The 72089-nt window shown below is 44.3% G+C and overlaps 5 protein-coding genes and 1 pseudogene across 7 annotated transcripts; 3 read left to right on the forward strand and 3 right to left on the reverse strand.

Annotated features, from left to right (window-relative positions):
• Positions 1-5842: 5842 nt before the first annotated feature.
• LOC123399221 (zinc finger protein ZAT12-like) lies at positions 5843-6649 on the reverse strand. Its single transcript, XM_045093648.1, has one exon. It carries the CDS (start codon positions 6630-6632, stop codon positions 6153-6155), a length of 480 nt encoding a protein of 159 aa, XP_044949583.1. The 5' UTR covers positions 6633-6649; the 3' UTR covers positions 5843-6152.
• Positions 6650-21020: 14371 nt separating this feature from the next.
• Positions 21021-24113, reverse strand: LOC123453023. Of its 2 annotated transcripts, none has more exons than XR_006632690.1 (3): positions 23734-24113; positions 21634-22362; positions 21021-21553 (listed from the first exon to the last, which is right to left on the reverse strand). XR_006632690.1 is itself a non-coding variant. In XM_045129780.1 (3 exons), exons 1-3 carry the CDS (start codon positions 24026-24028, stop codon positions 22702-22704), a joined length of 861 nt encoding a protein of 286 aa, XP_044985715.1. In that variant the 5' UTR covers positions 24029-24109; the 3' UTR covers positions 22533-22701. The 2 variants fall into 2 exon arrangements, 1 of the variants encoding a protein (XP_044985715.1); XM_045129780.1 differs by lacking the exons at positions 21021-21553; positions 21634-22362 and adding exons at positions 22533-23160; positions 23245-23351 and having other exon boundaries at positions 23734-24109.
• An 829-nt stretch (positions 24114-24942) lies between these two features.
• Positions 24943-26763, forward strand: LOC123453024 (anaphase-promoting complex subunit 11). 2 transcript variants are annotated; one of them, XM_045129781.1, is made up of 2 exons: positions 24943-25162; positions 26262-26763. In XM_045129781.1, exon 2 carries the CDS (start codon positions 26284-26286, stop codon positions 26536-26538), a length of 255 nt encoding a protein of 84 aa, XP_044985716.1. In that variant the 5' UTR covers positions 24943-25162; positions 26262-26283; the 3' UTR covers positions 26539-26763. The 2 variants fall into 2 exon arrangements, with proteins under 2 accessions (XP_044985716.1, XP_044985717.1); XM_045129782.1 differs by having other exon boundaries at positions 24945-25162; positions 26275-26763.
• Positions 26764-34523: 7760 nt separating this feature from the next.
• Positions 34524-39521, forward strand: LOC123453025 (dihydrolipoyllysine-residue acetyltransferase component 4 of pyruvate dehydrogenase complex, chloroplastic-like). The gene is made up of 6 exons (XM_045129783.1): positions 34524-35556; positions 35654-35845; positions 35952-36039; positions 36141-36211; positions 36329-36412; positions 39201-39521. The coding sequence occupies exons 1-6, from the start codon at positions 34555-34557 to the stop codon at positions 39303-39305; spliced, it is 1542 nt and encodes a 513-aa protein (XP_044985718.1). The 5' UTR covers positions 34524-34554; the 3' UTR covers positions 39306-39521.
• Positions 39522-40948: 1427 nt separating this feature from the next.
• LOC123397318 lies at positions 40949-43452 on the forward strand (annotated as a pseudogene).
• An 8858-nt stretch (positions 43453-52310) lies between these two features.
• On the reverse strand, positions 52311-53028 carry LOC123399224 (zinc finger protein ZAT12-like). Its single transcript, XM_045093651.1, has one exon. The coding sequence runs from the start codon at positions 52959-52961 to the stop codon at positions 52452-52454; it is 510 nt and encodes a 169-aa protein (XP_044949586.1). The 5' UTR covers positions 52962-53028; the 3' UTR covers positions 52311-52451.
• Positions 53029-72089: the final 19061 nt, after the last annotated feature.

Genomic DNA, 72089 nt, shown 5'->3' on the forward strand with positions numbered 1-72089 from the left:
ACATCTATAAAATAAAATATGGCTACATATATACTCGACTATGTGAATTATGACATACATATGTATCTGAATACCATGAAATATCTTGAGTATGTACACAAATTTCATATGTATGTACCTAAAAATATAGTATTCGTGAGTAGTTGAATTTTCCTTGTACCCAAGATATTATATGTTATGCCTATATCTTGGATTTTTTGTGTATGTGGGATTTAATATTACATGCTTACGACTAATTATTTACTTTCACAAACTTAAAACGACATAGTCAATTAACTTTTTATGTGTGTTTATAATATTTCGATACATGAAACCTGAGAATACACAGTTATATTTATAGGTACATACATTTTTAATAGGGGGATACATGTATGTACTTTACATACCTCGGACACAATAAATGCTATATTCCTAAGAAAGAAGATATATACTTAAGATATTTCATGACATAATAAGGTATATACTCAATCCAATGAGCATATACCTAACAAGCGTTATGTTCCATTTGATACATTCCTAAAGAAATGAAGAGGTATATGCACAATTTAATAGTATGCCGAGAAATGTGAATGTATTAGTTTGTCGTACATGAAGAGTTTTATGCGACATAAAATTGAGCAATTTCCATATAGAAGTCACGTGCACCATGCATTTGATCTCCATAAATGCATGTCTAAAATGAGAGTCACGATTATTCCTTATTATAGTAGACCAATCAAATTTATACCTAATTAAATAAGACAATTAATACATAATTAATTAGTATTCCATGAGTTAATGGCTGCGTTGGCTTCTTTCCATATAGTACTATAAACATGCTAACCCGCTTTTGTGTATACCTGTTACTAGCACATATCCTAAAGCAATCTAATGGCAGGTAGATAAGGTGTCTGGGCACCTAGGTGCCCCAAACGGTTTTACGGTTTCTTGATCAATTGATCATAAGATATGAAAAATGCATAGGATAGTAATATGTTTCGTTTGAATCATAAAGATAATTTTCTCTTTAGATGTAGTAAAACATTTTTCCTTGTTGCAGCAATATGTAGCATTTGTTCCATTTTAGTTTGTTGTTGTTGGATAGTGATAAACATTGTCCAGAACTCATGGACTTCCTTCGCAGCGGCATAAGTTTTGCTACGGTTGACATAAGGAATGACAAGCTGAAGATGAGGCACAACTTCGGTATTGAGATACCAGCTGATTGCCTCATTGATCTCCAACATGAATTCAGGCTTCGACATGACATGACTTCGATGGGTTATATGGCAATCGCCTTGATCGACGAGGAGTATGGTGATATGAAGACCAAATTCTCAAAGTCTCAGCACAGACTTTGAGAGAGGACCCCACTTGACCCTATCAACATTCAGTATGCAGCAAAAGATGCATACGTTTCATACGAGTTGTACCGCAAGATTCGAGTCGTCAACTATGGCCATCGTCACTTCAGACCAGGTGGACATTCTGATTCAGACGATTCAGACGAGTATTGTTTGGACTAGTATTATTATATATATGCTAGCTATTATTATGTACTGTTTGGACTAATATTATTATGTACTGCTTAGACTAATTTATATATATCTAATTTCTGTTTATGCCATTATAGTTTTCAAATTTGAATGGTTTAGTCATTTCTAACTTCATTTGCTACTTTTGAATGTTTAGCCCTTTCTAACTTCATTTGCCAGTCCGACTACTTGTCCACGATGGCCCCGAAGCCACGTTGCCGGAAGATGCATCGAACTGCTCCTTGTAGCTCAACTCGCTCACGTCAGCGTCCGCAAACTCCATGACACTCGACGTGGTATGTCCGTGAGTCTGTCTTGGACTTCTCCGGTCAACATGAGTGTGATATTTCTTTAGATGTGTAACTAAATATATAAGTGGATGTTCTATGAACCATCAAGCGAACAAACACATCGAGATGAACATATATGCGAATTCTCATGCTTCTGAAACCAGTCTATGCATCTTACTTGCAGGAATGAGATGTGTCCTTTTCATTTTACACGTTTTGCACTGGTCAGATTTATCATCAGCAAATTGGAGTAGAAATATGCTTGAGTCAACGACACACACTTACATAAAAGCATAGGTTCCGAGTAATCAGAAGTGATCCCCGCCGAAGAGAGCAACCAAATGTGCATGCATCAACGACATCTTGATGAGCGGCCACTATGAACGCGGAGCGCTCCTGCGCGCGATGGACAAGCAGTCGGACTCGTTGGCGATGGAGGAGAACTTGCCGCTGTGTTTTTTCGCATGGTCGGCGGCAGCAGCGCTGTTCAGCATGGCCGCCATGAATGATACCGATAACGAATAAATCTAAGTCCTTACGTATATGTACCTGTCCGAGCGTAGCACAAGATAGGACTGGAATCGGGATTAGCACATGGGATTGGAACCTGAAAGGCAAAGTAGGATTAGTGTTTTGAGATCATAAATGGCGCGTGCCATCCATTCAAATGGGTTTCACCTAATATCTCATAGAATTTTTTTTCCATAATTTTACTGCTTGCCTAGGTTGTGATTACCACATTTTTCCTACCACAGCGAGTCTAGCATAATTCTGCAAATTAACTGAACTATAACGATGCTCATCAACATTTATCTGTTGGTCCATCCTCGAGGTCCCGGGACATTTCCCCCGTAGACTGTGAGTGGACGCTGTATCCTCAGTGTCAGTACCCTCCTGAATGAGAGCTAGTTGGTGTCCATGACATGCCCCTTCATCCTTCAACAGCTTCTTGTTCCGTGAATCAATGACATGTGCGTTGCCGTCCTTGCTTTTGCTGTACGCCGGCACGCCGCGGGCTTCCGCCACCACACTCGTCTGCTCACCGCCGTGGGCGCCATTCCCTATCTGCCCACGAGCCGTCCGCCATATCCGCTTCTCCCCCGTGGGACATGTTCATACACTGCCCATCGACACTGTCGTCTGGCTCTGACCAAAGCAAATCGAACTGAGCTGCCACACTCGATGCCGCTTCCGGGAAGTTAATTTGGCAACCTTGATCAAGAGAGTCGTCAGTCCTCACTAAGAAACCAAAACAACCTGTGTTGGCATGTCCGCCGGATCGACGTTGCGATGCCTCGCCGCTCACGCGCCATCTCGTACCATCGTACAGATGGTATTTGCTCCAGATATACCATCGGTACATGTCTTTTGCTTAGATCCCCGTCACCCGCCTAACCTGACACCTGCTGCCCATCAACGGCCGTCAGCTATGGTATTTCCCATGTAGGCATGCCACTCTGTATAGTCGGTCTTCAACCGGAAATTGCTTTTGGAGGCCGAGCTTCATGAAAACCTTCAAAAGCAAATTTCAAATTTCATGAAAATTTCTATTTTAACATTTCAAAAAATTCCAAAAAAAAAACATAGATAGCTGATAGGTGAAGGTACAATACATAAGTTTGTAAATTTGTAAAACGAAATACTTTGAAATAAGGGTTATGCAAAAAAGATAAATTTGAGATTTTTTAACACATGTTATTATTCATCATTTTAAATCATGAATTTGTTTTTTTTACAGATCGCGTCTCAAAGTATTTTGACCTCAAATTTTACACACACACGGATCACACTCTTGTTTAGTTGTATAATTTTACAGATTTTTTAAAACCAAAATTTTCGAATTTTGATTTTTTAAAAAAATTCAGCCTTCATGGTGGCCGAGCTCCGAAACACCATTCTCGTCTTCAACACCCTTGTATATTGCATCGAATATCCCTTGGTACAGATCCCAACATGCATGCGGACGGCGAGGATATCAAGATCATTTGGACCCCAGAGCCAACATGTCACCATTTTTTATGTTGACGAAGCCTTCTTTTAACTTAACCCTTAGGGCATTCTTGTACTGTTTATTTTGCGTGTGGGTGGAGGAGGACGGGGGGTGGAGGGAAGGATAAACCCCAACCTCTGCATCATTGTGATACACAAAGCAACATTTGGAAAGTACCTAGCTCTCAACACTTGTGCCAACAACGATTACGATGCCAAGATGAGATGCCATTCCTGACTCACCAGCAATGCGAAAGTGAAAGAGTACAAATCTGGAATACCTAAACCACCTTCGCCTCTCCCAAGCCTCATATTTCCGCGAGAGTGGATTTGTAGTCCTAGCTCACCCAATGCATCGTATGTCCTTGTTTTGCGACCACCAATATCAATAGACAAGCATTTTAAAGCATCTACAACAAGGACGCTTACATAGAGTCTATTTTGCTGGCCGGTCAAATTGGTGGGCAATCCCCTGCTTTAATTAATAAGTATCTCATTTCCAACCTTGCCCAAGAACATCACTTTCTAGCCCCATAATGTTCTCCAAATCTTCTATTTGATGTACAATGTCCCCATTCTTTTTTGTCTGATGTCTGTTGGCAATTCCAGGTATTTACCTCCTCGTGACTCCAAGTTCAGGCCAAGATGTTCTTAACATTTAGTTTCATATAGCTCTCTTGGTATTGGTAGTTTGGTACTGAACATGATGACCAATTTTCCACAATTAATAACCTGATCCGAACATGATTTATACACTTACAAGATCTCATTCATTGCTTCATCACTTGTATGTCTGCCATAGTCAAAATGGACAAACTAGATCGATACCTATGGAGATCGGATGACCGGAAATGCTTAGACTGATTGTAATGGGGAGTATCATACACTAGTATCATGCATATGATACTGGTGTATGATACTACATCCGTAATGCGTAGTATCATGTGTTAGTATCATAGAAGAGTTCATTTATTGACATGCATGACACATAGTATCACAACATTTAATATGATACCGTATCATAATATGATACTCAACCATCTCTTTTTTTATTTAATTCCATGCCACCTCATCAAACATGTCTAGTTGGCATGCATGATACTACTTAGGCTGCCGGTAATGGGAGCATCATAGGTAGTATCATCTATGCCAACTAGGCAATCTCAATGAGGTGGCATAGAATTAAATGAAGAAAGAGAGCGTTGAGTATCATATCATTGATACCGTATCATATTAAATGATGTGCTACTATATGTGTCTTGCATGACAATAATGAACTACTCTATGATACTAACATATGATACTATGCATTACTGATGTGGTATCATAGACTAGTATCATATGCATGATACTAGTATATGATACTACCCATTACAACCAGCCTTATGATACTCCCATTACGACCAGCCTTAGGGTGTGAGTGCCATGAGGAGATGGTAGTTGGGCCCACCTGGTGGTGACATGCCCGGTGGATAAGCCCATGGGAGATCTCACGTTTGACTATGGATTAATATTCTTAGTGGAAAGTAACTACGCCGTTGATAAGTGATTACCATTAGCGCATATACAACTAGGTGACTGGATTGGTGTTGTGGACCGTGGAGGTTGCCACTTGGAAAGATAATACTACTAAATTGGATGTTTTTTTTAGTTTATCTCATATGATCTTGTTCAGTGTTCAACTTGTTTACTGTCATACTGGATCACTGGTTGCGTCACATTGAGAAGAAAAATTAACTGGATAATCTATAGCATAATTAACTCCATGACCTTTTATGCTATACTATGCTATGACTTTGAACCTAAGAGCATTTTTGTGCAATTATAAAAGAGAGTAACAAGTATGTTTACCAAGTTTATTGTTTTTGGGTACTAAAGTCTGCTTAACATATTTGATATTTGGGCATTGTACTCTCTCAACGATAATTCTCTGGGCTGTTTTGCAATTTGCAAAGCGAAGTCGGTAGAAAACACGGGACACATAATATCCCATCCTCAAGAAAAAAATTGTCTGTCGTAGGGTGAAGATATGCTCTATAAGTTTCATGATCGCTTGTCGACTACAAGGTAATCATCGGATCTGTTGTCGAAGTGCATTTGTCATTCGATCATCAGTATTTGGTATCGAAACCAAACCCAAGCAATCAAGTAATTACAACATATAGCATAAGACAAAATGTGTTTTATCCTTCCAGTTCACAAACCCAAATCAACTTTTTTTTTTGGGTGGAAATCCAAATCAACCAATTGACAGTCACCAATATTGTACAAGAAAGAAACCCCACACCCCTAGGTTAGGAAAAAGAGTAGGAGAGGAGCTATTGCAGAAGGAACAGCAGCCCACTGGACCTTGGCTTGGTCAGGCCCATAGAGAGAGGTCTAAGCCCTGCTCAGCGGGAGTAGCGTTCAGGTCCAAGCCCAGCAGCAGCCCCCTCTGCTCGCCGGGCTCCAGCTCGATGATCGCCGGGCGGCGAACGCTGTCATCCTCCTCGGCGCCGGCGGCGCGATGGCGCCTCATGTGCCCGCCAAGAGCCTGCCCAAGCGCGAAATCCACGCCGCACACCGTGCACCCGTGCCTCCTCGCAGGCACCGGCGCCGGCGCCTGCGCGCTGATCGGTTCGCCCCGCGGCCGCTTGTGGCTGGCGCGGTGACCGCCGAGCGCCTGGAACGACGGGAACTGGCGGTTGCACGTCTTGCACTCGAACGCGCGCGGCCGCGCCACCGTCACCGGCTCGCCGACCCCCATCGCGGCGCCCCGCGCGGCGAGCAACATCATCACCTCATGGGCTATGGCGGCGCCGTCCACCTCCGGCTCCTCGCCAAACCTCAGCCTCTTCATGGTCGTGACCGGTGGAGCTCTTCGCGTTGTGTACCACTACTACACGACGACGTACGTATTTATAGGCCGGCCGCATCCACTCACGTTGTAGCACGAGCCTGTTGGTTAGTTAGCTTGGAGAATGATACGACTACTAATTAATCACACAATTTTATACACTAATTATGGACCTTTCAAAAAATTATGCTACTTGTAGCAATTGTCTATGCATCTTTTGCGAAAGTCTCTCAATCATTATCTGTTCGTTTGGACTTTGGGTGCTTTGTGATGACAGAAAAACGCGTGGTGCGACTTCGTAGGAGTTGACAAGCTACTCCTCGTTGGTTGAGAATCGATACAGAGCAGTTCTGAGGAGTTTTTTTTTTTTTGAACAAAGTGCGGGCCATTTATTGACTCAAAATAAAGCATCAAGAAAATACAAATATAATAAGTACATACCCGGCATCTGCATAGCTAGAATGCATACAGCCAATATCAACGCACGCATACAAAAACACTCCAGCAAATAGCAAATTCATTTAAGACCAAAATTATGTGTAGGCGACGAGGAAAAAAAGGTTAAAGCGATCGGATCCGCAATCGGCAAACTATAATAATAATCATATCTGCACAAACCATCTCATGACATCACATGAATGATGATGTTCTTCAACAGTAACACCTCCAGGAAAGGAGCGGCGTTCAAGCGTTATCGTCACCAGATATAATCATCCAAGACCAGAATATAGGTTTCCACCTTGAAAGATCAGTCTGAACATATCCGAACAATGCCTTCAATAAGGTAACGATGTAAAAAAAAACATCGTCATTGCTAGATTGGACTAACATGGGTTAGACCTAGGCTTTCGCTCCGGAGCGCAAGACTAGGTGCTTGAATAGCACCATCTTCAAAGTCAGTCATGTAGTATCCCCGCCACTTTTGAACAATCACAACAGCTATATGTGATGCAATGATGGGCGCTGCACAACCTTCCTAGCAGTTGTGAGGAGTTGACTTGGATAATTTTAGATCAAGTACTCCTATTTTTTAGGGATGATATTGCATAGATATTTTGCAGCTGGGGGTCCTGAAATCTGACTGATGCACCCATGCGTCCAGTGAGAGCGACAAGTGTTTATTATAATAACTCCTTTTTTATATATAGAAGTATAAGTTGAGTAGGGCGTTTTAGAGCTCGGCCTTTATGGAGCCCTTTATTTTTGAAAAATTTAAAATTCTTTTTTTTTTGTTTTTAAAAAATCTGAAAAAATATGTAACACACGGATGAAATGTATATGTGTGCAAAATTTCAGAATGAAATACGTTAAGATGTGATCTGTGCAAAAAGGACAAATTCATATACTTTTGAGATGAATAGTATCATGTGTTAGAAAGGCGTAAATTTATCTTTTTTGCACAGACCTCGTTTAAGCGTATTTTGTCCTAAAAATTTACAGACATGTGTGTTATACCTCCATGTATATCCGTATTTAAAAAAATGTAAAAATATGAATTTTGAGTTTTTCAAAAATCGGCCTCAATGGAGGCCGAGCTCCAAAAGGCATTTTCGGTATAAGTTTGCCTTATTTGTACTGTACTAGTTACTACCTCGCCTCAGATGAAGTTCTTATATTGGTTGCACTACATCATACTCATAGCAATAAATAACTAGGTGGCGTTCATTAGATTAACAATCCCATCGATCCTTCACTAGATTGGACTTCAGATTGATAAAGCCATCCTTCATGGCTGACTGACACTTGTTATGTACACCTAGTTAGTTCGTGTTGCCGCAGCCTTTTATCTACACTATATTTTTAGACAAAAGGCGGTATACCATGCCTAGTTATGTATGCAGCTGGTTAGCCATTTTCATAGTTTTGCTCTAGCTAGTCAATAGTGTTCCAGTTAAGCAATTGAAATGAGCACGACATGGTGTTATTCGTCCCGTCCTTTGAATATTTTTCTGTTGTCTAAACTTTATTCTTGTCCTGTGGATGTTTTTCTTCTTTAATACTCCCTTCGTAAAGAAATATAAAAACGTTTAAATCATTAGTTTACTATTTCAAATGCTCTTATATTTTTTTATAGAGGGAGTACCATGATCATAGCAAAAGAAATTAGACTTTATAAGTTGCAAGCAATAAAAATGAGCAGTTGGTGATTCTTATTTGTCTTATCTGCCGTCCTTTGTATTGCCGTCCTCCGAACTTATTCTTCCCTGGATGCAGCTTATCTATCCCTTTGACTCTTTATTTAAGATTTCTTCTGACTTTACACTGAAAGAAAACAAGCTTGGCCGGAACTCCAAAGCTCAACGAGGCATCTACAACTACCCCACCACATCGCTCAATCCAAGAATAAGTATACGAATTATTTGTACTTGAATGGAGAATGAGCATAGCTAATGACCAATCCGGGCTAACGTAATCCGTGACCTGCGCAACTCGAAGTCATACTCAATGCAGCTGACTTAGCCAGGGTTCCATCCCATTTCGTTCTCTCATTATATACTGTGCAAAGCATCTTCAGCACCACGAAAAATGCAGCCACTGCCGTCCACATACAGTGCATGTCAACTAACCCCCTCATCATCAATTCTCTCCACCATTTTTAGCCAAACAAGAAAGCCGGCGTTGACTTTGTGGATTTTTTTTCAAAAATAGTATCTATTTTGTACCAAATTCAAAAAGCGTATGTCAAAATTGAAAAAAATATATCAAAAATAGCACCCGTCGGCCTCTGGTGGGCCGAAGAGGGGCCCGTTGGCCGAAGAGTGTTAGGCGCACAAAACACAATTAATATTGTCTTAAATAAAAAATTTATCAACGTAAAAAATCTTCGTCTCGTCAAATCGGTTGATTTTGATATAAAAATCGTCTTAATCCGAGGTCGTATGCAACCTGTAGAGCTAAAACAAGGTCAGGGGCAAAAGCTGCACAATTACTTCGGCCAGACAGAATGAATGCCAGAAAATTTGTCACGGGACATCCGGTGCAGGTCCTAAGTTACTTCGGACAGATCGAATGATTGTTTTATAAAAAAAGGTAATTAGGTGTTTATTCCCTGCAATAAGTGATTAGTTGTTTATTAGAAGGAAAATGGAAATATAGAACTAAAGTTAGGATTTTTGATCCAAAAAGTTGTTCGTCTGCATCAGGAAAGACTGCTTGCGTACCGCGCTTCCGGCCGGTACACGTTGGCGTTTTTGTGTGCATCACCCCCGACAGGCCTGAGAGGTGACCATTGCCTCTACTTTGCATGGTGGATGGCGCCATCGTCAAAAATTTTGGTCTCAATTCCTGCCATCGCAACAGAGACATTTCTTTAATGCTCGCATGTGTCTTCCCGGTGCAGACAAACAATGCCCACATCGATTTATGAGGAGGCTGGACTTCCTGTACAACAAAAGGACTAAAAATTCTATCCAAAAATCTTTAGCAATTTTTCGGATCCATTCGGAGGCTCCGAGTGGTTTGGTTCGGTCTCACTGAGTGAACGTGACCAAACTTATGTAATATTCTGTATTTTATACGGTCTCATCGAGTGCACTGGGTGCCCCGTGACAAATTTTCTGACATTCATTCGGTCTGTCCGAAGTAACTCTGCAGCTTATGTCTTTGACCTTGTTTTGGCTCTGCATGTTGCATACGACCTCGGATTAAGACGATTTTTATATCAAAATCAATCGTTTCGACGAGACGAAGATTTTTCATGTTGATAACCTTTTCATTTGGGACCATATTAATTACGTTTTGTGCCCCTGACACTCTTCGTCCAACGGAAGGCCGACGGGCCGCTCTTCGGTTGTCTGGAGGCCGACGGGCCCCTCTTCGGCCCACTGCAGGCCGACGGGGTGCTATTTTTATTTTATTTTCAATTTCAACATACACTTTTCGAATTTGATACAAAATAGGTAGTACTTTTGAAAAAAAAAGCGTCTTTGTTGCTGTGTGAAGTTGAGGAAAATAAGAACCGTCATGCAGAAGTAATAAAACAGTGAAAAAATAGAAGGTGCCAACAGAAAAGTACTGGAAAATACCAAATATGTAGATGGGACCAGTACCAAGCATAGTACTAGTAAGATTACCTATATTATTTTCTCTTATTTAGACCCTGGTTGGAACCACAATAGATTATGATAGTCTGGATTATGAAGAGAGATTATATAATCTGGCTTATAAAAATAATCTAGGTGGACATGTTGCCAGATTATATAAACTGTAATCCAGATTTTGCATTGCATAATGACCTGCCTATCCTTTTTTTTTTTAAAGAGAACGGTGGCGGTGGTAGGAATGTAATTATGTTCACCTTTACAAGGGTAATGGATCATTAGCAATCTATAATCTAGTTTTAGCTGGATAGAGTAGATTATGAGTTTTTAATAATTTGTTCATCTAGTTTTTTATAATCTACACCATAATTTGTTTGAAGACATAATAGATTATAAAAACTAAATTATATAATCTGAGTGGTTTTAAACAGGGCCTTATTTGTTTGTTAAATGGTAGATCGATAATTTCACGGTTGTAGATGGATGGGCGGGACAATGTGCGTCTCAACCAGAATTGATATGTTCGTGTGCGTTCTTTGGATCAATCGGCTAACATATCAAGCTAGCCTCCGGCGTAATTCATCTAGCAACTCCACAACTTGACCTATGCAATGACACAAATATCAAGAGTTAGTGGAAACAATCAAGATGCACATAACCAAACAAGGACGGTTCTATGTTTTCTAAGGTCCAGGGCAAAGTCCACGATGTGCCCTTAAGGTTGATATGTCTTTAACGTATTTATAATTTTTGATTGTTTCATGTTACTCTTATCGTTTTTAAATATAAGATGTATTATTTTCTTCAAGTCAAATTTCAATCAGTTGCCCAACCGTAATTTATCAACCCACCGCATGCTTGCTTTCATGAAAGATGTCATTAGAGAAAACTATAACCCGAGGTCTACTTATTTATAAGTTTAAAAACAATAATTTATTCACTGCCTTTTTTACTTTTTATTTACTGTTCACTTTGCAACTTTCAACCACACTACTTACTTGCTTATAAATAACGAGACAAGGGGATTAACAACCCTTTTGGCTACGTTAGGTGCAAGTGTTTGCTTGTCTTGTGTGTAGTCGCTAAAGACGGGAGTGGGGCTGGTTGTTACTCCTATTGGTTCGATAAACCTTGTTTTCTACTGAGGAAAATACTTACATGTATTGTATTGCATCACCCGTTCCTCTTCACAGAAAATCCAACGCAGATCACAAGTATCAAGGACTATGTATAATAATAAATGTGTATGCGTATATAGATATATTTATACATATTTTTGATGGGGAATGTTGCATGAGAAATAAAAATTGGCCTATACGCTCACCGAGATCAGCCTATGGAGATCAACATTTACGAGAGGGGGAGTCCATCTACATACCCTTATAGATCGCTAAGCGGAAGGTTGAGAAACGTGGTTGATGTAGTCGAACGTTTTCGCGATCCAGTCACGATCCGTCTCGCGATCCAATCACGAACATCTCAAGTGTCGGATGGACGGCACCTCCGCGTTCAACACACGTACAACTCGATGACGCCTTCACCTCCTCGATCCAGCGAGCGATGGTGAAGTAGAGGTTGAGTTCTCCGGCAGCAAGACGCCGTGATGGCGGCGGTGGTGGTGCGATCTCAGCAGGGCTTCGCCAAACGCTCCTGCGACGCGGCGGAGGAGAAAACGATCTAGCGAGAGAGAGGGAGGGTGCTGCCAAGGCATGGTGTGTTGGTTGCCTCCCTATCCCTCTCTATTTATAGGAGGAAGGGGTGGGTAGGGTGCTGCCTTGGCCCCTCCTCCAAGGGAGGGTTGTCCGACCAAGTTGGGAGGAGTCCACCTCCAACAAGGGAAGTGGGCACCCAAGGGGAGGAGTCCCTCCTCCTCAAGGCAGCTCCCCACCTACCACTTAGGCGCATGGGTGTCTTTGGGGTCGGCTACCTAGCCCACCAGGGGCTGGTGCGCCACCTCTTAGGACCATGTGGCCCCACAGGGTGGGTGGGCCCCTCCCGGTGGACCCCCGAAACCCTTTCGGCACTCTCGGTACAATACCGGAAAAACCTGAAACTTTTCCGGAATCTGAATACCACTTTCCTATATATAAATCTTTACCTCCTACTATTCTAGAGCTCCTCGTGACGTTCGATATCTCATCCGGGACTCTGAACAACCTTCGTTCACCAACAAAATAACTCAACTATATCTATATCGTCACTGAACGTTAAGTGTGCAGACCCTGCGGATTCGAGAACTATGCATACATGACTGAGACACCTCTATGGTCAATAACCAATAGCGGGACCTTGATGCCCATATCGGTTCCTACATATTCTACGAAGATTTTTATCGTTGGAACCATGATGTCAAGGATTCAATTAATCCTGTATGGAGTTCCATTTGTCTATCGTTATGTTACTTGCCCGAGATTCGATCATTGATATCTTCATACCTAGTTCAATCTCGTTATTAGCAAGTATCTTTACTTGTGTCGTAATACAAGACCTCGTGACTAACTCCTTAATCACATCGCTTGCAAGCTTACGGTTATGATGTATTATCGAGTGGGCCCCAAGATATCTCTCCGTCACACGGAGTGATAAATCCCAGTATTGATTCATGCCAACTCAATAGACACCCTTGGAGATACCTGTAGAGCGCATTTATAATCACTCAGTTATGTTGTGACGTTTGATACACACAATGAATTCCTTCAGTGTCAGTGGGTTGCATGATCTCATAGTCATTGGAACAAATACATTGACATGCACAAAGCAATAGTAGTAAATTGGATATGATCAAACGTTATGCTTAAGGTTTGGGTCTTGTCCATTACATCATTCTCTTAATGATGTCACCCCGTTATCAAATGACAACTCATGTCTGTGGCTAGGAAACCTTAACCATCTTTGATTAATGAGCTAGTCTAGTAGAGGCTTACTAGGGACATTTTGTTGTCTATGTATCCACACATGTATATGAGTTTTCAATCGATACAATTATAGCATGGATAATAAACGATTATCATGAACAAGAAAATATGATAATAAACAATTTATTATTACATCTAGGGCATATTTCCAACAATTTTTGTATGTATATGTGTGTCTAATAATTATTATTAATCAATGTCATATCGCAGGAAAGACTAATATAATGGCAAACAGAACTAGTATAACTAGACAATACCCCACGCGTTGCGGCTAGATGATAGTGTAATAAAGAGCTTAAAATAAAGGGGCACGGAGTAAGAAAAGTAAGTGTAAAAGCATGCAAGTAAGAAATGTGTGCGGTAGTAAACTGTGACAACCCGAGACCGACGCTCTAGAAGATTCCCCCATTATTTCGTTTTCGTCGTGTAGTTATTTTAGTTGTCGCATCATCATCGCATCATGTGCATTGAATCGGCATCCGTTGCCGCTAGTTTTCAAAACTTGCATCCGTTATTAGTTGCCGGTTCTTGTCGTTGCCCGTTCTGAGCCCGACCACACTCGCACGCGCCCGCGACATCGTTCAAATCTTGTATTTAAAAGTGTGGGTAAAACTTTCCCTGATTGGGTTGAAACTTGGCGTGCGGTCTTATTTAGATACACGTAGGCCGCCTGCCAAATTTCGTCGCAATCGGAGTCCGTCTGGTACCCGAACGGTCGACCGTAGCGGCACCATCTTCGGTTATTCGTCGGACGTTTTTCGGTGTTTTAAATCGCGTTGCCGCGCCACACCATTTCCCTCTCATCCCCGGCTAGCCTACTCTACATAGCCACTTAGCCTTTCCCCCGTTCGAAGTCATCCGATTTAGATCGCGCGGTCGAAACCGGGACGAAATTCTGCTAACCCTAGCCCATGTCTATAAATAGAGAGCCCTCCCTGCCTAATTTGGTCCTAACCCTAATCCCACCTCGAATCCCGCGCCGCCCCAACCACCCAGCGCCCCTGCCTCTCTCTCCTCCTCCCCCCAGCCGCCGCCAGGGCCTGCTGGCCCGAAGCAGGCCCGCCCGGGCCTGAAGGGAGCCACGCTCGCTAGCTCGCCCGAGGCAAGCAGCAGCCCGAGCAGCTCCCCCAGGCCGCCCGCCTCCCTGCTTCCTCGCCCTGGAGCATGCCGCCGCCTGCAACTCGTCGCCTCCTCTCTGCCGGAGCTAGCCGTCGCTTGCCTCCCCGCGCCATGTCTTGCCGCGCCCCTCCGGCCGCCTCCCCGCGCTGTCCCGTCGCGCCGCAGCCTCGCCGGCCCAAGCACCTCCCGTCGCCGCGCCGCCCGCTGCCCCGATCTGCGCCGCCGCCTCTGGCCGCCGTCCGTTATCGCCACCCCGATCCGGCCGGATCCAGCCAGATCCGGCCCGGAGGAGCCCATCCTTGCCATCTCCCTCGCCGGAGCCTCGCCGCCTGCACACCGCCCCAGCGCCGTCGGCCTCTATCGCGTGAGATTGGGGACGACGGGTGCAGCGCCTCGCCCCAGCCTCCCGTGGGCCTCCTCCTCTCCTCCAGGCCCAGCTCGCCCTCTCCTCCGACTTGGGCCAAGGCCCACGAAGGTGAGCCCCGCAGCCCCCTCTATTTTCCGCCTGAGCGTCTTTTAGTTACCTAGCACCCAAGGCTGCTTGGAGTAGTTAGCAGATTTAGGCCCGGTAGTTTTTTTAGGATTTCTCGGATTTAATTAATTTCAGGAATATTAGCTGATTTTCAAACGCCCGTAGTTTATTATCCGAGCGTCGAATCGAGATGATTTATATATGAAACTTGTGTAGTTTTCCGCGTAGATTATTATTTGGCAACTTGCATGCATGTTTGAATTAGTTTGACTTGCCATATGCCTAGTTTTGCGTGCTGTCCTAATAGGTTGCTTATCCCGTGTTTATTTTCGTGCGTGTCCGGATTGCTCAAACCCCATAGATGAAATGCTCATGATTTTAGGAACCTTTTGCCATATATTTTAGAATAATTGTTTGTATTTTTGCATGTAGATTTCGTCGCTAGTTTGTTATATCGTGTGTAGGACATAATTTCGCATATACGTGTGATGATATTTCTTTTTTGCAACCTCACTTATTATACATGTTTTCGGGGTAGAAAAATCCATAGAATTTAATTGTGCATTTAGTTTTAGATTTTGAGCAAGTTAGTGCGCATGATATTTTGCTATGATGTCTTTTTGTTTATTTTGTGGGATTTAATCCGTGCATGATATGAATGAGTTGTCAACTAGAGATATGCCCTTGGATGTGTATGCTAGCCTCTGGTAATTTTGGTTGTAATAGAAATCCATGTTTATGTGTGGTTTTCTTGTTCTCAACTTGCTAGGAAATAATGCTGATTTGGAGATGCTGAAATATTTAAGTCTGAAATCTGTTATATTTTGTTGCTGTCTTGTCGTGATTTTATCTGGTGATTTGTAGCTTTTTTGAGGTTGGTGCAATGGAGTTAGTTGTAGACCTTAAGATTCTCTAGCATGCTGTGAATTTTCATGCCATTTGGATACCTGTAGCATGTGGTTTTGCTGCTGTAAATATGCCTTCAGATCGAAAACTGCACTGTCAAAAACTGATATTTTCACTAAGTCTGAAACTGTGTGTGAGAAGCCATTTTGTGAGTTCTTTTCCTAGTGAACCATGCTTCCATGCTAAATGTTATTAGTAGTATGTTGTAGTGATTCTTGCCCTCTATTGCCTCATGCCTTGGTTGAGCATATTGGATTTGTGTAGCTCGTAGTTGTGGGGTGTAGAAAATGTTATGTGGCTGATTTTGGCAGATTGTGTCTATTTCTTGTTTAGCTCGTAGTTGTTGAACCGTTGCTCCGTTTTGATCGTGTCCTATATGAAACTTACTTAGAATCTCGTGTAGTTTCACATTTTCTTGCTGGTTGTATGTTTTTGAAATGTTGTGGCAGCCACTTGCACACATATTGCATTCATGTCATCATATCTTGCGGTGTTCGTATCTTTTGAACCGTAGCTCCGTTGGAGATGTTCTCTGTGTGTAAATTGATTGGAACGACGCGTAGAATCACGTGAACCTATTTTTTGCTGTTTAACCAACATTTAAACATGTTAGTTCAGGTCTGAACAGATTTATAAATTAACGCATGAGGTCATTTCGGAGATGCTATATGTCGTTTCCGACCTCATTTAAGATGCATAGTTAGGTAGTTTAAATACGCTTCACCTCTTGCCATGTTTTATACAACATTTAATATTGTCGTGTACTTAATCGGGATAGAACTAAATAAATTCGTATGTGGAGTTTCGTCGACATGCAACTCGTGCATATTGAACTTCACTTAATGTGTAGTGTTTGATTGTTGCGAATTGTCATGCCATGTCTTTCATATGTCCAACCGTTCATGCATCATATGTGTTGTGCATCGTGTGGTGTATATCGTGTGTTGATTCTTGTTTCCAGTTTCCTTCGTCTCGATAGAGTTTCGCAAGCGTGTCGAAAAGTGGGGACCCGTTCGACTACATCGGTTCGTCTGCTTCACGGAGTCGTTCTTCTTCCAAGCGGGATATAAGGCAAGATGACCATTTCCCCAGATACCATTACTATCATTGCCATGCTAGTTTTACCGTTTCTATCATTATGTCTCGTTGTCTACCACCTATTAAATATCGGTCTCTCAACATTGCCATGAAAACCTTCAACCTGTTCATAACCTAGCAAACCACTGATTGGCTATGTTACTGCTTGCTTAACATTGTGTTAGCGTTGCTAGTTGCAGTTGCAGTTGCTTCCATGTGATAACATGGGTTCCTTGTTATATCACCCTATTAAATGTTATTTAAATTAATGCATCTGCACACTTGGTAAAAGGTGAAAGGCTTGGCCTTTCTAGCCTGGTGTTTTGTTCCACCTTTGCCCCCTTATTTTCGGCTACCGGTGTTATGTTCCATAATTGAGCACTCCTAACACGATCGGGGTTGTTATGGGGACCCCCTTGATAATTCGTTTTAGACTAAAGCTGGCTGGCAAGGCCCAATATTGGTACTACATTTGCCAACATAATAATACTGTTAATACTGAAAGCATAGGGCGTCATGAACCCGAGGAGTAATTCTACATAATATAGGGAGGTCCAGTGCTGGTGCAAAACAGAGCACTATGCGAGGCCAACCCAGGGCAACTTGGGTGATTTCTATCAGGCCACCGTACGCGTAGCTTATCCGTCGTGTCCTGAGAACGAGATACGCGGCTCCTATCGGGATCGTCGACACGTCGGGCGGCCTTGCTGGATTAGTTTTACCTTTGACGAATGTCTTGTGCATCGGGATTCCGGTGATGTTTTGGGTAATCTCAGAGATGAGGTTTTCCACTAAGGAGTCCGACGAGATCGCCAGTTTCGTGGTCGAGGATTTCTATGCGGCTTGTGGTAATTTGTGATGGATTAGTTGGAGCACCCCTGGAGGGTTAAATCTTTCGGAAAGCCGTGCTCGCGGTTATGTGGCAACGTGGAAACTTTGTTTAACACTGGTTCTAGACAACTTGAAGTAAGCTTAATAAAAATATGCCAACTGAGTGCGTAACCGTGACTGTCTCTTTCGTGAGTTCCTTCTCCGATCGAGGACACGGTGGGGTTATGTTTGACGTAGGTAGGTGTTCAGGATCATTCATTTGATCACCAGTAGTTCGCGTCCGCTATGCGTAGATCTTCCCCCCTCTTTATTCTTGTACTCGTAAGTTAGCCACCTCATATATTGCTTAGTCGCTTGCTGCAACCTCACCACTTAACCATACCTTACCCATTAAGATTTGCTAGTCTTGATACCTTTGGAAATGAGATTGTTGAGTCCCGTGTGGCTCACAGATTACTACAACACCAGTTGCAGGTACATGTAAGGTGATTAAGATGCGAGCGCGTTGATTGTTCATTTGGAGTTGCTTCTTCTTCTTCTTCTTCTTCTTCTTCTTCTTCGATCTAGGATGGGTTTCAGACCGGCAGCCTGGGATAGTAAGGATGGATGTCGTTTTCTTTTCTCGTTTGTTTTCGTCCGTAGTCGGACCCGGCTCTTCTTCATGATGTTTATGTATTGTACTGATGTGACTCTGATGTAGCATGTGGCGAGTGTAAGCCAATTCCATATATCTCATCTTTTCAGTACATGTACTTGTAACGATATCCATTCTTGCGAAACAACGAGATGTGCTTCTATCCCTGATGAGGCCCTCGTGCCAAAATAAGGATAGGGTCGCATCTTGGGCGTTACATAAACAATGGAGTCACAGTTACTAAACTATAGTGAAAAAATAAGATGAAATTGTGACTCGCCGGTTAAACGACGGAAGTGGAACCTATGCATACTAATAAAAAAAATCAAGTCGAGGTGGCCACACAAATTGTGATTGCAAAATTAATTGACTGTTTTCTTGGCTCACAATATGATATGGAACGTTGGATGTTGGGATAATTAGTGCTAGTGGAAATTGAAACGCTGATGTGGCATCATGTTGATGTGGACGATATGCATGTAGGTTTAGTGGGAGAAAAGACTTGAATGCATTGCTTACCAGGACATTGAGATGGACACTTTACATGTTAAGAAAATTGGGACAAACTTCTTAAGAATGTAAGATTATCTCTACTCCTAATTGGGAACTGTGTACGTCATTTCATCGGTACTCGATCATTAATGCAAACACAATTTGAAAACAAAGAATCAGATCAATTTGAAAATCAAGTAATTAATACAATTAATTTGGCACAAAATTAATTACACATACAAATAATTAAGTCCATCTAAGTTGGATTTTTTGGTGCCAAATCAATTATGAAATCAAGTCATTAATGCAATTTATTAATTAGTGAAAGACTTAATTAGGAATGCAAATAATTAATAGCAGGAATCTTTTTCAATCGTATCCCTACTCCTAATGGGGCACTAAATAGATCGGTCGTTCATTCGTCATACCTTCCACCGATTTTTATTCCACGTCACACTGGTTTTTTTAACAAAGAGAGAGAGGGAGAGGGAGAGGGAGGGGAGAGAGAGAGGGAGAGGGAGGGGAGGGGAGGGGAGGGGAGAGAGAGAGAGAGGGGGGGGGGGAGGGAGGGAGAGAAAAGGGAATGGTGCGTTGTGGGGTTAGTTTTTCGTGTTCGGACCGCGTGTTGAACATAACATGTCGAATAAGCCGGAAAGTACATTTCTCCCACATATATGGTCTAGATTTGGGAGGGGGTGAGATCAACCATGCGGTTGAATTTTAGTAGGCCCATTGGATGTCCGAACACGTCCCAACGTATGTGGAGAAATGCGTTTCAATCTTGAAGGCGACCTTAACCATTTATTTGATTTATTTATATGCATTATAGGCCCTAGCAATGTAATGACATTTTGTTCGTCTCAAGAACCAACTTTCAGAGAATCCATCAACATCTGGATTTAAATCACGATCATGTTCGGGTGTCAGATGACAGATGAGGTTCATCCCTCTTCATTGACATTGATAATACTTGAAGATGAAAAGAACATTTTTAAGCACCCTTTGTGATTCAATAAACTTATCGTCTCGTTTTTTCCTTTTCTCAAAACTCGACAAATGCTTCTTAGTCAATATTCTAATACCAAAATTGTGAATGAAAATAAATGCATACAATTAAAATTTTCTGATATTAGAACCTTAACAATCTACTTCCTCTATTCCTAAATAATTATAGTTGGAGAGAACTTTCTTTCTAACTATAATTATTTAGGAACGGAGTGAGTATGTTGTAACATGCTTGGGTCGTAGACTAAGTAGGTGCGAAAGTGGGGATGAATGAAACACGCACATACTTGCGCTAGCACCTCGCAAATGTCAATCATGGTCACGACAACGTGATAACCGAAGAGCTGCCGAGGCGCATGCCACACAGGAGCGACATGACGTTGTACCTAAGCGGCAGGTAAGCGTCGTGCCGTCGTCAAGAATAGGGTAGAGAAATACTCCCTCGGGTCATTTTTGCTTCATATTCCCCATATAAGATTTGTGTGAAGTCAAATTTGAAGTTGGACCAACAATAGAAAATCAATATCATTAGATGTGTCATGAATCTAATTTTCATATTGTATAACTTCAGTATTACATATCTTGATATTATTTATATAAATTGGTCAAACTTTATGTAGTTTTATTCAGACAATTTTTATATGTAGAGTAAAAAGGACTAGTGAGTACTAGATTTTTTTTTGAAACACCGATGAGTTCTTTTTAGGGATAACAGTGAGTACTTAAGCCCAGTTTTTTTAGCTTTTGTTTCTCCAGAATCAGATTTTGGTATAGTTCCCCAGAATCAGCTGTCGAGTTATTTTCTGAGATTGTGGTCTAAGATTATGAAACAAGCTGTATGTTGCAATGTCTGTAACGCCCCTGAACAAAAATGGATGCTGGATTGCTAACATTTAGATGTTTCGAACAATTTATCGTTAAATATGAGCATGAATACGATTTTTGAATACCTTAGATAGATAAATATTACAATAAAAAAGGTTTTCGCGTTTTCTTTGCTACAAAAGAAGTGCAGTACAAATAGATTGACTAATCTTATTGTACAAGACTGGTAGCAATAGACTCACGTGTTGCGGTCATGGTAGACCGTTGGCGTTTGTAAATGGCAATGGGGTTGCACATACGCATCATTATCAAACTTGTCAAAATGCTCATCATGCAACTTGCTATCACGAATGAAGTTGTGAAGACACATGCATGCAATGACAATCATCTTTTGGGCCTTTGGTTTGTACCGTGTTATGCCTCCGAGAATTTGCCATTTCATCTTGAGAACACCGAATGATCTTTCGATGACATTTCGCAAAGAAGAATGACGATGGTTGAACGTCTCGTGCCTACCAATGGGTGGGTGTTGTTGGAACTCCGGTACATGGTGGGTGCTAGATATCCAACTCTATTTGGATATAATGAGTCCACAAGGTAATATTTATCTAGTAAGACACGAGAAGATATTAGAAATCAACTACCTACCATCATGTACATAAGAAAACGCACACATACAAGAGATTACCTATAGGAGTTGTGGAAAATGATCATAACGAACTATAGCATCGCTCCATACACGTGTGTCATGAACAGATCCGGGCCATCCAAGAACAACAAAAGTGAACCTCATATCAAAATCACAGACTGTCGTGAAATTTTCACTTGTAACCCCTTTCCAATTCGTGTGTTGTGGCTCCAACTCCTTAGGAACAATCACTTCAATGTGTGTTTCATCTATGGCTCCAATAACATTTTTGAAATGAGGTCAGAACCTTTTTTTTATTAGTATGGGGTGTGGTTCGGAGAATGATGGATCAATAGGCCTAATGAAATCACCAGGCATGTGGTCTACACACTCCAAAATCTCATGATTTTTTTGTTAATGACGGAACGACTATGTCCAAACCGATCTGCTACATTATGAGTTGTTTGGCATGTCCCCAAAGTCCATAAAAAATTGTGTCAACGCTTCTTTCGATGATATGTTGCAGGTTGACTTAAGCCCGTGCTTCTGAACCAACAATTCATGCAATGAGTAAAACACTGACCTCCTCATTCTGGACATAGAGTAGAAAGCTTTTGCATCTTGTTCCTTCTGTTCCACCCATTGGAGGTCTGTGACAAGGTGTAACTTTCTTGGTGCATATGGCAATCTCTGACTTGACGACTCCATTTCCATAGCACATGCATACATGGCCAAATCTCATTCCTCATCTGATTCATATGAAGTGTCCAATTCATCTGAAGTGTCCATCTGCCACATAAACATACACATGAGAGTTAAGCAACAACATAGAAAGTTATCAACAGTAGTTCAACATGATACAACACAATTTCAAATTAAATAATTATGTTCTGAACAGGTGAACATTACAATATGAGAGCAAAGAACATGTTCAAAGCAAATAGTTGGGGTTCAATGCATTTCAGGTTCGAAGCAAATAGTTGAAAGCAAATGGTACATATAGGTTCACAACATTACAAGCAAATGGTTCTACTTATTTTTGTTGAGCTCCCATGTCCTCTCTATCCATCGAAGCCTAACACTAGGTTCGTGATCCTTGAAGGTTATGAAAATATCATGACATTTCTTTTACAGCATAATATGAGAAGCATAGAAATGCACATCACTCCCAGGTTTAGCACAATCCTCAATCACCATGTCCATCATGTCTTCAATCTCCTTTCTTATTGTATCCTCTCGAGAGTTTCCCTTTATCTTTTCCCGTGCACCAAAGAGGTCAACCGTACGCACAAGTGCATCAGTTTTAACAATTTCATTTGACCACTTCTCATTCATCCTAGGACTTGACGAATAAGAACATGGCATCTTTTTCCCACTCTTGGCACGCTTTGGGCGAGGTGTACCTTCGACATCATGGCTTTCACAACCTGGATCATCACCCATATTGAAGCGAGATGAACCACTCTGATATGTGGGAATTGACACCCTAGCATGCTCATTTGTGACACAACAAGCATCAAACACCTTTCTCGTTTTTTCCTCCTCTAGTAGTGGAGCATACCGAAACTTGGTAGCCACCGGATTTGCCTGCAATCAAATACGAGAACTCATGGTTAAATAATTAAAACAAGAGTATCACACATTATTTGAATAACTCATATGACAACATACCTTTATCTCCAATGCCCACCACCCATCCAAAGCTGCAATGGTCTTCATATATTCATCTCTACCAATGCCAGATGCTTTTTGAGTCAATGTCTTCCACACACTATACTCTGCTCTACATATATCCCATCTATTTTTCACTTGGTCAGAAGAATAATTTATACCGGAGAGTTCATTGAACTTTCTAACAAGATTAACTTTTCCTAAGTCAGTCAAAGTGGTGCCGCCACGGTTACTAGCTCGCGCCTCTTCTACACACGCATCCATATAAATAGTATGCGTCGCACTGTCCCAGATTGCTTTAGGTGCCTTGATTTTCTTTTCTTTCTCCATATACAATGTCTATTCATTAGCCCATAGCATTAGCAAAACAGAATCATTCACAAGTAGAAAAACAGACAAATGCATCCATCTATCCTCTGCTTTCCTATGTACAACGATTGAACGACATGATAAATATACAGAGAAAACAAAGAGGGGAGGAGAGCTCACCTGAGCGAACTCCGGCGTGGGGCGTAGGCGGAGTCCGCGTTGGGCATCGGGCGAAGAGCGACGACGTCGGTCGGAGCAGCTGCTCCGGGGCTGGAGGTGAGCGGGCGGTGCGGAGCAGCGGCTTCGGACCTGGAGGAGAGTGTGCAGAGTGAAGGAGCGGGGCGTCGGGCGAGCGGAGGAGTTGCTCCGGGCCTGGAGGCGAGTGGGCGGTGCGGAGCAGCGGACGGGGTGGAGCAGCGGCCACGGGCTTGGAGGCGAGCGGGCGGAGCGGAGGAGCAGGACGAAGGGACGGCATCGGGTGGGCGGAGAAGCTGCCGGGGCGGGATCTCGGGCAACGGCGACCTTGGAACCCAAACCGCGAGGATGAGCAGGGAGTGGGGGATCTCGGGCGAGAGGAAGAGTCGCACGACTCGTTTTCGTTCGTGTGGCTGGCCACCGGTGGCATTTTCCTTGTAGTTTACGTTTCAAACATTGGCCCTGCACATCCATGAGTTAGAGTTAGAGTTAGAGTTGGTTACATTAGACCAATCTAACCCCAAAACATCCAAACAGGAAGGATTAGAGTTGGTTAGATGCATCTAAACCATTAAAAAAAACTAACCCACACAAAAGGTGTTTATTTAGGTTAGAGTTGGATTGGACCCATAAAAATTTACTTTTCTCTCTACCTTCACCACACCAAATCCTTGATAAAGGAGCCAAATGATTGAAAAAGATGCATTTATTGACAATCTAACCCTTCCATTCAAACACATCTTTAGTTAGAGTTAGTTTTGGGTTAGTCTAGGGTTAGAATCTAACTCTAACCTCTAACCGAGTTAGAGTATTCAAACAGGACCATTGGTATTGTCTCAAACTGAATCGTTATATTTTGTGGGAGTGCTCAGAATCGCCAGAAGCGAGGGTTGCACACGATTTTCGATTGCACTACCGATTCTAGCGATTCTCTGATGATTTTAGACAATCAAATCGAGTTCTTTGAAGCTTTTGATTTTTCAAACCTAGAATCACGAGAATCGAGCGGAAAGAACTGGGCCTTAAATACGTTTCAGTTCATGTTTCTTTCCTGTGGGCTGCTGGCCTTTTTCCAGAAGAAGCTGGGCTGCTGGCTGCAAACTGCAAACGATTCTTAGCCGAAGTCCTCCAATTCTCCGCTGGGTGCTGGCCTGTTACGAGATCCTGGGCTCCTTCTGGCCTCCACTCGCTCGTCTCTCTCCCTCTCGATCCGGCCTCTCCATAGTCTCGCCCTCTCGAACGCCGCCGGCCTCCGCCTCTCTCCCGTCCGTCTCTCGTCTCTCCCTCTTCGATGGCGTGGTAGACCGAAAGGAGAGGGGACGGCAGCGGGGAAGCACGAGCATCTGCGGCGGCCACGGCGGGCTAGCAGTGGGGCGGCACAAGCGGCTACGGCGGCTACCGGCGGCGCAGACAGGTGCGGCCCACCCCCTCCTCCCCCCTTTCACTCATGTTTCCCCCCTGTACCCCACCCGAGCGAGGGAGGGAGGGAGGGAGGGTGAATGAGTGAGTGAGTGATTTAGTGAGTGAGTGAGATGAGATGAGATTTAGATGGGAATGATGGCCATGTACTCTCTGTCCAATTTCCGTACCCAAAATGATTCTGTCCCATCCATTATATTTTCAATATATTAGATGTCATTATATCATGGATTACCAATATATCTTTGAATCCATGATTAGATGTCATTGGTGGCCATATTTTTGATAGCACGCATGATTTGTAGATGGTCAAGAAATGAATAAAAGAAAAACTGAAAAAGGATGATTAGGGGAGCCGTTGTTGTTGTTGCACTTGATGCAATGACTGTCATTGTTCAGGCTATAGTAAGGAAGAGAAGACCACGTACTACCTATGGCCCGATGCATGAAAGAGAAAATTTGGCAATGTGATGTGATGTGTAAAAACATGTTAATGTTTGAAAGAGCTCCGTTCTTTCTATTGTGTGACATACTGAGGGATCGCAAGTTGCTAGAAAACAGTCCACATGTAAGTGTGGAGCAACAAGTGGTGACGTTTTTGCATACTATTGGGATAAACCTTCAGAATAAGGTTGTTACAAAAAAAATGTAGATCATACCACATAATCAGCATCTATTTTTGAAAGGCCCTTCATGCCATAGGCGAGCTGATTTGCCAGCACTGCACAGCCTATTTTCTGTGAAATCCATGGTTCGACTGTGTTCCTATGTCTCATGCTAAGCCTGCCCCTGCATATCATGATGAAATTTGTAGAGCATGTTGCTTTCTGAATGCTAGTAGTTGTGACTTTTGGGCCATTCCAGTGGTGTTCTCTGTTATTGACTTGTATCCTTGTAGCTATCTATCATTCTATCTTTACCTGAAAGCTGCAACTTCAGCCATAAAACTGAAGACACGAAAGCTAATACATCTGTCTTTTTAGACCATTTAATTTAGCGAATTTCTCTTCTCCTGGCTGCCTTATTCCTTCTCGATTGCAATTTTTTAATCTGCAATTAGTACAGTGTTCTCATGACTCGTGTATGGCATCTAGTGCTGTATACCAGGTAACAACGATGAAGGTCAAAATTCTTCAGTGGCATGCGGTGGCTTCTTGGACATGGGACGCACAGGATGAGACATGTGGCATATGCAGGATGGCTTTTGACGGCTGCTGCCCTGATTGTAAGTTCCCTGGTGATGAGTGCCCAATAATTTGGGGTGCCTGCAACCATGCTTTCCATCTTCACTGCATACTCAAGTGGGTCAATTCTCAAACATCAACCCCCCTTTGCCCCATGTGTCGTAGGGAGTGGCAGTTCAAGGGCTAAGGACATCTGAAACTATGTCAGTACCAAGCATTTTTCATATCTCATAGAAAACTAGAATGGGTGTTTAACTGGAATGTAGTTGTGTTGTCTTGTAAGTGGTTGTCATACTTTCTGGAAATCAGTATGGTTGGCATCTTTAAAGTGAAACTGTGAGACATTGAGCCACAGCTATTGTGCCTTTTCAAGTTGTGACCATGCAAATGCAATGATTGACTTTGAAAGGTCTATAAGCAGTCTGAGATTGTGACAATTTTTCTTGTTCCGCGGTTTACCCGCAGATGGTCACCCATGTAGTAATACGACTCTGGCTGGATATTATACACTGTAGATATAACGACTAGTACTCTAGCAAGCAAATAGCTTGTTCTACTAGACTTATATTCATTTTAACTATGACACATATATCAGCAGGTTTTAAATTATTAACATGATTTGATGATCATTTTCTGGGCTATAAATTGAAATGTATTGTGTGTGAGCAAGTTACACTGGGTGAGATTTTATCTCGTGCCAATTATGCCAGCAGATATCATCTAGACTTGGATTTGACCATGTAAAGTCAAGCATGTGTTAGACAAACAAGTAAAGACTTACTATGCTTAGTTCATGATATTTACTTTACTATATGCAGGTAATTTGAATAGAGCATTAGGAACATTGTAAAAAGTGTCAGTGATTGAGTAGCAACCTGCCAGGATTATATCGGGCATCTAAAACAGCCATTTGTTCTGTGCATATGATTCTAGTTTCAGAACTTTGAAGTACTGAAATAGCTTCTTCTTTAGATATGTGTATGTATGTCGTGCCAGTATAAATGGCAAGACTTGAACATTGGATCATATAGTGATGTTACATATGAAAGGCATTTGACCTTTAGGGCTTCTTTGATTCAAAGGAATTTTATAGGATTTTTGGATGATTGAAATCCTTAGGATTTTTTCCTACATTGGTCCTTTGATTCATAGGATTGGATCCTGTAGGATTTTTTCCTATGAAATCTTTTGTACTACACTTCATAAAAATCTAACATCCACTCTAACCTCTTCTTACAATTTCTTTGTTTTTCATGTGACATCAAACAATCTTTACTAATCCTATAGAGTTCAAATGGACATGCCATTCCAACCCTCTACTTTTCCTATTCCTACATTTTTAAGATCCCGCTAATCAAAGAGGCCCTTAGTTGCTACTTTGTATGGGTGGCATAGTGGAATACGGCAATAAAATGTCTGCGCCAGTATTCTTAACATCTGAGAAATAGCATCAATCATGCCACTAGTTTGATTTATTCTTTCTTGAAGGCAACTGGTGTGTATTTTGATGAACATCTTTACCCTGTACAGAAATAATAGATCTGTTCCTCACTATAAAAATAAATTAGACAATCAGATTCGCTTCTGACCAATTGTTTGCCCATCTTGACTAGCAGTGTGCAGTGTTATTTAGCCAGATATACCCTGATCCCTACTTGTATGCAAGATGGATGTCTTCCAGCATTTTGTAGATGCTTCTACAATTATATTTATGTGTCAGAAATTGGTTCATTTGGAAATTTGTGTGCTTTACATTGCATAAATGTTCCTACTCTCGGACAAGTGCCCTCGGCATCAGGCCAAACTGCAATGACATCAAACTCATCTGGAAGATCGTCGTGCCACCCCATCTGCCTACCTCATCGCAACCGTTCATGACTAGATTTGGGACGCTAGGAATGATCTGGTATTGAGACATGTACAACGGGGACACTTACATAGGGCGATAGGCGCTTGGGATTAAAATCCTAGCGATTTTTACGGCACCAATCAAATTCCTGGGCGCCTGATTCCACACATTGAGGAAAAGAAGTTTGAAGTTGGACAAGGCAACGATTTTTGTAATAGTAAAATCAAGTTTAGGAAGGTGAAATGTTTGTTTCCTGTTTCTTGGAAAAGTTGCAACCGTATAATAGTTCCTTCAAAAATTTATTGCATCTAAAAAAATATATTTGCTGGGACAAGTTGTTAGGTGCAAGAATGAATATCAAACTGCTCATTTGATCAAACAAAATCTTGGGCTGGCACCTAGAAGGAAAGGAATAGCTACAGCTTGCTGAACAAAAGTATAAAACCACCTTTCCAGAATAAGCAACAATACACATAAATCACTCAGTAAGCCTACTTCGCTAGTAACTTAATGCACCCCAAAATAATACTCTCTCCGTTCCTAAACACAAGACTACGTTTATACTCCCTTTGTTCCATAATATTTGTTGTTGGGGAGAACTTCAACAAATATTATGGAACAGAGGGAGTATTTAGGAATGAAGGGAGTACTTGCTTTAATGAGGGCCCCTTGTAAAAAAATAAAAATAAGGAGAGATGTTTGTGCTAAAATAATAAGTTGTCATAACATAGTGCTTCCTAAGAGAAAATGAGCATGCAACCTAGAGTGTGTTTGGCAGCCATAGCAGCTGGTCCTGGCTAGCTGAAGGCTGGCTCACATGAGGCTGGTTGAGTAAATACAACCTCTAAACCGGCATCCGCAACATATTTGATTGTTCGCATTTAGTTCTCACGTATTAGGAGGTGGCTTAGCACATGGTGTTTGATTGTCCGCATTGTTCGAACTCACACATAAGCATGATGTTTGGTTGCATACACGGTGCGAGGTGTGCTAACCTTGCATTTAATGTGGAGAGGCTACCTTACACATGATCACATCTAGCACACTAACGCCACAACAGCGCAATGACGACGAACTACATGACAATGATGAAGTTCTTCACCGCAAGGCGTGGCACCGCCTTGCCAACTGCAATATTGCCAACTTCAACGATGCCAATTGTGTGTTTTGGCACATAATTGGCTTAAGCTTCTTCTACCACCCGCCTAGTCTTAACTCACTATGGCTGATGTTTCTGACGGAGGCAACTTGTTCACTGCAATCTTCCCACGAACTATAAACCCTAGGTTATATAGAGGCGAGGGTCCCGATCTTTTGATGAGATGGTGGCTATCGATTTGGTGGAGACGACTTTGATGATCCAACTACAAACGTGCATGACGTTGCGCCTTAGAAATCGCTAAACCAACTCCAAGAGGTTACTGACTACGCCGAAGCACAATCAACCTGACCACGAAGGTGTCTTCCTGCAAGCAATCGAAGAACAAGCAAGAATATGATAAAAGTAGTCTGAATATTGCGAATATATATGAAGTATTGATAAGGGTGGGGATCCGAAAGCGGTTTTAGTCTGGTCGTTGGACACATACGAAGTACACTAAGTTGCAATGACTAACTTTTAACTAAACAAATCCCCAAGCAACAAGCTACTAGGTTGATCTACTTATATAGGAGCAAGGGGTGACGGTTAAGGAGGTGGGAGGATGTCCCAAGGCAGCCTAAAACTAACCGTAAGCTAGGCCGTACTAGATACGCGAGCCTGGAACACTAACGGATTCACGACATACCACAAGTATCAGCAACGGATGATATGAAGTAGCTCTAAATAGCAAGATATAAGTGAAGATCACAATGACAGTAAAGATAATGATGATAAATGACCGCTAAGCATGATATACCAAAACTCTCTTTGCAACTTCCCTCTGGAAAATATTATGTAAAATTTATGATAATTTTTCTCAAGATTGCCACTGACCCAAGCTTGTCAATACAAAAGAATTACTCAATTCCGAGTTTGTATGAAGAGTCAAAAAAAATCGGGAACGGGCCTGAAAAATATTGACAAACTGTGTTCGCGACTTTGGAGGGCAAAAAGTCCTATTTAGATGTCGATTTGGAGGTGCTAATAGTGAACTAGCTTGATGAACTATTCAGATGCAACTTGTCCATAGCTCGAATTTGAGAACTCGTGGAACCAAAACGGACTTCGTATGCGGAAGATATATCTGTTTTACTGAATACTGCACAAAAGACTTTTCAATCGAAATTCAATTACGGGATTGAGTCTAGATAGATCCGAATTTTTTTCTCTCCTCTTTTTTTCGCTCACTTTTTTTACTTTTTTTCTTCTCTTTTTTGATCTTACTTTTTTTCTTCTCTCCAACAGATGACAATGACCGATGGGGAACTGGTGGTGGCAATTGATGGATGGTGATGGGCGACAACGAAAGGGATGACGATGCAGCGGTGGTGTGACTAATGTGAATAGAACTTGAAACTCTAAAGTAACTAGACACTAAGACTAACAACTCGACACGACGATGCAACCAATCATTCAACTATGCAAGCACTGAAAAGACTATGCAAAGGCTCAGATTGGTTCAGATATGATGATCTAACCCTAATTCTTTTGTGGCTTTTTCCTGGACTATAGGTATGAAGAACAGATGCGATCTAACTACGAAAAACTGGTAAAATCTCACCAACAACCTGGAAATCTGATACCATTTGATATAGAGGCGAGGGTCCCGACCTTTCGATGAGATGGTGGCTATCGATTTGGTGGAGACGGCCTTAACGATCCGACTAAAAACATGCATGATGTTGCGCCTTAGCAATCGCTAAACCAACTCCAAGAGGTTACTTGCCACGCCGGAGCACGATCAACCTGACCACGAAGGTGTCTTCCTGCAAGCAATCGAAGAACAAGCAAGAATATGATAAAAGCAATATGAATATTGCGAATATATATATGAAGTATTGATAAGGGTGGGGATCCGAAACCGGTCTTGGTCTGGTCGTTGAACACAAACGAAGTACACCAAGTTGCAATGACTAACTTTTAACTAAACAAATCACAAGCAAAAAGCTACTAGGTTGAACTACTTATATAGGATCAAGGGGTGGCGGCCAAGGAGGTGGGAGGATGTCCCAAGGCAGCCTAAAGCTAGCCGTAGGTCGTACAAGGCCTATCGGCCCAAGTGAAGGTGATGCAACACCTTTGAACTTATAGTTTGACTCCGATTCTGGTGCAACGTTAGATTGTTTTGTCAACATATCAACGCTCTGAACGAATTTTAAGGTGATTCAAATTGGGCTGGAACGCACATAAAATCTACTTTCTAGCAAAAGAAGAATCACCCAATTCAGAGTCCGTATGAAAAAGTTGTTGACGTTTTGAGACAGATATGTCTGTGCAGTCCGAATCTGAGTCCACAACGTGAGAGACTTGGACTTTATCTTCTCTTGGCCTAAAAGTGACGTGAGAGAACTTCTTGAACAACACATAATCATTTCCTTTGATGTGAGATGACTTCTTAAACAACACCTAATCATTTTCTCTTCCTTTATCTTTACACGTGGTTCGTGCAAGCGTTCAACAATTCTGCATTTAGGCATGGAGTAAAAATAGGTGAAGTATTTTTGTTCCAGATAATATCATAATATAAATAAATTATTGTATAATTATTATAAGAAATCACCTCACAGATATGCAAATATGAAATATTTTTGATCGTATCCAAGGTAGCCATGTCCTCATCACCAGGTACCTTCCCGACGAACATCGCATACCGTTTATCCTAGCAGTGCACAAGAGCAGGAGTTGAAGCAACAAGCAAAAGAACAATCAAGGAGCAAGCAATGTAGCACAAGTAGTAAGCATGCATGATCATATGTCATAGCAAGTTCAAACCTAGCACTACCTTGGTGACATCCTACCACCACATCCAAAAGAGGGTGACATCCTACCACCACATCCAAAAGAGGGTGTCATCCTACCATCGCAGGCTTACGATCATCATGAGGGGTTAGTATATACCACCTCAACAAAATATATAGACCGTCAAGCAGTTTTCAAGTCCTAGCCGCACAAAATATATGTCGTCATTGTCATCATCACCGCCGTCGCCATTGCCATCGCCACCCAGGATCATGCACGGGGTAACTAGCAACAAGCTCTAGTAGTAGTGCTTGCCGAGCCAGCTCCTGAGCCAGAGCACCCTATGGGCATCTACCATGGCAACAAACCCAATACCCTGGGGCCTTATTGTCCAGTAGGTGGCTCAGAGCTGCCACGAGAGCCTCTTCGCTGAAGCCACCTTGCTTCACGACGACGTTGTCCAGGTCAGGGTGGACGTCGAGGGTCTTTCTCTCCCTAATGGTGGTTACCACCTCCTTTTGACGACCTTAGTCATGCTGCTGAAGGCACTGATATCCTCCTCCATCAAACCGCCCCTCTTCCTCTTCCTATCGAGCACATGAACATGCTCAAATGGCTTCTCAGGGATATCACAGACTGCCTCTACGTCCGGGGTGCCTGGGAAGCTCGATGGTTGCCATGGTGAAGGAGAACCGAGAGCCTCACCGAAGCCCATGGTATGCTTGTCGGTTGCCAAGCCGAATGAGAAGATGTGCTGCATCCGGTTGTAGTTCTGGGTAGGTGTGTTGAGGAACTCAACATCCTTGGGGTGCTAAAATAGAAGCACAAGTGTTGTTAGTTTCTAGAAGGCAATGATTGACAGTGTGCAAAACAATGGACAGTGAGCTAACCGCGACATGGCCGGTGTAGTGCTCCGCCTCCAGAATGATAGAGCAAGTGCTATGATCCCATGAGGCGCCACTAAGGTCTTTGAGCTTGGACACTTGGATCCATCGAGCTCTTCACTTCCTTGGGTGGCTGTACACGTGGGTGACGCTCACCTCCTGGCCACAGAACTCGGACACCTGATTGGCAACGGGGTTCAAGTGCACCTCCTTGAAACCCTTGTCAGTCATAACACCACTAGAGATGAGCTCACCATCTTGTTCAGCACGAATGTGGACATGAACGGCTACCACTTCATATTGTTCCCCCTACCATCCTTCTTTGCCTTTAGTGCATCGGCAATAGAAGTGGTCGTTGGCTCAATGAGCACAACTGGCTTAAAGATAGACGCACCAGGTGACACCTCGAACGCGTCTGAATCAGGACACATGTTTTAATTGAGGAGGGGTGCGAGTCCTCGACATAGGAGGCCGTGAACTGGCTCTCCAAGAGGACAATGACCTGACTAAGATCTTGCGTCTGTGTGATCATGTCCTACAATCTTATCACGTATAGACAGTAAGCATAGCACAAACAATACCACAACATCTAGCTATCTTAACATTGGAACTAGCTACTATAGCATGCTACAAATCCATAGTGTTCATCCATAGTGTTCATCACTATCATACTACTCTAGCTACACAGATCCAACACAAATAGCTACCACAACATCAAAATCCAGCGTATGCTAACATATCACATCTTACCACATGCTTGCACATCTAAACCTATGACCACATCCTCTTAGATCTAGCTACAACGAACAGTGAGAATAGAGGTGATTGAACTCACAGAGGGCATGACTACAACTCGGGTGGATGCGGTAGGGGGTCGGAGAAGCTGAGGAGGTGAGTCGTCGACCGACGCAGGAGCTCCGCTTACCTCGTCGTCCGTGGCGATGCACGTCGACGAGAAAGATCGAAGGGGGGGGGGGGGAGAAGGGTGGTGGGGCTTTAGACGGGGAGAGGAGGGGGGAAGGGTTAAATGGGGCGACCGTATCGGCGGAAGGTGAGCCGAAATCCTCCCATCGATTTTTCGAAGACGCGTGCAAGCTCACGCCATCTCCCTGGTCACACGAGCTCAACGCCGTGTTCCCCTCCTCTGCCTCGCACAAGCCAGAAACTGTCGATCTGAGCGTAGGTCGCGGGCCTGCCTGAGAGTGCTTCAAAGCTCGTGTTATGCAGGTTGAACAGTGTATGCATGCCAACCAAATAACCCGATTCCTTTCTCGCAGTCATGGTTGGGCCTTATGATGGCAACCAAACGCGTTCCTAATAAACGAAGTCATCTATGAAATTGTTGCATGATACTTTACATTATGACTCATTCCATATCAAAAAATAAAACATACGTTTTTGCACTTCAATTTGAATTGCAAAAATGTCTTATATTTTGACACAGAGGTGAAGTAATTTAGACAAATGTCATATGCATTAGTAGTTACTTTCCTATGACAGCACAAAAGAAAAGCAAAGCACCAACAAAACAAGAATCCCACCATTGTTCACTTCGCAGGCATTTTGTCGAACACAGCTCGAGCGTCAGGCATGCCAAACTCCGCCTTCCCTCGCCTCGCTTTCTCCGCCCTCGCCTCAAATACCCACAGCAAACCAAACCCCGCTACCCTCCCACCTCGCCCCCCACCCTCCAGCTCTGCAATGGCGGCATCCTCGGCCCCCCTCTCCTTCTCCGCCTCCGCCTCCTCCCTGCCCGCGCGCCTGCGCCTTGCGGCGCCGGCGGCGTCGTGCGCGGCCACGACGCGGAGGCGCCGGCCGATGGTGGTCCGCGCCAAGATCCGGGAGATCTTCATGCCGGCGCTCAGCTCCACGATGACGGAGGGCAAGATCGTGTCCTGGGCCGCCGCGGAGGGCGACCGCGTCACCAAGGGCGACGCCGTCGTGGTCGTCGAGTCCGACAAGGCCGACATGGACGTCGAGACGTTCTACGACGGCATCGTCGCCGCCGTCCTCGTCCCCGCGGGCGAGTCCGCCCCCGTCGGCGCCCCCATCGCTCTGCTCGCCGAGTCTGAGGAGGACGTGGCGCTTGCCGTCGCCCAGGCCCAGGCGCTCTCCAGCGGGCAGGGACAGCCCCAGCAGCAGGCCCCTGCTCTTTCCGATGCCGCCGATTCGCCTCCCCCGCCGGCGGCGGCTCCGGTGGCTGCTGCTCCCGCGGCTGTGGCCGCGGGGACCAAGGGCGTTGCCACGCCGCAGGCTAAGAAGCTGGCCAAGCAGCATAGGGTGGATCTTGCCAACGTGACTGGCACCGGGCAATTCGGCCGAATTACGCCTGCTGATGTTGAGGCATTCGCTGGCATCCAGCCAAAACCAAAGGTGGCTCCTGCTCCTGCTGCTGCGCCTGTGGCTGCAGCTTCGTCGGTAAGGGCCGTGCCGCAGGCGGCGGTGCTTCCGCCGGTGCCTGGTGCCACGGTGGTTCCGTTCACTGCAATGCAGGCTGCAGTGAGCAAGAACATGGTGGAGAGCCTGTCGGTGCCAGCATTCCGTGTTGGTTACCCCATTCTCACTGATAAGCTTGACGAGCTGTATGAGAAGGTGCTGCATTTGGAGTCTTAATTTGGCCTGTGCAACAGCCTCTCTGCTTTTTGGTCGTGACCAGCTCTTGATGGTTGGATTGATTCTGTTTTATCAGGTCAAGCCAAAGGGGGTAACGATGACTGTGTTGCTTGCGAAAGCCGCTGCTATGGCGCTTGCACAACACCCTGTGGTGAACGCTAGCTGCAGGGATGGGACGAGCTTCACTTACAACAGTTCCATCAACATTGCTGTGGCTGTATCTATTGATGGTGGACTCATCACACCCGTCCTGGAGCAAGCTGATAAGGCAAGTACAAGCGACCTCTGTCTCTGTGATAAATGTTGTGTTATTTAGGTACTGCAGCATGCTAGTTTACTGAATATATGCCTTACGAAATGCCACAATAATGCAGCTGGATATATATTTACTCTCACAAAAGTGGAAGGAACTAGTCAAGAAGGCACGCGCAAAACAACTTCAACCAAACGAGTACAACTCTGGTATGGAAACTATTGCACTGCATATATAGTATGTCAGATCGAATCGCAAACTTACGATGATCATGGAAATTGTACTGACCTGAATGTTGGGTGTTTTGCAGGGACATTTACACTGTCCAACTTGGGCATGTTTGGTGTAGATAGATTTGATGCAATTCTTCCACCTGGCCAGGTGATGTTTACTTGCTCCTATTCTACCACTATGTCTAGTAATTTCTAAGTGTTGGTAGATGTACTATTGCTTTTGTGAGGTTGGGATCTAATTAAGAATTTGACTGGATGACTGCAGGGAGCTATAATGGCTGTTGGAGCCTCAAAATCTACAGTGGTGGCCGATAAAGATGGTTTCTTTAGTGTTCAGAACAAAATGCTGGTGAGTTGTCTTACACATATTACCAAGGTTTTATTATGCGCTAGCCACTGAGTGAGTGTTTTGCCTCTGCCTTGTGCTTCTCTGACCAAACCGCACCTTAACTCCTTAAGTGCAATGAAGCGCTAGGTGTTTTGCCTCCGTCCAACGCCTAGAAACTACCAGGGACATTTATACCTTGTGCTTGTGTTCACACCTAGTTTTTCAATGCATATAACTTGTGCGTGTTAATGCGGTAAATTGGTGATTGTTTGTCAGAGTATCTAAGTGCCTACTCCTATCAATGTCACATGGTAGTGAAATCTCTGTCTGCCATATGGATGCAAACACAAGCATGATTACATGAAAGACCCGATCACAATTGCGTGAACACAAGCATGATTGCATGATGGTTGTGACTTTGTTTTACCCATTCAACAATAGTTGATTTTTTTATTTTACCAAATTCCTAACTGACAAGCAGACCTAGATCACACATGTCAATGAGATGGCTAAATAATCAACAAAACAAGCGCTTAGTTGTAGCGAAAGCAACGTGTAATTAGGGGGTGTCCTTAGCAACGTGATCACAAGAGATTAGTGGTGGGGTGTACGACGACCTTATAGCAAGATTGCGACTTCAATGGTTTTTTTAGTAGGTTAGTCACCTCAAGTGAGTACTAGTCGTCTGTTGCGTCGATAGATGTTTGGTCACATGTCCGAGTCAAACGTGCTCTGTCTCACCCTTTCCAAATTTCTCTCCTGAATGTCGATCCAAGTCGAACACATCCCTTTGGACTCGGTCCTAGAGCTCGCCGAACGCATATTGGAGCTCTAGTGCCCTCCCATTATTCCCACAATGTACTAGTAGAGTAGGATGTATTGATATACTAGTACTAAATACCTCACTGTTTAGCTAAAGACCCAGTAAGAAACCTGTCGACTATAGGTTACCTAGTCTCAAACTCTCAATACCTTAGGGTGTGTTTGGTTTTTGTCACGAAGCGGAACGACATGGGTCGGTTCCATTCGCACGGGCTGTTCCTGTGTTTGGATTGCCGAAGGAACTGAAACCCACAGATTCTAGGGAACACATATTCCTTGTTTATGCCAAACCTGGGCATTCCTCCAAGTCGGGACCGCGCAGACCGCCTCACTCATATCACTTTCCACTCCCCCACGACTCCCACATGACTCACCCACCCCGCACCCTAGCTGCCCACGACCTCTGCCCTCCTCTCTCCCTCGGTGGCCATGCTGGTGGCCGGAAGTGCAGCCGCCGGTGTCTCCTGCCCCTCCTCTCTCCCCCTCGACCAAGGATTTGGCGGAAGGAGGTGGTGGAGGAAGCAGATGACACACTCCTCCATGGCGGGATCCTCGAGATCCATCGGTGGAAGGAGGCTGGGTGGCCACGCTGCTGCCGCGCTCGCGCGACACGCTGGGAAGCGTCGCACCGCTGCTCTTGACAGAGCAGACGCTCCAAGCACTGGCCCTGATGGAGTAGGCGCTCCAAGCGCTGCCGTACTTGAGGAGGCATAGGTGTGCGTGTGGTGCAGTGCGATAGGAAGGCCAGCCGAGCTTGCAACCATGGCTGCCGAGCTCGAGCTCGAGCGGCTGGATGTCCTCTGTGCGGGAAAAAGATCTGGAGGAGCAACGTGCAGTTCACCCTGCCGTAGGCCACATGGCTGAAAAAGAACTAGAGGAGCAAGGCTGCAGTTGGGTTGCTGCTGTTGATCCAGACGTTGGTTTTGGGGTGGCTGCTATTGATCTTGTGGACTGGAGGATCAAGGCTGCGGGCAAGACTGGACTAGCAAGCTGCATTTTCTTTTTCTTGTAGCAATCATATCAGATGCATACTTTGGTATTTGGGTGGTTGCTGTTGATCCTGTGTTTGAGTCAGTATTCTTTTCTTTTCTATTTCTCTACGATTTGTTTTTGAAAGAGCGTGTTCAAGCCTATGGTTCATGAATCATTGATGCTCACACTGGTGTTCTGAAGTAGTACAATTCAATATTTATCTGCCTTTGTTTGACTGAAATTCAATTCAACTCGTGGCGAGATGAATAAACCCATTCCATTCCATCTTTCAAACCAAACACCGAAATGTAGCCATTCCATTCCTTCCAATTACCACTACCAAACACAAGGACGGAACCGACCCATTCTAGTGGAATGGAACCATGACATTGCATTCACTTCGTTCCCGAACCGAACACACCCCTAGTAACATGACTTATGGGATAATATCACAATAAGTATGTCTAGGTAATCTTATTATTCACTGTTTTATATGCCTTAGATTTATTTACTTGAGCGTATGATGAGCTAGACATGATACCCGCACGTTACAGTGGGAATCAGTTACAATATGTTTCAATGAGATTTGGTTGTATGGAACATTAATATTTGGATTAATAACATGGCAACTTAAACCAAAAACACATAGTAATTTATTGTATTTGATTATGGTATAGATTAAAAACATTTTTTAATATAAGTATCATAATAGAATGGAATTGGATAAATCTTTTACCATGCATGGTTGCAGGTTTGAATGTTGAGTGGACCTTTTTCCCGTGCATAGTTGCATGTTGGGGGTGACATGGTTACATGTTGAGAAAATATGTTATTGGGGATCACCTATTTAGTTATATAAGATATCTTTACCATACCAATATATAATCCATGTGTATTTCAGCCTTAATCTGTCTGTACTGTTTGTTTGATTTATGTGTGAATAATGAGTATTTGTGAACAAATATTACCTGAAATTGCCACCGTACATAACTAAGCTGATCCAATTTTTGTTCAGGTCAACGTCACAGCTGATCACCGGATTGTGTATGGTGCTGATTTGGCAGCATTCCTGCAAACTTTTGCGAAAATTATCGAGGACCCTGAGAGCCTGACTTTGTAGGATTTTCTTGGAAGTGATTCAACCACCAGTTCATTTCCAGTTGGAAGTCTGTCGCTGAGTTTGTTTTTGGTTTTCCTTTTTGTATCTTTGAGTACTCAAGGGGATATTGCTTTTCAGCTGTTCGTACTGTTTTCACTTGGGAATACTGGATGCTGTTGGAAATTGGTTATGATGTTATGAAATTTTGGAAATAAATAAATTATGTTTGTAGAATAATTTGCAGATCATCCTTTTGCCTTAGTTCTTTGTATTCTGCTTTCCCTTGTTATGTTTTGCATGTGCTTATTTATTTATTTATTACTTGTTGAATATGTTTGTGAATTTTCTGAGAGAAGAACCTGAACAAGCAAGGTCCCAAACTTACCCTTTCCTGAATTCTGGCAATAACTCCTAAATCCCTCTTTGGTGGTAAGAACAAACTTCACCTAGGGGTCCTGTCTAGTCCTACATGGAGTCTGTGTGGCTAATTGTCAAAGTTAACTCAGGCCTCATTTGGGTCGAAGGATTTTTACAGCAAACGCATAGAACAAATATTCCAGAGGAAAATTTCCTATAGATGCATTCGGTTTGTAGGAAACGGTATGTGAATTTCGTAGCAATACTATTTATTTCCTATTTTTTTTGGAGGAACTACATATCCACTCGAAGCTCATTTTGTGCGTAGGAACGAGGCAAGACAATTCCTTAGGATGGCAAGTGCCATCCTGTCAACTTCCTACGTTTTGGTTTCCTCCAAACCGGATGAGACCTCAAGTTGAGAAAACTCCAAATAGCTAGTCTTGGTTAAAAAGTCAATGAAGAGAAGAATAAAAGGCAAATTCAAAACTCAAGTTGAGGAATTTCAAAACTCAAGTCAAGGGATGCGCAGCGGTTTGATTTTTTCCTCCGCAAATAACTTTTCGTGGGAGCAGAATTTTCTTCTCCATTTTCTCAGCGCGCTCTTGTGGCCACGTCGGATTATGCTACACCTACTAATTATTACGTGAGTTTACGTGATGACTCAGATGGAGTCCAACGTGGCCACGAGTGCGCCCGCGCGCTGCGCGTTGAGAAAAGGGCGCAGAAAAAAAGATAAAGCACTACGTGTCGCTATTTACGCAACAGAAATACAGCTTCGTTTTTCCCGATTTACCAGATCGCCGTTGCCTGCTTTTGATCGCCGTCGCCTGCTTTCGATCGCCGCCGCCTGTTGTCATTCATCTAAACTGTACGAGGACGGGGAGGAGACGAGGTTCAGTTTTTGCATCCTTCTTCAGCCTTTCTTGATCAAGTCAATGCATAGCGCTGGCGCTACGGCCGCCGTCTCGTTCATGAGCAAGTTAATGCATAGATTGTGTGCTGCCGCTGTGCTACTCTTGCTCTTAGGTTCTTGTTCAATCTTACATATTTCATCTACTGTTTATCTTGTTTTTATTGGACCAACGCCTTTGCATGTACATGTTGTAATGTGTCTTACTATTTAATCATCTAGTTAAGTTCAGTAGGAAGTTCACAACTTCAGGGTTAGCGTTCCAGCATTTGGGCTACTTTGACACAATTTTAGTTTTCCCTTGAAACGAAATTAATTAATTTTTTCATGATTATAGGAATGGATGATGAAACTATACATATTCAAGAATCAAGTGACATGTTTATTTCAAGCGATGATGACGGCACTAAGCAACATAATGAAAGCAACGTGGAGTGTGTACATGAACACAGTGCATCTCAACCAAATGTGTCAATTGGAGACCCTGAATTGGGGATGACCTTTGACACCGAGAATGAGGTGCGAGAGTACTACATCAAATATGCTAAAGCAAAAGGTTTTGGTGTGACGAGAAGAAGCTCACACAGTGATGATAATGGACAACTGAAGTACCTTACCCTTTCCTGCTCTCGCTTTGGTAAGACTCTGTCGAACTCAAGAAATATGTTGAAGCCAAATCCAACAGCCGGGATTGGATGTCAAGCTAAAATTAATGTTTCATGTGGTCCTGATGGGAAGCTTCATCTTTCAAAGGCTATTTTGGATCATAATCACACATTGAGTCCACATAAATCTCGGTTGTTCAGATGCAATAAAAAGTTACCTTTCCATGTCAAGCGAAAGCTTGAACTAAATGACCGGGCAGGAATACGAGTAAACAAGAATTTCAATTCTTTTGTTGTGGCAGCAGATGGTCATGATAACCTAACTTTTGGTGAGAAAAGTTGCCGCAATTTTCTAGAAAAAACAAGAAGGTTAAAACTTGATAGTGGTGATGCTGAAGCGGTTCGTGACTACTTTGTTAAAATGCAATCAACCAATCCAAACTTTTTTAGTGTCATGGATGTTGATGATGAATCCCGACTTAGGAATGTTTTTTGGGCTGATGCTAGAAGTAGAGCAGTGTATGAAGATACAACAACATATGTTGTGTCATTACTTTTGACACAACATATTTGATGAACAAATATGATATGCCTTTTGCTTGTTTTGTTGGAGTAAATCATCATGGCTAATCAGTGCTACTTGGATGTGCTTTATTATCAAATGAAGATACAACAACATTTGTTTGGTTATTTCAAGCATGGCTTACATGCATGTCTAATCGTCAACCAAAAGCTATTATAACTGATCAAGCAAAAGCAATTCAGAATGGTGTGGAAGAAGTTTTCACAGAAGCTCGGTACAGATGGTGCTTGTGGCACATAATAAAAAAAATACCCGAGAAGTTTGGTGGCTATGATGAATATGATTGGATCAAGGTTGCCATTGGCAATGCAGTTTATGATTCATTAACAATTACAGAGTTTGAAGTTGCTTGGATGCATATGCTTGAAAAGTATAGTCTTGGTGAGAATGATTGGCTTAAAGGGCTTTATGAGTATCGGCATCGTTGGGTTCCTGCATTTGTGAAAGATGCTTTCTGGGCAGGTATGTCTAGTACACAACGTAGTGAGAGTATGAATGCCTTCTTTGATGGATATGTTAATGCAAAAACTACATTGAAGCATTTTGTTACCCAATATGAGAATGCTCTTCGTGATAAAGTTGAGAAGGAGAATATTGCTGATTTTAATTCCTTCTATTCAACTATACCTTGTATCACACGGTTTGACATTGAGAAGCAATTTCAATCAGCCTATACAAATTCGAAGTTCAAAGAATTTCAACAAGAGCTAACAGACATTATGTACTGTGATAGAAAGTTAATGCAAAGGGAGGGGGCAATAGAAACATATGAAATAATCGAGGATGTGCTGATTGACGAGGAAAAAGGATGGAGGAAAGATATTGTGTACCATGTATATTTCAATGAGGAGGAATTTGAAGTTAAGTGTTCATGTCGTCGCTTTGAGTTCAGAGGTATTCTTTGTAGGCATGTCTTATGTGTGCTCACTCACATGAAAATCAAGGAGGTTCCTCCACAATACATCCATGATCGGTGGAAAAAGAATGTGAAAATAAAACATAATTTCATCAGATGCACATATGGCGGCATGGATGACACACCTATTGCAAAACGTTTTGATAAATTGTGCAATTCTTTCTACCCAGTTGCAGAGCTAGGCTCCATGTCAGATGATTCGTGCAATTCTTTGATTGAAAAGCTTCTCACCCTCAAAATTGAGTACTCTAGCAACTCAATTTTGGAAAATGATAATGATCCGGTTGCTACCCAGGAAGATGCACCATCTAATGGGGAGATAACAAGTAAAACTATTCTAAGCCCAATACCAGTTAGATGTGCTGGACGTCCTCCTTCATTGAGAAAAGAGTCAAAGGTTGATAAGCTTATTCGTCAAGCAAACGAGAAGAAGAAGAAAGCTGAACAAAGAGAGAAGAAAAAAGCAGAACAAGAGAAGAAGAAAGCTGAACAAAGGGACAAGAAAAAGGCAGAACAAGAGAAGAGGAAAGCTGAACAGAAGGTATTGCTGCCTATATTACATTTATTCGTAAGCTACTTTTTTTTCTTCTTAAAACTCACTAATTTTGTAATTATTTCAGGCTCACTCCACCAATTTAAACAAGAAAAGATCCAATAATAAAAGAAAATCATTAGAGGATGATATTCTAGAACAAGATGTTATGGGACATGAGGTATCTAATTATTGTTCTTCGTTGTTCAAATACATTATTTCATCTATTTTTTGTAACTAACAGATTTGCAATCTAAAATAGAGTCGGGAAGTTGTTGATTTGGAGCAGGGATCATTTGACTTGGGCACTATGACAACCAATATAAATCCAACTCTGACAGCTGCAATACCATATGGAGGTTCGTCGACAACGGTTATGCCTCCAATTCTGGGAGAATATACAAGCATGTTGTTTCATGTCCAGCAAGGATCGACTCCTGCAGATTTACACTTTGATGGAGTTGGAGGGCTTCACAGTAGAATGGACCAGAATTAGACATGATTTATGTAATTTGAAGATGTTAGATACAATATTTTTCTATGCACTTGCGATGTAATAATTGAAAGGCACTCACACACTAGTGATTACACAAATCGATGTTTTATCAGTTGGCTTTCCCTTAAAGCACTTGGCATTGCTGCTGGCTAACTCCTGTGATTGATAGCTTCCATTTTGTCTCACACATTTGTTATTTGCCATTTATATGCCATGTGAAGACTGTGTAAGGAGGCTTCCATGTCAAGACTGTCTAAATTGACAGCAACCTGGTACTTTTTATTAGTCATTCTCAACAATCAATACCAGAACAGTTGTACAAAAGCATGTGTGTTTCCATCAAACAAATTTCTTATTCATGATTTTTCATTACAGTGGTACATGTTACAATCACCAAAAACTACATAAGCAATCTTTGTTTACAAGTTGCATATTCACGTTTTTCCTCTTCGAGTGATATACGCATAATCTGCAACCTTCTCTTTTGATTTGGTTAAACGGCACTTCTTGTGTCCTCTGAGATTACACAGAGAATGATTGGCTGGATTGTGTAACTCTTCATAGTCCCGTCCCTGCAAAACTGAACAATATTCAGAGAATGCACAAAATTCAGAACTTGCACAAATTCAGAACATGAGGAGGTACAACTGCTAACCTACAAGTTTCCACATTGTAGTAATTTTGGCCGGGACAGAGATCATCCAGGTTGCCCCAATGTACACCGTACTGGGCTTCACATGGCTCGAACACAACGCGGTCGGCCGCCGCCCGCCACACGACGAGTCAGTACGCGATGCTGGTATTCACAGGGCTCGACCATGACGCCGTGGCACTGAATGCATCCATACGAGGAAGCTGCGTCGCCAGAGGAGCCGGCCGTGAAGATGCTGACTGCCTCCCCGCATCGGAGGAGCTAGCCATGACGCATCCAACGCGAAGGATGTCGCCTCGCCGCCTCAGAGTAGCCCGTCGTGGCGCCTCGAACGAGACCACCGCATCCATCGATGGGGAATTCACCGCGTCGGCCTGCCGCTGGGGAACTCGTCGTTTGGCCGGCCGATCTGTGCGAGTCGGCGTTCGCCTGGGAGGGAAAGGGATGCGCACCGGTTTGATTTTTTCCTCCGCAAATAACTTTTCGTGGGGGCAGAATTTTCTTCTCCATTTTCTCAGCGCGCTCTCGTGGCCACGTCAGATTCCATCTGAGTCATCACGTAAACTCACGTAATAATTAGTAGGTGTAGCATTCGCACGCGTCCACTCGACACTGCAGGCCGATCGATGCTACCTACGTACGCGCGCGACTTCCGGAACAAGTAAGGATGATCGAACCACCGCTCGGTCTCGATTGCTTACCATGCAATGCATGCATGCATGAGAACTTGTGGGATGCATCATATATCGCCGTCAAAAAAAAATAGGAAAACATTTACACCCGACGCACAGGTCGAACTTTGAGTCGGACGCGCGCGAGACGTTCATCATGCATGTGGCCAGAAGGAAGCCGGAACCTCACCTCATCCCTTCCTATTTCTACGTTGACTTTGTCTTCATCCTCTCGCATCCCCATTGCTACCCCCACGCGACTGTCGTTATCCCCTGCTGTCACCCATGTCGACTGTGCGCTGGTGAGGTACACCGGAGTACAAGCCGGAGTGCACGCTGATGAGATGCTTCCTGCACGCGGGCAAGCGTGTGTGTGTGTGTGTGTGGGGGGGGGGGGGGGGGGGGGGGGGAGGGCCCTGTTCTGCCGGCGCAACGAGCGGCGCATCGGTGGAGCTGAACAACGGACGACGAGCTGATTAATGTTGCAACCGTCCGCACGAATTGTTGTAACCAGCATTCCGAAGAGGTACAATGAGTCGCGATGGCGAAGGGTGATGGGAACGGCACGACAATGTTCCAACCGGCGTCATATTTTGCTAGAATAGACTTTGTGTTTTGCTGAAACCGAAGAACGCGTTTGCGGGAAAGCCCCCGCCGCAAGATCGATAAAATGTTGCAACCAGCGTACTAATTTGTTGGAACCATACCTAATTTTTGCTACCATCCTTTTTTGATTTGCTAGACCAGACGATTTTTTTGCTACAACCTTCAGCTGTTGCAATGGCGGCCCATGCCGAAAATCGTTGGCGGGGGGTGGGGAGCTACCATCGTTGGCGACCGGAGTTGCAACAGAGGGGGTTGTAAACCATCGACGGGATTTTTGTTGCAACGCTGGCACCCACATGGTGCGGTGAGGTTGGTGGCGTTGCACTAGATCATAACGGAACCGACAGAGTAAAGGCAGGACGACTGTGAGGCGAGAAGCAGGCAACACGACGACACCAGCAACGGTGCTGCAAGCAGGAGGGCAGGAAAAGGAGGAGGCAAAGATTGAAAACAAAGGGGAAGGAAGAAGATGACGTTGGGGTCCAATCGAACGGCTATACGAACCTGTATGGGGCGGCTGGGGCCGACTGGTTGAAACTTTCGGCTGCCACACCGACGCCCATTAATGACCAAATATATATGAAAAAACCACTAAGAAAAAAATAAATCATGAATACCCCCACCGTTCACACTTGCTGACAGTAGAAGTGAGTTGGTGCTTGTTGGCAAAGAACAATCTTGTTTGATGACCAATTAATCTAAGCACCATGAGATTCTATTATGCCCTTGGAAGCTACGAAGCACCGATACTTTAGAAATCTGTGTATCGTCGTTCAGTATTTCGCCGATACTCCGATACGTCAGATACGCCTTCGATACAGGTATTTCCATAGTATCACCCTTTTAATTTCAAAATAAAAGAAAAAAATGACGATACGGGTATCTTTGAAGTATCGTCATTGAGTATTGCTCATGACTTGATGTATCGTTGATATATTCATATAGATAGTGTACGTGTACTGTACTGATGTACTCCCTCCGTTCCTAAATATAAGTCTTTCTAGAGATTCCACTAGTGGACTACATACGGATGTATATAGACATAATTTAGTGTGTATATTCACTCATTTTGCTTTGTATGTAGATGCCTAATGAAATCTCTTAAAAGACTTATATTTAGGAACGGAGGGAGTAGTAGTTGGATAAAACTCCTTCCTAAGGATGTTGTTTGTTGGATAAAATTGCTTGTTGATGCTATTGCCTTGTTGCATGTTGATTTTTGTGGCGTAAAATTACTTGTTGATGTTGTTGCTGCCCTCCTATTGCTAGGGAAGAAGATATAAGTATAAATCATGGCATTTTTTAACTTTCTTCATCATCATTTGAGCATTATTAATGCGTATTGCTTGTTGATTTTAATTATCGTCATGTTCATAGGTGAGAGTTTCTATATATTTATTGTTTTGAAAATAAAGAGCTTAATGAAGATTGTGCTCTCTGTATTATTATTAAGAAAAAACTTTTAAAATGTTGGAAGAAGAGTAGTACCCCTTCATTATTTGACTCACTCGTGCAATCTAAGGTTGCTCTTTATATATGTTTGAAATTTGACAATCTCAACTTTTTAACTCTGAAAGGTTTGTTGATTTTATGTTGTCGTGTTAATATGTATTAAAGTCCAAATTAGATTGGGACAGTATATGAGCGATTGGCCGTGTTATCCCATTGATGATAGTGCGATTTTTAAAATGAGAAACACAAAGGTATGAAATCAATTAGACAACCAGTGATACGGTATTTTGATATCATCCGATACATTTTATTATGTTAGTTTTTATTACATGTTATTTTGTCATTATTTACATATGTTTAACATATCGCCGTATTGCTGTTTTTAAAAATTACCGTACCCCACATCGTCGTATCCGTAGTGCCATATCAATGTCGCCGTATGAGTGCTTCTTAGGTTGGAAGCATCTCCGTGGCCAACACATGTCCACTTAAAATAGTGTTGGTAATCTTGACTCAAAGCTTACGCTTTTGAGACAGAGTTCGTCCATCGTGCCTAGCACGTCGCTCTCGCGATGTGCAATGCACCTGAGGATGCACACGTCAGCATGTGCAACAGCGTCGCAATTTCTTGCAGGATTCGTGTTGCCCATCGCCAAGCAACCTCGCGGAAGTAGCACTCGGAGGCAAGATTCGTGTTGAGAATTTGTAATGGATGCGCATGCATGTGCATAAGCTAACGAAATCGGTTACATGCTGCTTTGGTTGTTTAATCACTTTTGCTACTAAGTAGAGTGGTATCATTACTAGTGGTACTAGTAATTAGTGCTTGGAAAAGGTTTCTTTTGCATGAGATCAAAAGGGAAGTCTGTAAGCACCCACGTACGTAGCCGCATCTGCCCAGTTCCGGCGGCCTCCTCCCATACCTCCCCAGCGCCTATCTACGTCGATGGCCGCATCATCGTTGGGGCACAGCAGCTTCCCCGATCCCAATCCATCGTCGTCGGTTAACTTCGTTGTCCACGCCCGCAAGCTGTTCAACGGTTTGTCTCAAGATACAAATCGATTGCGCCGACTAGTTTTTTTTCCATGAAGTTCTGTGCGACTTCAACGATTTCTCATTCGACGATGAGGAGATGATGCTTGCCGTGTTGGTCCATGACCACATTAATAGACAACGGCCCTTATTCCGGGGCTCGATTCCGGGGCATGTTCCGGCGTTGAATCGCAACTGAGAGAGCGACCATTTCCTTATATGGAAGGACTACTTTGACACAAGCAATCCGCTGTTGAAACATCAGAAATTTCGACGTCGTTTTCGTATGGCTAGGCATGTTTTCAACCGGATTCGAGAGAGGATGGCCGAATACGATGACTACTTCGAGTGCCAAGAGGGTGCCATTGGAAAGATTGACTCCGCATCTTATCAGAAATGCACTGCTGCCATCCGGATGCTTGCTTATGGAGTATCCGGTGATCTTATCGATGAGTACGTCTGTATGAGTGATTCTACATGCCTAGAGTCGTTGTACAGATTCTACAAGGCTGTGGTTGCAGTGTTTGGCCCTAAGTACTTGAGAGAGCCGACTGCTGCAGACACATCCCACTTGTTGGCGACCAATGCCAGCCGGGGCATTCCAGGGATGCTTGGTAGCATAGACTGCATGCATTGGGTGTGGAATAACTGCCCTTCTGCTTGACAAGGCCAGTACAAGCGCCATGCCAAGGCTTGCACTGTCATACTTGAGGCCGTGGCCTCTGAAGATCTCTCTGAATCTGGCATTCTTTCTTTGGAATGGCCGGATACAACGATATCAACGTGCTTCAACGATCACCGGTGTTTGCAAGGCATGCCGAAGGCAACAGCCCGTCGGTCAATGTTAACATCAACGATCACAACTACAACAAAGGATACTATCTAGCTGACGGGATATATCCACAGTGGACCACTATGGTGAAGACAATCTCCAACCCTGTCGAAAAGAAGAGGAAAAGTTTTGCCCAAGAGCAAGAGAGTGCTAGGAAGGATGTCGAGCGTGTCTTTGGTGTTCTGCAATCTCGATGGAGCATAGTACGGTATCCTGCTAGAACGTCTCCATAATCAAGGCTTTGAGTTTCAGGGTGACAATGTGGTGCCTCAGCATGGCGGAGAAGCGGCATCGTTTGCATAGTTCATCTAATTTCATCATGAAATGCGTAATTTCAAAACTCATATTCAGTTGTAAGATGATTCGATTGAGCATATGTGAGATCATGTTCATAATCAGTAGGTGTATCTTATAGACAATTTAATTTTTATCGGACTTGTAGAACTTTGCTATATTTTATTTTTGATTATGAAACTATGCTATATCATTTGCTTTTAAAAATATGTAAAATGTTTGTATTTGTTGAAAACCGACGGCTAGCCGGCCACGTGGATAAATATGGGTCGACGCGTTGGGCGTACTGCCGACCCAAATCATAAACCTAACGGACATCTAGCCAACAGACAACCCAAACGGACGAAAAAAGAACGAAATCACCGTCCGTTTGGGTCGGACGGTTAATGTTGCTCTCATCTACCACGCATTGCATATATGTGAACCCATGCATGATGCATCATACATCCCCGCACAAAAAAGAAGAAAACGAATCCATTCATACCTCCTTTTGGTCATTGGTCAACGCTTAACCGCGACGACCAATGCGTCATGAATACCTTCAAAAGCATCTATAACCGGACATAGCAAATATGACTTCTTAAACGATCAATCAGTGACCAGGGGGGTGTCTATTTGTTCGTCCACGCAGCTACACTTCTCATTTTCTTTCTCATATGTCCGATCAGTTGTACCTGATTGCTGGACAGGAAAAGAGAGAAAGAAAAAGATGAATAAATAAAAAGAATAGATGATCCGGGTAGGATCGCATCCTACATGACGGACTGACCGGGCACGTCCGGGTGCGTCCGCGAACCCTCATATCCTTTTTATATTTATCGTGAATATGAGGGTTCAGAGACGACCCGACTCTATAGAGATGATATGCGGATCAGGTTGTGTCACCTTTTTCTTTTTCTTTCCTTTTCGATCATTGACCGAACGCATCCATGTGTATGAAAGATCATTTGAGATGTTCGGTTATAGATGCTCTATAAAAAGAATCATGAATACCACTACTGTTCACACTTGCTGACAGTGAAAGCGAGTTGGTGCTTGTTGGCAAAGAACAATCTTGCTTGGTGACCAATTAATCTAAGCACACCATGAGATTCCATCATGCGCTTGGAAGTATCTCTGTGCACAACACATCTACACTTAAAATAGTCTTGGTAGTCTTGACTCAAAGCTTACGCTTTCGAGACAGAGTCCGTCAATGGGAATTGCCTAGCACGTCGCTCTCGCGATGTGCAATGCACCTGACGGTGACGATGCACGTCAGCTTGTGCAACATCGTCGCAATTTCTTGCATGGGTGGACGACCAAGCGGCGGTCTGCCTATCGCGAACCAACCTAACGGAAGTAACACTCGATCGGAAGCAAGATTCGCGTTGAGAATTTGTAATGGATCAGCATGCATGTGCACAAGCTAACGAAATCGATTACATGCTGCTTTGTTTGTTTAATCACTTTTGCTAATGCCCTGTTTGGTTTTAATAAGTCAGGTGACTTAAAATCAGTGACTTATAAGTCACGTCTGTTTGGTTGTCATCTGACTTATAAGTCACCTTTCCATGCAGAAGTGGGTGATTTATAAGTTTTAAGTTGGGGTGAAGCAACTTATGACTTATAAGTTGTGGTGACTTATAAGTTGGGTCTGTTTGGTAAAATAAGTCACTTTTTGCACTTTTCAATTTATAAGTTGGTGACTTATTTGAAACCAAACAGAGCCTAAGTGGAGTGGTATCACTGCTAGTGCTAGTAGTAATTAGTGCTTGAAAAAGGTCTCTTCTCCATGAGATGAGGGGGAGACCACGTAAGCACGGATGTACCCGCATGTGTCCTATGAGCAGTACCTAACAACACCTACAACCGAACCCCTCGTATACGTCTCAAACGACCGGACAAGTGGTTCGATAATTAAGTGACCGACCACAAAAAATGTCTCAATCGGATCCCTCGTATCCTTCTTAAATATCCGGACTAACCTGCATCCTTCGTATCCATTTTAAATATAAAGATGATATGAGGGCTCGTGGATGCGTCCGGACACGCCTGACCAGTCTATCATATAGGACGCGACCCCACTTCGATCATCCTTTCTATTTTCTTATTCATTTCTTTCCTTCTCTCTCCTTTTCTTAATCAATCACGTGCAAGCGACTGGACATATGAAAAAAATACGAAAAATACGGCTGTACTAACAAAAAAGTAGGCACACAAAACAGACACGTCCGGTCATTGACCGAACGACGCTTCCACGGACATATAAAGGGTCATATTTATTAAATCCGACTATAGATGCTGTAAAAACAACTGCAACATGCCGCAATGCGTATTTTAATCGGTTTTATCCGTTTGAATAGGTTGTCCGTTTGTCATCCATTTTGTTAGACGGGTACGGTGCACCCAACCGGTCAACCCAATTCTCGTTAGACGGGTGCACCCAATCGGTCAACCCAATTCTCGTTCACGTAGAAAATAATTTGAACTTAAGAAAGGCACATTGCGAGAGATCATGCATCGTCCAGAGTTTATGAGCAACCTTACTTGTTTCTTTGTTACAACGTTCAAGACTAGCAAGAGAAAAATCACACACAAAAAATTACAATTATAAAAAAATAATCATGTGGATGGAGCATTCAAATTATTGAGGCGGCCGGGCTAGTTGGTCGAGTGATAGCGAGTTAGCAGCCACGGACGACTGCGTATACGTACTCGAGACGTAATTGAGCACGACATACGTTCCGCGGCAACCTCTCATCATCTTCATACGAAGTCGAGCAGTGTGCAACTTGCCACTGGCTGGTCGTTGGTTGATGCGTACCGACACGGTCAATGACGTAGACATTATGCACGCGCATGCTGGAAGCAGCAGGCGGTATAGCCGCGCTGCCGACGAGCTGAAACGGAACCACTAAAGCGAGCAAAATTTCCAAATAACAGAATCTCTAATAAGCTACTCCCTCCGTTCCTGAATATAAGTCTTTTAAACGATTTCATTAAGGGACTACATACAAAGCAAAATGAATGAATCTATCCTCTAAAGTATGTCTATATACATCCGTATGTAGTCCTCTGGTGAAATCTCTACAAAGATTTATATTATGGAACGGAGGGAGTACTATGTGGTATATATATATGAATCCGTAATTACATGATCGACAAATGAAACGTATTTATATGTCCATCCACGCATTAGGAAACAAAGAGCATATATCTTCCTTCTTTCTAGCTAGCAGTTGCCTAGATGAACAGGTGGAGCAAAACGGGCGGCTGGTAGCCGGCGGCCTGGTGCCCCGCCACCTCCTGATCCGGCAGTAGCGCGACACAGCGATCGTCGGCGCTGCGCGGTGCCATCACCTCACGGTGGCGCCTCATGTGCCCCCCGAGCGCCTGACCCATCTCGAAGCCGATCCCGCAGATCTGACACTCGTGCTGTTTCTCCTCGCGCCTTTTCCTTTCCTTGATGGCTCTGGCGACGCCGACGCCGAGCTCCAGCCCGTGGCGGCCGCGGAGGTGGCTGGTCCGGTGCCCGCCCAGCGCCTGGAATGTCGGGAAGGCCCGGCCGCACGTCTTGCACACGAACTCCCCGTCTCCCGACGTCGCCACCACGGCGCCCCTCCTTCGCTTGGCCGGCGCACCGGCACCCGAGCCGGCCGACGTCCCGGCGGAAGATGCCGAGTCCGTGCTCAACGACAACGCCAGAGACATGGATGACTCCTCCTCCCTCGACCGCTTTATCCCGGCTCCCATGGATTCGCTTGTGGGTTTTGATCCGTCGATTTCCCGTCCTTAGCTTAGCTTGCTGTCGTGTGAGAGAACTAAGAAGCGAGGAGAAGGAATGTTGATCGGCCGGGGCGGGGTGGTTATATATAGGTGGACGACGCGGTAGCGTGGGTGCCAAGTTGGTGAGGTCTAGGAGAACAACCGCCATTTTGGTTTTGCTTCGACTGAAAAGCAACCGAGGTGTAGCAATCTACTCCACCCTAAGTAAACTAGGGTAGGGTCTTAGTATTGTGATGATGACGTAATTTACTTACCAACTCGCTCCGTTTTTAATTTTTTTTTATAGATTTGTATAAACATATTTTAAAATATAGATTTATTTATTTTATTTTATATGTAATCTATAGTATTTTCTTAAAAAAAACTTATTTTTAGAAACAGAGGGAGTAGTGCGCATGCAGTTTGGGTCCTCTCTCAAGTAAACCAAAATGCTCGATCACCCGTGTCGTGTGCTTCTATACACTAGTGCTTGTAATTACCTTGCCGCGTGAGTACGTGGTTTGCATACAACTTGCCTGTAAAAATACTCAGTATCTTCTAATCAGTCCAAAACTGCTAGGTTAAAATATATGCATGCATGCATGTATGGTGAAGACTTGGTCGTTGACCTGCATACAGGTTGGTATGCCCAGGACTTGGACATGGACGGGCTGCATCCTGCATGTCTCTCGAGTTGATTGGCTTCAGTTTGAACAGGCATAACCGTGTCAACCATCGAGAATCGCGATCGATAGACGTCGTTGCTGCACTTTATCTTTAAATCCAAACGTGCATTAGTGCACTTTATCTACTAATGCATTCGCACCCTGTCAGGTAACGCTTCGAGCCGATGGTACTGTGCGAGGGGCCGGCTTCCAGTGCACCGAACAAGCTAAAACTAAATCCTAGGACAGATCCGTCAGCATTTGGCTTGGTTTGGAGGTCATGTCCGTTTACATCCATCAATAATGTATCCCATGCATTGATCCCCGCCATAAGCAGGTACCGTTTTTTTACATGTTGAGCCCTCGACCAGCGGTGGTCAATGCGTGCGTGCTTAACAGCCAATGGGACTACCACTTGGCCAGCTGCGAAACACGAATGTTATGTGTCCACCCATGACACGGCTGATCGATGCTACGAGCACGACACGAATCACTACTTTGGTCACGGTTGCATACCACGCGCGAGTACATGTGGGAGCTAGATCCAGCACATATGAATCCATGCATCATGATTCATGCATCCCCACAAAATAAAAATCCATACAAACCTACCTTTGGTCATTGGTCAACCGCTTAACTGTCACGAGTCAACAACCCCATGTCCGCATCGTCTAGAAAGTAAGAAAATGTATGAATGTCTCGAAGTCAGTTAGTGCCTAAGAGAAAAAAAAGTACATCTTGTTCACTAAGTATCTGAGAGTCGATCATGGGGGGTCCAAGCATATCTGTGTCCAACACACACTTAAAATAGTTTTAAGCGTGTTCAAAGTTTACGCTTTCGAGACGGAGTTGACGACCGGAAATTGCCTAGTGCGTGGCTCTCACGACGTGCAGTGCATCTGGCGATGTATGCCAGTATGTGCAATATCGTCGCTATTTCTTGCAGAGTTGGAGCATGCATGAAACGGTCTGCTTATGGGTAGCGAGATTCAGGTTGGAGTTTTGTAATGGATCGGCATGCATGTGCACAGCTAACGAAACCGATTGCGTGTTGCTTTAGTTTAATAACTTTTTGTTGGTGGAGTGAAGTAATTAGTACTTGTCTGTAAAAAATACTTGTATCTACAACGTATTGTGGATTGCACGCCGTCCGGTCAGTGTCCGGTCACTCTTCGGTCACAAAAGATAGACCCAGACGGGCCTCTCAAACTGGCCCCAAATGAGCGGGCTGACCGACACCCCCATTTCCAGCTCAAATATGAGGCGGATATGGGGGAGCCCGGGCACGTCCGTCATGTCGGACAGCTCGACCCTACCTCAAATTGCATCAAATCCCCCAAACCCTTCCTCGTCCTTCCGCCGCTCGGCACCCTTGCTCTCCATCCTCACCACCTGTCCCGATCCGTTGTCGTGATGTCTTCCACCCCATCCCCGATCGCCGCGACAGAGACGCGGTCCGCCTCGTCCGTCGACGGGCCTTCCTCCTCTTCGTCTTGCAAGCCAGAGAACATCACCCGTAAGCTGCACCGTCGCCGGCAGCGAAGGAGGGAGTTGGCCGCACAACTACATGCGGGAGTCGTCGATGAGATGTCTCCCCCCGCGTGTCGGGCTCCACTTACCCCATCCATGCAAGCGTTGGCCGGTTGGACCCTTGCGGACAGCTTTCCGGCCACGCAGCAAACGTTGGTCAAGACTCAAGAGTGTGACTCCCCGCACCTCGTTCGAGAGCGGGTGAGCACGGGCAACCCCACCAACTGGGCTGCACATGACATGTTCGATGAAATGTCTCAGGAAGACCGGGACGTTTGCTATTGTCCGATCAAATGATTATTGTTTTATATAGTTCACTAGTTCGCACAAGATGATTGGTTTCTTATATAGTTCACTAGTTCGCACAAGATGATTGCTTGGAAACCTTGAACGTGTAGGTGACAAACTTGGCATATATGGTTAATGAGAATGAAGATCCGGCCCATGTGGAATATGAAATGAAGGAGACCGACGCATTTGTGATTGGGGCAACATTCGATCCCAATCCTAGGAATAAGAATAAGAAGGGCAAGACGGCGAAGGCAAGAAGGCTTGCTTTCTTAAGATATGAGGACATCTTGTTGGTTCAATCTTGGTTGAACGCAACATTGGATCCAATAAGTGGCACCGAGCAATAGGGGGGCACGCATTGGGAGAAGATTTGTAAGGACTATCATGAACGAAAGGATTATGTGGAGCCGAATCCTATCGTGAGCACCCGCAATGTGGCATCTGTACAACATCGATGGGGGATCATACAAGGAGAAGTGAACAAGTACGTCGGTTACCGCTCACAAGTGATCAAATGGTCTCAAAGTGAGATGGGGGTGGTAACTCATGTAAGGTCGATCGCCTCATCTTATTGTCATTTCAATATGTTCATGTGTTTTTCATTCTTGTGCTCATACGTATTTTGTATGCTAGACAGCACTGGCGGCCACTTTGTATCGCAAGACCGAGAAGAGGCCATTTAATTTTAGCCATTGTTGGCTCTTATTGGATGGCAAGACAAAGGGGCAACAAGTTGTGGTTGGACGATGATGGCAACGATGTCACCAAAGGAAAACCTACTGTGCCAAGGGATAACCGACTACTCATGGTAACTAAGTGGGAGAAGGCAAGGAGCACCCGTGACGCCACGGCTACAAAAATGACATTCACATGGACAAGCATTTTTCCGGCAAGGGGGACCAAGAAAGAGGAAAGGTACAAGCTTATGTTGGACGCGCAAAGGGAGAGGATGGAGTGAGATCGGACAAAGGCAGAGTGACGGCTTCAAATTGAGAGGGAGAAGATCGAGTTGGAGAAGCAAGAGGCGGCAATCAAATGGAAACTCTAAAGGCCAAGAAATTTGGAGATACTGAGCTCGAGAAGGAGAGGTTGCAACTCTCACGCGACGCGGAGGATGCAAAAAATCATGCTCACGGATGAATCCACTTTGGATGAACATGCCAAAAAATGGCTTGTGGGCTGGAATAAGTAGATCAACAACCCTAAAGCGTTGGAGGTGGCCGGGGTGGCTACGACAGCGGACCAGGAGGCCAGGATGCCGATGACGATCGTTGCCAGGATGCAGACGGAGGAGGCTCGAATGCAGGTGGAGATGGATGCCCAAGCAGAGCAGTACGCATGTACGAACTCGTCCGGCAAGTGATCTGACACCACCTATCGTTCGGACATTAATTTCATTTTGGCATGTCTGTTTTCTTGAACTATGCTATTGTTTGCTTTTGTTTAAAACTGTTGAATTCAAGCAATTTGTATCGGATGATCGATGTGCATGGCTTTGTATATATTTAAGAGTCCGAATATGAGGTATGTGGGTGCACGAAGTGAAATATGAGGGGCTGTCCGGATGCGTCCACGGGCGTTTGAGGGGGGAGGGGGGATTTGAGGGTCTGACTGTAGCTGCTCTAACATAGTCGATGACACCTAAACAAGAAAGGTGATGTGTATGTTAATTAATGAGGACAGACATAAATTGAGTAACATAGCTAGTTGCTCGCACTCAAAGTAACATCACACACATGTCAAGACAAGATGAGTCTACAACCTAATAAGTAAAGTGTTGCATTACACAATACATATCTTACTTCCCACTATAGAGATTTTTTGATAAAGGACATTTCATTGAATTGATATATCAAGATGATCCAACCGCACAAAATAATGCCCGGCCTCTGCATAGCAAGATGCACACATCCAACAAGTCCAACAGACCCACAAATAATCATCGTTTTACAGTAAAAATAAATAAATCCAGCTGGGATGCGGCATTTCCTATCTGGATATTACGCCGTCATCCATGAAGGGAGAAAACCTCCCTCGCCGTATGCTTGAGCCGTGTAGACGTCATCATAAAAAGGTCTTTGTCTTCCGGCCTCTGCAGAATAGACCAAGTATAGAGCCATTGCATACATGCATAAATAACCTGCATAGAAGATGAAATACATTTATTATTAAAAACTACATCATTCCTGGTAAGGCACAATGCCCAACATAAGGCAGCTGCCCCCACAAAAATATGTGGAGAAAATTGTTTATCAATACCCCGCAACGAGTTGCCAAACATGTTACGGGCACTACGTGGGGGATATAGATTGGAACCTACTTGAACTATGGCCGAGACTGCGCGAGCGAACTTGCACTCAAAAAATAAGTGTTTAATGAACTTGTCATGTTGGCAAAAGACACATGTCTTGCTACCATGCCAATTACGTCATGCCAGGTTGTCTCTAGTCAGGATGACCCCTCTCTTTAGAAACCAGAGGAAAATCTTCACTCTAAGACGAATTTTGAGCTTCCACAATTTCTTGTTATCAACCGGAATGTCACAATGAATCATTGGATCATATAAGGACTTGACTGAAAACTTATGGTTTTGATGCAAGTTCGAACGAAAGTTATCCAGTTCACTTCACAGATGAATGACCTCTAAAAGAAGAAGTAATTTATTCCACGGTACCAAGCGAGGTCCAAAAATGTCCCCGCGGAAAGAAATATCAAGGTTTTCTTGTCCCAGAATTTCTTCGATCATGATGAATTTATGTTGAATGATCCTGTACAAGCTAGGGTATTCAACCTTAAGCGGGGTGGCCCCTAGCGAGGTGTCTTCCCAGAATCGAACTTGAGAACCGCCCCTAACCAAGAAAGTGCCAAATTGGAAAAAGAATTCCTTGGCCTTCACCACGCCACACCAAAAATGTAAATCACCGGGTTTCCAATGAATTTGAGAAATGGCTTTGGACTCTACGTACTTGTTACAATTATTTCCTTCTGAACTCCATTCTCAGTGAGTAGTTTGTAAATCCATTTACTCAAAAGAGCAATATTTTTTATCTCAAGATCTTGAATCCCAAGCCCAACTTGAATTTTAGGTCGGCATAATACACTCCATTTAGCCAGCTGATATTTCTTGGATTCATTATCTCACTGTCAGATAAATCTGGATCTAAAGTAATCGAGACCCTGAACAACTCCTTTCGATAAGTGAAAGAATGATAACATGTGTAAAACCATATTGCCGAGGACGGAATTGATCAAAATCAATCGCCCACATATGACAAGAGTTTAGCCTTCCAACTAGCTAGACGCTTCTCAAGTCTCACTTCCACGTGCTTCCATTCAGCGATAGTTAAACGTTGATAGTGTATCGGAATACCTAGATACCGAATAGGGAAATGCCCGAGCTTGCAACCAAAAATCTCAACCTATTAAGATGCGGACGCAGTAGCATCGCCGAAGGAGAACAACTCACTCTTATGGAAATTAATTTTGAGACCAGAGAGCTCCTCAAATGAACATGAAAGCAGCTTGAGATTTCTTGCTTTATCTAGGTCGTGATCCGTAAAAATGTTGGGGAACGTCGCATGGGAAACAAAATTTTCCTACGCGCACGAAGACCTATCATGGTGATGTCCATCTACGAGAGGGGATTTCCGATCTACGTACCCTTGTAGATCGCACAACAGAAGCGTTAAGAAACGCGGTTGATGTAGTGGAACGTCCTCACGTCCCTCGATCCACCCCGCGAACCGTCCCGCGATCAGTCCCACGATCTAGTGCCGAACGGACGGCACCTCCGCGTTCAGCACACGTACAACTCGACGATGATCTCAGCCTTCTTGATCAGCAAGAGAGACGGAGAGGTAGATGAGTTCTCCGGCAGCGTGACGGCGCTCTAGAGGTTGATGGTGATCTAATCTCAGCAGGGCTCCGCCCGAGCTCCGCAGAAACGCGATCTAGAGGTAAAACCGTGGAGATATGTGGTCGGGCTGCCGTGGCAAAAGTTGTCTCAAATCAGCCCTAAAACCTCCGTATATATAAGTGGGAGAGGGGGGGGGCCTTGCCTTGGGGCTCAAGGAGCCCCAAGGGGTTCGGCCGAGCCAAGGGGGGGAGTCCTCCCCTTCCAAACCGAATCCAACTAGGTTTGGAAGGAGGAGTCCTTCCCCTTTTTCCACCTCCTCCTTTTTTTTCCTTTTTCTCTTTGATATTCTTCCTATGGCGCATAGGGCCTTCTTGGGCTGTCCCACCAGCCCACTAAGGGCTGGTGCGCCACCCCCAAGGCCTATGGCCTTCCCCGGGGTGGGTTGCGCCCCCCCCCCCCCCCGGTGAACACCCCGAACCCATTCGTCATTCCCCGTACATTCCCGGTAACTCCCAAAACCTTCCGGTAATCAAATGAGGTCATCCTATATATCAATCATCATTTCCGGACCATTCCGGAAACCCTTGTCACGTCCGTGATCTCATCCGGGACTCCAAACAACATTCGGTAACCAACCATATAACTCATATACGCATAAAACAACGTCGAACCTTAAGTGTGCAGACCCTGCGGGTTCGAGAACTATGCAGACATGACCCGAGTGACTCCTCGGTCAATATCCAATAGCGGGATCTGGATGCCCATATTGGATCCCACATATTCTATGAAGATCTTATCGTTTGAACCTCAGTGCCAAGGATTCATATAATCCCGTATGTCATTCCCTTTGTCCTTCGGTATGTTACTTGCCCGAGATTCGATCGTCAGTATCCGCATACCTATTTCAATCTCGTTTACCGGCAAGTCTCTTTACTCGTTCCGTAATACAAGATCCCGCAACTTACACTAAGTCACATTGCTTGCAAGGCTTGTGTGTGATGTTGTATTATCGAGTGGGCCCCGAGATACCTCTCCGTCACACGGAGTGACAAATCCCAGTCTCGATCCATACTAACTCAATGAACACCTTCGGAGATACCTGTAGAGCATCTTTATAGTCACCCAGTTATGTTGCGATGTTTGATACACACAAAGCATTCCTCCGGTGTCAGTGAGTTATATGATCTCATGGTCATAGCAACAAATACTTGACACGCAGAAAACAGTAGCAACAAAATGACACGATCAACATGCTACGTCTATTAGTTTGGGTCTAGTCCATCACATGATTCTCCTAATGATGTGATCCCGTTATCAAGTGACAACACTTGCCTATGGTCAGGAAACCTTGACCATCTTTGATCAACGAGCTAGTCAACTAGAGGCTTACTAGGGACAGTGTTTTGTCTATGTATCCACACATGCACTGTGTTTCCAATCAATACAATTATAGCATGGATAATAAAAGATTATCATGAACGAAGAAATATAATAATAACTAATTTATTATTGCCTCTAGGGCATGTTTCCAACAGTCTCCCACTTGCACTAGAGTCAATAATCTAGTTCACATCACCATGTGATTCCAACGAATCCAACACCCATATAGTCATGGGGTCTGATCACGTCTTGCTCGTGAGAGCGGTTTTAGTCAACGGTTCTGAAACTTTCAGACCCGTGTGTTCTTTACAAATCTTTATGTCATCTTATAGATGCTGCTACTATGTGCTATTCGGAAATACTCCAAATATCTACTCTACTATACGAATCCGTTTCAGTACTCATAGTTATTCGTATTAGTGTCAAAGCTTGCATCGACGTAACCCTTTACGACGAACTCTTTAACCACCTCCATAATCGAGAAAAATTCCTTAGTCCATCAGTTACTAAGGATAAATTTTGACCGCTGCTAGTGATTCAATCATGGATCACTCTCTGTACCTCTCAAGAGATTTTGAGTCAAGGTACACATCAGGTGTGGTACCCAGCATGGCATACTTCAGATTCTACGGCCAAGGCATAGAAGACGACCTTCGTCTATTCTCTTTATTCTGCCGGGGTCGGGTTTTGAGTCTTACTCAAATTCACACCTCACAACGCAACCAAGAACTCCTTCCTTGCTGATCTATTTTGAACTCCTTCAAAAACTTGTCAAGGCATGGATCTTGTTGAAATTTCCATTAAGTGCTTTCGATCTATCTCCATAGATCTTTGATGCTCAACGTTCAAGTAGCGGAATACAGGTATTCCTTTGAAAAACTCTTTTCAAACAACCTTGTATGCTTTACAGAAATTCTACATTACTTCTGATCCACAATATGTCAACCACATATACTTATCAGAAATTCTATAGTGCTCCCACTCACTTCTTTGGAAATACAAGTTTCTCATAAACCTTGTACAAACCCAAAATCTTTGATGATCTCATCAAAGTGTATATTCCAACTCCGAGATGCTTGCACCAGTCCATTGAAGGATCGCTGGAGCTTGCATACTTGCTAGTATCTTTAGAATCGACAAAACCTCCTGGTTGTATCACATACAATGTTTTCTCAAAGATGTAACTACTAACAACAATGTTTTGACATCCTATGTGTAATATTTCATAAAAAATGCAGTAACTACTAACATAATTCTAACAGACTTTTAGCATCGCTACGAGTGAGAAAGTCTCATCATAGTCAACTGTTTGATCTTGTCGGAAACATCTTTGCGACAAGTCGAGCTTTTCTTAATAGTGACTTATCACCATCATCGTCTGTCTTCCTTTTAAAGATCCATCTTTACTCAATAGTCCTATGACCATCAAATAGTTCTTCCAAAGTCTACACTTTGTTTTCATACATGGATCCTCTCTCGGATTTCATGGCTTCCAACCATTTGTCGGAATCCGGGCCCACCATTGCTTTCTCCATAACTCGTAGGTTCACTGTTGCTCAACAACATGACCTCCAAGACAGGGTTACCGTACCACTCTGCAGTAGTACGCGACCTTGTCAACCTACGAGGTTTGTAGTAACTTGATCCGATGCTCGATGATCACCATTATCAGCTTTCACTTCAATTGGTGTAGGCGCCACAGGAACAACTTCCTGCGCCCTGCTACACACTGGTTGTAGTGATGGTTCAATAACCTCATCAAGTTCTACCACCCTCCCACTCAATTCTTTCGAGAGAAACCTTTCCTCGAGAAAGGATCCGTTTCTAGAAACAAACACTTTGCTTTCGGATCTGAGATAGGAGATGTACCCAACTGTTTTGGATATCCTATGAAGATGCATTTATCCGCTTTGGGTTCGAGCTTATCAGACTGAAACTTTTTCACATAAGTGTCGAAGCCCCAAACTTTCAAGAAACGACAGTTTAGATTTCTCTAAACCTCAGTCTATACTGTGTCATCTCTACGGAAATACGCGGTGCCCTATTTAAAGTGAATGCGGTTGTCTCTAATGCATAACCCATAAACGATAGTGGTAATTCGATAAGAGACATCATAGCATGCACCATACCAAATAGTGCGTGGCTATGACGTTCAGACACATCATCACACTATGATGTTCCGGGTGGCATGAACTGCGAAACAATTTCCACATTGTCTTAACTGCGTACCAAAACTCGTAACTCAGATATTCATTTCTATGATCATATCGTAGACAGTTTATCCTCTTGTTACGACGAACTTCACTCCGAAACAGAATTGAATTTTTCAATATTTCAGACTTGTGATTCATTAAGTAAATACTCTTGTATCCACTCAAATCGTCATTGAAGTAAGAACATAATGATATCCAATGCGTGCCTCAGCACCCATTGGACTGCATACATCAAAATGTATCACTTCCAACAAGTTACTATCTTGTTTCATCTCAATGAAACCAAGGCCTTGCTCATGTGGTATGATTTGCATGTCACTAGTGATTCAAAATCAAGTGAGTATAAAGATCCATTAGCATGGAGCCTCTTCATGCAATTTATACCAACATGACTCAAGCGGCAGTGCCACAAGTAAGTGGTACTATCATCATTACCTCGTATCTTTTGGCACCAATATCATGAGCATGTGTAACACTACGATCGAGATTCAATAAACCATTGAAGGTGATTATTCAAGCAAATAGAGCAACCATTATTCTCTTTAAATGAATAATCGTATTCCAATAAACATGATCCAATCATGTTCATGCTTAACGCAAGCACCAAATAACAATTATTTAGGTTTAACACCAATCCCGATGGTAGAGGGAGCGTGCGATGTTTGATCATATCAACCTTGGAAACACTTCCAACACGTATCGTCACCTCGCCTTTAGCTAGTCTCCGTTTATGCCGTAGCTTTCATTTCGTATTACTAATCACTTAGCAACCGAACCGGTATCCAATACCCTCACGCTACTAGGAGTACTAGTAAAGTACACATCAACATCATGTATATCAAATATACTTCTTTCGACTTTTGCCAGCCTTCTTATCTACCAAGTATCTAGAGTTGCTCCGCCTCAGTGACTGTTCCCCTCATTACAGAAGCACTTAGTCTCGGGTTTGGGTTTAATCTTGGGTCTCTTCATTAGTGTAGCAACTGTTTTGCCGTTTCACGAGGTATCCCTTCTAGCCCTTGCCTTTCTTGAAACTTAGTGGTTTTACTAACCATCAACTATTGATGCTCCTTCTTGATTTCTACTTTCGCAGTGTCAAACATCGCGAATCGCTCAAGGATCAATGTATCTATCCTTGATATGTTATAGTTCATCATGAATCTCTCACAGCTTGGTGGCAGTGACTTTGGAGAACCATCACTATCTCATCTGGAAGATTAACTCCCACTTGATTCAAGCGATTGTCGTACTCAGACAATCTGAGCACATGCTCAACGATTGAGCTTTTCTCCTTTACTTTGTGGACAAAGAATCTTGCCGGAGGTCTCGTACCTCTTAACTAGGGCACAAGCATGAAATCACAATTTCATCTCTTTAGAACATCACTTATGTTCCGTGACGTTTCAAAACGTCTTCGGCACCTTGCTTCTAAGCCATTAAGTATTTTGCACTGAACTATCGTGTAGTCACCAGAAACGTGTATGACGGATGTTCACAGCATCCACAGACGACGCTCGAGGTGCAGCACACCGAGTGGTGCATCAAAGACATAAGCCTTCTGCACAGCAACGAGGACAATCCTCTGCAAAGTTTGCTACTATCAACTTTCAACTAAATTTTCTCTAGGAACATATAAAAACAGTTGAGCTATAGCGCAAGCTACATCGTAATTCGCAAAGACCATTAGACTATGTTCATGACAATTAGTTCAATTAATCATATTACTTAAGAACTCCCACTCAAAAAGTACATCTCTCTAGTCATTTGAGTGGTACATGATCCAAATCCACTATCTCAAGTACGATCATCACGTGAGTCGAGAATAGTTTCAGTGGTAAGCATCTCTATGCTAATCATATCAACTATACGATTCATGCTCGACCTTTCGGTCTCATGTGTTCCGAGGCCATGTCTACACATGCTAGGCTCGTCAAGCTTAACCCGAGTGTTCCGCGTGTGCAACTCTTTTGCACCCGTTGTATGTGAACGTTGAGTCTATCACACCCGATCATCACGTGGTGTCTCGAAACGAAGAACTGTCGCAATGGTGCACAGTCGGGGAGAACACAATTTCGTCTTGAAATTTTAGTGAGAGATCACCTCATAATGCTACCGTCGTTCTAAGCAAGATAAGGTGCATAAAGGATTAACATCACATGCAATTCATAAGTGACATGATATGGCCATCATCATGTGCTTCTTGATCTCCATCACCAAAGCACCGGCACGATCTTCTTGTCACCGGCGTCACACCATGATCTCCATCAACGTGTCGCCATCGGGGTTGTCGTGCTACTCATGCTATTACTACTAAAGCTACGTCCTAGCAATATAGTAAACGCATCTGCAAGCACAAATGTTAGTTTAAAGACAACCCTATGGCTCCTGCCGGTTGTCATACGATCGACGTGCAAGTCGATATTAACTATTACAACATGATCATCTCATACATCCAATATATCACATCACATCATTGGCCATATCACATCACAAGCATACCGTGCAAAAACAAGTTAGACGTCCTCTAATTGTTGTTGCACGTTTTACGTGGTGACCATGGGTATCTAGTAGGATCGCATCTTACTTACGCAAACACCACAACGGAGATGTATGAATTGCTATTTAACCTCATCCAAGGAACTCCTCGGTCAAATCCGATTCAACTAAAGTTGGAGAAACCGACACCCGCCAGTCATCTTTGAGCAACGGAGTTACTTGTAGCGATGAAACCAGTCTCTCGTAAGCGTACGAGTAATGTCGGTCCAAGCTGCTTCAATCCAACAATACCGCGGAATCAAGAAAAGACTAAGGAGGGCAGCAAAACGCACATCACCGCCCACAAAATTTTTTGTGTTGTTCTACTCGAGAAGACATCTACGCATGAACCTAGCTCATGATGCCACTGTTGGGGAACGTCGCATGGGAAACAAAAATTTTCCTACGCGCACGAAGACCTATCATGGTGATGTCCATCTACGAGAGGGGATTTCCGATCTACGTACCCTTGTAGATCGCACAACAGAAGCGTTAAGAAACGCGGTTGATGTAGTGGAACGTCCTCACGTCCTTCGATCCGCCCCGCGAACCGTCCCGCGATCAGTCCCACGATCTAGTGCCGAATGGACGGCACCTCCGCGTTCAGCACACGTACAGCTCGACGATGATCTCGGCCTTCTTGATCCAGCAAGAGAGACGGAGAGGTAGATGAGTTCTCCGGCAGCGTGACGGCGCTCCGGAGGTTGGTGGTGATCTAATCTCAGCAGGGCTCCGCCCGAGCTCCGCAGAAACGCGATCTAGAGGTAAAACCGTGGTGATATGTGGTCGGGCTGCCGTGGCAAAAGTTGTCTCAAATCAGCCCTAAAACCTCCGTATATATAGGTGGGAGAGGGGGGGGCCTTGCCTTGGCGCTCAAGGAGCCCCAAGGGGTTCGGCCGAGCCAAGGGGGGGAGTCCTCCCCTTCCAAACCGAATCCAACTAGGTTTGGAAGGAGGAGTCCTTCCCTTTTTTTCCACCTCCTCCTTTTTTTCCTTTTTCTCTTTGATTTTCTTCCTATGGCGCATAGGGCCTTCGTGGGCTGTCCCACCAGCCCACTAAGGGCTGGTGCGCCACCCCCAAGGCCTATGGGCTTCCCCGGGGTGGGTTGCCCCCCCGGTGAACACCCGGAACCCATTCGTCATTCCCAGTACATTCCCGGTAACTCCAAAAACCTTCCGGTAATCAAATGAGGTCATCCTATATATCAATCTTCGTTTCCGGACCATTCTGGAAACCCTCGTGACGTCCGTGATCTCATACGGGACTCCGAATAACATTCGGTAACCAACCATATAACTCAAATACACATAAAACAACGTCGAATCTTAAGTGTGCAGACCCTGCGGGTTCGAGAACTATGCAGACATGACCCGAGTGACTCCTCGATCAATATCCAATAGCGGGACCTGGATGCCCATATTGGATCCCACATATTCTACGAAGATCTTATCGTTTGAACCTCAGTGCCAAGGATTCATATAATCCCGTATGTCATTCCCTTTGTCCTTCGGTATGTTACTTGCCCGAGATTCGATCGTTAGTATCCGCATACCTATTTCAATCTCGTTTACCGGCAAGTCTCTTTACTCGTTCCGTAATACAAGATCCCGCAACTTACACTAAGTCACATTGCTTGCAAGGCTTGTGTGTGATGTTGTATTATCGAGTGGGCCCCGAGATACCTCTCCGTCACACGGAGTGAAAAATCCCAGTCTCGATCCATACTAACTCAATGAACACCTTCGGAGATACCTGTAGAGCATCTTTATAGTCACCCAGTTACGTTGCGATGTTTGATACACACAAAGCATTCCTCCGGTGTCAGTGAGTTATATGATCTCATGGTCATAGCAACAAATACTTGACACGCAGAAAACAGTAGCAACAAAATGACACGATCAACATGCTACGTCTATTAGTTTGGGTCTAGTCCATCACATGATTCTCCTAATGATGTGATCCCGTTATCAAGTGACAACACTTGCCTATGGTCAGGAAACCTTGACCATCTTTGATCAACGAGCTAGTCAACTAGAGGCTTACTAGGGACAGTGTTTTGTCTATGTATCCACACATGCACTGTGTTTCCAATCAATACAATTATAGCATGGATAATAAACGATTATCATGAACAAAGAAATATAATAATAACTAATTTATTATTGCCTCTAGGGCATATTTCCAACAAAAAAGTATGGTGTCATCCGCATATTTTAGAACAGATAGACCATTTTCTATCAAATGAGGAATGGTACCGCTAATCTGACAGGCCACCTTATCCCGCTCAATAAGGATGGCTAACATGTGAGCCACAATGTTAAAGAAAATAGGGATATGGGGTCCCCTTGCCGAAGCCCCTTCCTAGTCTGAAAGTAGTTGCCAACATCATTGTTGACTTTGACAGCCACATCACCTCCAGAAACAAAGCTCTCTACCCATCTACACCATTCTAGAGAAAACTCTTTCATGCGTAAAGTTTGCAAAAGAAAGGACCACTTAACGTGATCATAGGATTTTTTGAAGTTAAATTTGAAGATGATTCCACTCAACTTTTTATGGTGAAGATCGTGAACAACTTCATGTAGTGCAATAACTCCATCTAATATGTTGCGTCCTTGCATAAATATTGTTTGAGTGAGTTTGATCACGTGGTTAGCCACCCCGATCAACCAATTGGTTGCAACCTTGAAAGATTTTGAAGTTGGCAGTCGGAAGGGAAATTGGTCGATATTGTTGAATACGACTAGCCTCGTTACTCTTGGATAGTAGAATAATTTCCTTAAATTTTAAATGGACAATATCAAGGTTTTCGGCATGCAGTCTGTTAAACAAAAAATCAAGTCCGCCTTAATGACATCCATAAACATTGATAAAACTCCGCAGAAAAACAGTCCGGTCCCGGAGACTTGTTGTGTTTCATTTAAAAGACAGCGGTCCGAATTTCCTCCTTTGAAAATGGAGTGGTTAAATACTCAATTTTGGCCTCCAAAACTCAAGGGATGTCATAATAGTAATATAGATTTGTAATATTACTCGTCTAAATTACTTCCAAATATAGGTAGTCTAATTGACTGGCTTCAGTTTTGAACATGGATAACTGTGTCAAGTATGGAACCTGCATAAAGGCGTGGATGGAACTTATCCGAACCAGCTGTCCACTACCGAAGAACTAACCAGGATCAATGTCGCTAATGACATGAAGTAAGCCAGAGTGCCACATATATACATGTCTGGAGATGTCACTGCAGGCTCATTGTGACGTAGCTGCCGGGTCGCCGGTTGCGCTGCGGCTACCTTCAACGGCACTAAAGAACAAGTAAACTAAATCAAATCCTTGGAAAAAAAGATCGATCAACATTTAGTCTCACCTCGAAGCCTTGGGGTTGAGCAGGGTCACGGTTGCGTAAATAAATACATAGTGGCGGAGATTCGTGGGGTCAACCTTGGCCATGGCCCCCAAGCTCACAAGAAAATACATATACACCCATTTGTATTAGGTCATTTTTTAAACTCAAAATCAGTAGAAAGTAACTGTGTTTGCCCCCCCAACCCAATTGTATCGGCTCAACAATGAGCGAATCCCATGCATCACTGTCGTGGGTATAAGCCTGACAGTAGATGTGTAGGGTACGAAAAGGATGGGCAAAGTCCCAGCTACGGCGAGGATGTATGAGTTCGGGCCCCTCTGCGGTGGAGGTAATAACCCTACGTCTCAGTGCTCAGGGAGCTTTGTTGTCGAGTGGAATAGGGAATACAATGAGTTGCTAACCCCTCTACCAGTGGGGGAGGGCGGCTTATATAGAGTGCGATGTCCTCCACAACGGTTCCGGTACAGGGGTGGAGTAGTGGGGATTGAATGCGTACGTTACAGGTAACGTATGCTCTAAATGCTAATAAATGCACTCGGAAACGTACGACCGTTTCCCTCCAGAGAGGTTACGATGTACCGAGTGTAGCCAGTCGGTTAGCTTGGTATCCTCCGAATGCTAGTCTCCGACTGGATGGTTGAGGACCTGTTACCGACTGGATGATGGGGACTCCTTAATTCAGTCGGGACTGACTAAGGGCGTTGTCCTTTGTGAGGGGTAGTCCTTGGGTAGGACCTACATGACAGGCCTATGACCCTACCCTAGGACTATGACCCCATCATTAGTCCCCGAATGGATTGGGGTTGAAACGACGAAGCGGTGCTTGAAGTTTGGATCCGACTGGAACAGATTTGGCTTGGGCGTTGCCTGCCCCGATCCATTTTATCTTTTCTGACCAACGATTCGAGTGGAAGTACTCGCGAAACAGACTGTCAGAAGCCGAGTGCTTCTGCGGCATCTTTTGACGCGACCGGTCAACTGACAGCGGCGGATTTTCCTGGATCTCAAATTTCGGGTTCCGCGCGCTCAGCGGGGATGACGCCATCGCGCTCGAGTAGCGCCTGACGCCTCGATTCTCGCGCCTTCAACCTCTCCACTAATATCGCCGCGGTGGGTCGGGGGATAAGGTTTCGGGCCCACCCGTGAGCGACCTAGTCGGAGCCCTACTTAAATCTCGGTGGCGAGGGTTCTTCGTTACGCTCGCCGAATCTCTTGCCTTCGCCTGCTCCGTCTCTCTCGCCACCTCCAGCGCCTCTACACTCTTCCCTCCCCCTTCCTCCCGCGGGCTCGCAGCTTCCGCCATGACCAAGGGTCAGACGAGCAAGATGGAGGCTAGGAAGAAGAAGGGGAAGGCGGCGGCTCCTGCTCAGCGGCGGCAGCGGCCGCTGCCGGCGGGGTGGATTCAAGGCGACTTCCTCCCCTCCACGGTGACGGAGGGGGATCTGCTGCAGCTGGTCGAGCACGGGATGATCGTGCACAAGACTTGGAGGCCGCCGACGGAGAACGAGGTCGAGCCGGCGCCCCGGGAGGGGGAGCGCGTCTTGCTTCTCAGCCACGTCTATCGAGGTTTCTCCTTGCCCCCGCATCCTTTCTTCAAGGGCATCATGAATCACTTCGGGGCACAACTTCACCACTTTCCCCCGAACGCCATTGCCCATCTCTCTGCCTTTATAGTTCTGTGCGAGTGTTTCATTGGCTGTCCTCCCCATTGGGGGCTGTTCAAGCACATATTTTCTGCTAGATCCCAGACCATCAAACGACTTAGCCAGTCGGATGATAAAACACATCTTCTCCATCTCTCCGGGGGTCTAGGTTCCAGAAAAAGAGTCGGAGCAGTTATCCCACCCTCCAGCTAAGTGAGTCGGTCAGGAACTGGCAGTCGACGTGGTTCTACTGCCAGGATATCGCCTGCCCGAATGCTTCGACATGGCTGCCTCCCTTTAGCTTAGATCGGCCCGCCCCACCTAAGCAACTCGCGCTCACGAGGGCGGAGAAGAACGACATCCAGCCTCTGGTCGGGGTGCTCGTAGATGTCGTCGAGAGGGGGGTCACTGGCATAGACTTGCTGGAGGTCTTCCTCGGTCGGCGTATCCAGCCCCTGCAGGCTCGCGACCACGCCATGTGGCATTATACGGGGCCCGAGGATTCCACTCGGACCAACGTCGTGGGTGTGACTGAGGAGAGGGTGACCTCGTGGGTGCTCCAGATCACAGGCCCCTGCGAGAATCCCAAAGGATCTCGGCGAGTGAAGCCCTTCTGCGCGGATAATTCTCCTCCGAATCAGGTGAGTGGCACTTGTCGAGTGCTCCTAACTGTCTTAATCTTATCGCTTGCTTGAATATCTGTGTGACGTCTGATGTCGCCGACTGAATTTTATGCAGGAGTGGACCAACTGGTTTTCTCCTGTCTCGAACGGGAACCCGACCGAGGAGGAGGAAGGCAGCCAGGAGGGCAGCGTGGAGAGCGCTGAATATGTCTCCGACAGCGGGGAGTCGGAGCAAGAGACCAGCAAGGAAGAGGAGGAAGACGAAGAGCAGGACTCGCCGCCTCCGCAAACAGAGCATCGGACCAAGCGCCGACACGAGCCTGCCGTTCCCTCGGCCCCTCCAGCATCTTCGAGTGCTCCGCCCACTGCCCTGGTGGTCCCGAGTGCTCGGAGCACCAAAAGGGCCAGGGATGCTGCCGCTGAGCCTGCGGGTCAGTCTTCCAAGGCGGCCAAACCGAGTGGGTCCAAACCTCGGAAGGCTCTGCCGCGGATGAGGGTTGTTGTCCCCGTCACCTCCACGTAAGTGTATCGATCCTCTAATTTCTTCTGATATCCGAGTGAATTCTTGTTCATTGGTCGAACGGACTTCACTTGACAGAGTTGCTACTTCTGCCACCTCTCCGGCGCGCCAAGAAGATGACCCCATGGACACGGACAACGTCGTCTCGTCCCAGCCAGGTGCGTTGTAGTGACTTCGAGTGTTTTATTCTATCATAGGTTCTGCCTCTTTCTTTTTCTGAGGTCTTGCGTCGTTCGGTCTATGAGGGGCGATTTGCGTGGACGAGGGCGATCAGGGGAGAGCTGAACAGGCTGCAGAGCCCGTTCTTGAGGCCGCTCTGCCTGTTGCTGCTCTCACCGCCAACGTGCCGCCGACTGTACCGGCGCTGGTGGTTGAGGTGCCGACTGGAGCAGACCTCGGGATGCCTCAGGAGCTTCCGACGATGCCAGGCTCGTCGAATGTCGAGTTCAACGTCCAGCGTCTCCCGGAGGAGCAGGTGGGAGCGGCGAAGGG

The sequence above is a fragment of the Hordeum vulgare genome, chromosome 5H (genome assembly GCF_904849725.1).
Source record: "Hordeum vulgare subsp. vulgare chromosome 5H, MorexV3_pseudomolecules_assembly, whole genome shotgun sequence".
NCBI classification, from domain to species: Eukaryota; Viridiplantae; Streptophyta; class Magnoliopsida; order Poales; family Poaceae; genus Hordeum; species Hordeum vulgare.

Excerpts from the sequence above, each read along its gene's own strand:
- LOC123399221 (XM_045093648.1), bottom strand. The coding sequence starts at position 6,632 with ATGAAGAGGCTGAGGTTTGGCGAGGAGCCGGAGGTGGACGGCGCCGCC.
- LOC123453023 (XM_045129780.1), bottom strand. The coding sequence starts at position 24,028 with ATGCCGTCCCTTCGTCCTGCTCCTCCGCTCCGCCCGCTCGCCTCCAAG. Across the intron at positions 23,352-23,733 it reads CCACGCCGGAGTTCGCTCAG|AGTATAGTGTGTGGAAGACA; the intron begins GTGAGCTCTCCT and ends TATGTAGAGCAG. Across the intron at positions 23,161-23,244 it reads GGTGGGCATTGGAGATAAAG|GCAAATCCGGTGGCTACCAA; the intron begins GTATGTTGTCAT and ends ATTTGATTGCAG.
- LOC123453024 (XM_045129781.1), top strand. The coding sequence starts at position 26,284 with ATGAAGGTCAAAATTCTTCAGTGGCATGCGGTGGCTTCTTGGACATGG.
- LOC123453025 (XM_045129783.1), top strand. The coding sequence starts at position 34,555 with ATGCCAAACTCCGCCTTCCCTCGCCTCGCTTTCTCCGCCCTCGCCTCA. Across the intron at positions 35,557-35,653 it reads TTGACGAGCTGTATGAGAAG|GTCAAGCCAAAGGGGGTAAC; the intron begins GTGCTGCATTTG and ends CTGTTTTATCAG. Across the intron at positions 36,413-39,200 it reads GTGTTCAGAACAAAATGCTG|GTCAACGTCACAGCTGATCA; the intron begins GTGAGTTGTCTT and ends ATTTTTGTTCAG.
- LOC123399224 (XM_045093651.1), bottom strand. The coding sequence starts at position 52,961 with ATGGGAGCCGGGATAAAGCGGTCGAGGGAGGAGGAGTCATCCATGTCT.